The 72089-nt window shown below is 34.6% G+C and overlaps 1 protein-coding gene across 1 annotated transcript; it reads right to left on the bottom strand.

Moving 5' to 3' along the window:
- Window positions 1-35001: 35001 nt before the first annotated feature.
- Window positions 35002-66421, bottom strand: NTMC2T2.1 (Calcium-dependent lipid-binding (CaLB domain) family protein). The gene is made up of 13 exons (XM_089820275.1): window positions 65389-66421; window positions 64238-64342; window positions 64049-64099; window positions 63665-63785; window positions 63027-63148; window positions 58034-58135; window positions 57846-57920; window positions 38342-38421; window positions 38039-38189; window positions 37685-37921; window positions 35598-35891; window positions 35402-35515; window positions 35002-35312 (listed from the first exon to the last, which is right to left on the bottom strand). Exons 1-13 carry the CDS (start codon window positions 65491-65493, stop codon window positions 35166-35168), a joined length of 1704 nt encoding a protein of 567 aa, XP_089676401.1. The 5' UTR covers window positions 65494-66421; the 3' UTR covers window positions 35002-35165.
- Between the last annotated feature and the right edge of the window lie 5668 nt (window positions 66422-72089).

Here is a 72089-nt window from a genome sequence, read left to right as displayed (position 1 = left end):
GACTTGTGTTGTTTAGGGAAGTCTAAAGGTGCTATCTCTCGCTCCTTGTCAAACCAAAGGTGGCATTTATCACTTCTTTTGTACCAATTTTTCTTTTGGTATTTTCTGGTGTTTTTTATTTTTTTGGTATTTTCGGCAATGAGGTGTTCCTCAAAGCTTTAGACATAAAACCTTTTGAGATGGATGCTATTGATGGGATTAGCTAGGTCTATGCCATCACAATATGAAATTCTATAAGTACCAGTCCCAAAAGACTCTGTGATAATGTAAGGACCAATCCAATTGGCATCCCACTTTCATTTCTTTTCCCTAGTAGCTTGGTTCTTAGGGTTTCCTTGGGGCACTAGGTCACCAATCTAAAAAACATGGGGTTTGACCTTTTTGTTGTAATGTCTTGGCAACCTATTCTGATACACCTTGAGGTATTCATGTGCGACACGCTAATGTTCTTCTAATAATTCTAGCTACTCTAGGTGGGGCACTCTGTAGTCCTCATTTGATAGGACGTCATGAATAGTAACTCTCAAGGATGAGATCTCAACCTCTAAAAAAAGAATAGCTTCACAACCATAAAACAAGGAGAAGGGTGTTGCACCTGTAGGTATCCTAACACTCGTGATGTAGGCCTAGAGGACTGGGTTCAATTGTAAATGCCAATCTCTACCAATATCGTTGATGATCCTTTTGAGAATGTTGATAATGGTTTAGTTGGTGGCCTCTACTTGGCCATTTCCTTGGGGATAATAAATCGATGAGGAGTGGTGGATAATGTGAAATTTTTCACATAATTTGTTAATTATTTGATTTTTAAAGTACAAGGCATTGTCTGTGAGAATGGCATGGGGTATGCCAAACTGACAGATGTTATGGTTTAAAATGAAGGATGAGATTTATTTTCCTGTAGAGTCGACAAGTGGCACCGCTTCGACCCACTTGGGGAAGTATTCAGTGGTGGTGATAATCCATTTATGTCCACCAAAAGAAGGTGGATGGATGGCTCCAATCAATTCAAAGAAAAGCCCCACTGATAAAAAGGCCATGGTGTGGCCAAAGGGTTGAGCTCTTGAGCTAGTGCATGAACAAGGTTACCATGGATTTGACATTTTTGGCAAGTCTTAACATAGTCAATAGAATCATTTTCCATGGTTGGCCAAAAATAACCCATCTTAAGAATCTTCTTGCTAGTGTAAACCCACTGGAGTGTGACCCACAAATCCTTGCATGGACTTCTTGTAGTGACTCTCAAATCATCCTTTTGAAGACATCTGAACAAAGTACCATCAAGACCCTTCCTATAAAATGTATTAGCCACTAAATTGTAGTGTGAGGTTTCTCAAATTAAATTACGTCTTTGGTTGCATGAGAGATTAGAGGGGATGGTGTTATCACAGAGGTAAGTGATGATGGGGTTATACTAGAGGGAATTAGAAGCATCCAAATGGAAAATGATAAGTGAATTAGGTTGAGTAAATGTGGGTTGAACCACCTCTTCTACTGAGAACTCATACCACTCGTGTTGCTCCGATAACTGAAGCAAGGAGGCCAAGGTGGCCATGGCATCTGCTGCTATATTCTTATCTCTAGGAATTTTTTCAAAAGTAATATGAACAAAACATGCCTTAAGTGTGTCAATCATATGTTTGTAAGGCAATAAATTTTCATCCTTGGTCTGATATGTGTCGGTGACTTGATTGATGATCAACTGGGAATCTCCATAAACCTCTAGTTCTGTTAGTTTCCATTTTAAAGCTAGTTTGAGGCCCAAGACCAAAGCTTCATACTCTACCATGTTGTTGGTGTAGGGGGAAACTAGTTTGTAAGATTTGGGGATGGTAACACCCAGTGGTGTGATGAACAATATACTGGTGCCTGATCCATGGTGGGTGTAAGAACAATCAAAATAAAACTTCCAAGTTATAGACTCTATCTAAAGAATTTGCATATCTAGAAAATTAGCTAAGATAGGATTTGAGCTCTCTATAGGTGCATCTACCAATTGATCAGCAATGGCTTGTCCTTTTATTGCTTTCCTATTGACATACTTAATATCAAACTCCCTTAGGATCATCACCCACTGGCCAATTTTCCTGTTAATGTTGTTTCATTGAGAAGATATTTGAGGGGATCAATCTTGGAGATGAGCTTGACCTTATGTGTCAGAAGATAATGACGTAGTTTTTGGAAAGCAAAAACTATGGCTAAATATGCCTTTTCAATAAAAGAGTAATTGAGCTTATAGTTGACTAGGGTGTGATTGATGTAATAGATGGCCCTTTCTTTTTCTTGGTCATTTTCTTGAGCTAAGAGGGCCTCGATTGATTTATTCGTTAGGGAAATGTATAGTAGAAATGGTTTGTGTGATACTAGAGGTACCAACATGGGTGAATTCATCAAGTAGGTTTTGAGAAGATCAAAAGCCTTCTAACATTGATCATCCCATTTAAAAATTATGTCCTTGTGTAGTAAGTGGGTGAAAGGCACACACTTTTCTGCCAACTAAGAAATGAAATAACAGACTGATTGAAGTTTTCCTTAAAGAGAGCATAGCTGGCTCAAGTTCTTTGGAGGTTGCATTCTAACTATGGCTTGTACCTTTTTAGGATCAACTTCTATCCCTTTGGTTGAGAAAATGTACCCTAGAAGCTTGCTCGATTTGATGCCAAAAGCACATTTCTTTGGATTGAGCCTAACCTTGAATGCTTCTAGGAAAGTGAATATTTTGTCCAAGATAGGGAGATGTTCTTCTCGAGTATGGAATTTGGAAAGGATATCATCCACATAATCTTACATAAAAATGTGCATCATGTCATGGAAGATAGTAGTCATGGCTCACTGATAGGTGGCCTGACGTTCTTTAGCCCAAATGGCATCACATTCCAACAAAACGTGTCCCATGCACAAGTAAAAAATGTTTTCTCTTGGTCCTCTGGCACTATCCTAATCTAATTATACCCTGATAATCCATCCATGAATGGAAACATGGAATGGCTCGTTGTCAGATCTACAATGGTTTCAATGTTGGGAAGGGGGAAATCATCCTTAAGACATGCTTTGTTTACATCCCAAAAATCAATGCAGATGCATATGCTACCATTTTTCTTCGATATAGGCACAATGTTTGATATCCATGATGCATACGCTAAGGGCTAGATGAAGTTGATGCTGATCAGTTTCTTTAATTCTACTTTGAATAGTAGAGCTATGTGAGGATGCATTTTTCTAAGCTTTTGCTTAACCGGCTTGACCCCTGGAGAAATGTTGAGGTGATGGAGGATTAAAGTTGGGTCTAATCCTAGTATGTATGCATAAGATGATGCAAAGTTTATTTGCCTCTCTTCAAAGAAGTGGGTGAATGCACTTCTTTCTTCTATACTTAAGGATTGTGCCAAATAGATGATCTTTGGTTCATGTTTTGTACCAATGTTGACTTGTTCTATTGGTTCAATCAAGATAGATGATCTTTCCTCAGAGTGCTCGGGTAAGGTATCAATCACCTCATCTATGGGTGCCATTGTTGGGTTTTCACCTTGGGATGTGTCACTTCTATTTATTTCTCAATATCAGCTACAACTTGATAGTGATCATCAAGGCTATGAAATGCTCAGCCTGTTCTAGTATGACTAAGAAGATTGATATCAGACCAAGCTATGTGCATTTCTTTCATTCTTCATGGATGAGATGGTTCAACTGTGTTAAGGTAGATGAAGACATCATGGTCAGTGTCATAATGGGGAATATGGTGAGGTTCAGTTGTATCCCAGCTAATGAGTTCGGGTTGGACTAGGGAGAGTGATTCATAATATGGAAAGGGTTCGGTGGGGTTTAAAGACATGATCTCATTAGATGGCTCATATGTCATATTAGTTAGGTCTATGACATGTGATTCCTCTGGAGTGTTAGAAAAAGTAGAGCTTTTGAGGGGCTCATGGTAGTCATCTTTGACTTCTATGGAAAGAAGTTAGGAAATAGGGTTTGAAACTAAAACCCTTCAATATGTTCATCATCCTCTAAGTTTCTCTGTTGTACTCTAACTCTTGGTAAAGTAAAACTCAGATGAGAGGCTGATCCTTGTGTAGTGAAACCATTGGATGTGGGCATGTGAACAACATCACATTCTTCGTCATGAAGAGACTCTTCGAATAATGATTTGAATTCCCATTTAGTAGAATCATCATCGTCTTTGTAATTAGAAGTGTCTATGGGTGGTTCTCCTATGTGATGTGAACTTGGGAGGGATAAATTCACATGTATAATATCAGCTATTTTATGACCACTACCATCCCTTTTTTTAGGCACCCACACTAAGGTGGAAGAGGAGGAATCACTATGCTTGGGGTGAGGCTTGAAAGAGATTCGTTTCTTGTCTTGTTTTCTATACCCCACCCTATTTTGGATCTGTTGGACCTAAACAATGCTATTAGAGGTTTGATGATGCCTGCCCTTTTCCCTAAGGGACCATCTCCTGTATATCCCATCTTTTTCATTAGACCAAATATTTTCCATGTAGGTGGGGGGAGATGTCAATGTTTTGTTGACTGATTTCTTCTACCAAGCTTAGAGGTACTCCACTTGCTTTGATAAAATGTGTGCGATAAGTTCTAGTGGTGGATGATGGTTCGCCATGAGATCTTAGAGAAAATGGGGGGTCAAATAAGGAGATCGAGTACTCACCTACCCATTTGCATTGCAGTTTACACTTTCTATCAATTTCTTTCATTAATCTATCCATTTCTTCATAGTGTGACTATTTAGGGTCTTTAGATCATGATAGTGGAGGAAAGGAAGAACTCAAACAACCAACTTTCTCTTTACCCTTAGTCGATGTAGATGAGCAGTTGTCATTTTGGCCAATAGAGCATGAAGCATCTGTGGATGTGGACTAGCTGATGTCATCGGTTGGGGTGCCAGTTTCTTCCTTGGTATGAGGAAAAAGAGAGTTACAATATTGGGCAAAGTGTTGATCCCCAAGTATGGTCACCTCTTGACCCATGTACGAAAATTTTAGGCATTGATGGTTAGTGGAGGGAACGACTTGCATGAATCCACGATCTTCCTAACAGGATGTTATAAGTTAATTGCAAGTCTAAGACCTGACAAACAGTTTCTTTCACAACTAGACCTACCCTGATCGATAGAATAACCATGCCTTTGGAGGATCTCTCCTCATCATCATAAGCTTTGATGGTGATTTTCTTCCTTGAGTTAGCAACATCCTCTGCATATCCTAGGGCTTTCACTAAATTTAGTGTACAAATGTTGAGACCTACCCACCATCAACTAATGCTCTCTTAACTCTATTTCTATGGATAAAGACTTCAATATGCAAAGGAGATTTTTGTGGCTAGATGATGGACATGTCATCTTGGGTTAAAAAGGATACATAGTGAGAGGCAACTAGATTGCTGATCATGTTTTGAAATATACTCACATCTAGGTCATTTGGCACTAAGACTTTAGTGAGTATTTCTTTATGCTCTGGGGAAATTTGCAATAGTTCAAAAATGGAGATATGGGCAAGAGTCTTAAGTAATTGGTTGACCAGGTTGTATTTGAGCAAGGAGGAACTTGTAGTTGCATACTCAAAATTTTTCAAGGGTCCTAGTAAAATGACTTTAGAGACCTAGCCTCGGGTGACAACATTTGATGATTGTTTCTTGTTTTTATCCTTAATTATGATGATATTTACATCGTCATCAAATCCAGAGATCATGTTGATGGTGTTGTCAAAATGATGAGCATAATTAACCTTTGTGTGAGGGGGTGCATTCTGATTAGCTCTAGAGGATTCACCCTTTTCATGACTCATGAAAGGGTTCTTGAAGGTTCTATGGTCTTCATTATTGCTAAGGTTGTTCACTTTGATAGTTCCATCATTGATTAATTTTTGTATGGCCCCCTTAAGGGCAAAACAATTTTTTGTTAAGTGCCCCCTATTTCGATGGTGGGCACAAATGTGCTTGTAATTCCACCACTTTAGCTTGACTTGAGGTTCATAGGGTTTGGCCTCAGAAGTACAATGAGTTCATTGGCCAAGAGGGTTCGTAAAGCACTCCTATTAGATACCCCAATAGGTGTATACTCCTTGGGTATATCAAAAGACTGATATCTGCATGGAGGAGGAGCTTGATTATAAGTGACTTTTTTATTAGATGTCAAGGGAGTTGTCATGTTAGGTTGATAAAATGGATGGGCATTATCTTGCCAAGGTGTGTTTGGATTGGTGTTGTTGATGATAGGATACGACTGATTTGGATGGGGTTGGGTTTGTGGTTTAACATGGTTAGCTTTGACCACCCCATCATTGATGGTGTTTTTCTTGTTGTTTATCCACTATGAATTTTGTTTATCAGTGGTCCGATTAGAGGAATTATGAGTCTATGTGGAATTTCTTGAAAAACCTTTACCATCTTTTGATAGTTTAATAATGTCATTATTTATCAGGGTCTCTTCTACCTTAGCAACATTCTCTCTACGGTAGTTTTAAAATCTTTAGGCCCTTGGAATTGGAGCCAGTAATTCATCAACTTGGAGAGACTATTGATGAAGATGTTAGTCTTCTCTTAGTCAGGTATGTCTCTATGATACTTGGTGAACATGTGTCTCCACCATTGTAGGAAGATCTTGAATGACTCACTAGGGAGTTGTTTTGTGTTGCAAAAATTGATCATTGTAACTTCCCTTTTGATATTATAGAAATATTGGGCAATGAACATGGAAGACAATTGGTCAAAGGTTTTGATGTTAAAGGGTAGCTTGGAGAACCACTCCATGGCTTGCCCTCCAAGGCTCTTAGGAAACAGACGCATTAGGTAAGTCGTGTCATTGAAAAATTCCATACATAGGGTATAGAATTGTTTGAGGTGATCTTATGGATCTGATGTGCCAAAATATTTATCATATTTTGGTATTTGCACATTTTGAGGGAAAGGTGTGAAGGTAATGCTTTTATCAAATGGAAGAGGACACCTTTTCGAGGTTGAATTCTACATGTTTTATTTTTCCTCACTTCATCCTTTCCATTTCCATTTGTAGGTCTTGTAATTTTTGTGTGACAACATCTAGGGGTGACTCTTCTTCGTCTCGTTTCAGATTGGTCACATCAAAATTAGACAGAAATTTCACACATTGTTGTGCTAATGCTAGTATATAATGTTATGTGTTTCTCGAGTATCTTGTCCATGATATTAACAAGTTTAGGATTTTGTTAAAAATATTCAATTTTAGTTTCAATGCTCTTATCATCCCAGATGTTAGATGAACCCATTGTAGGAACATATTCTGAATTTTGGTTGAACAAGGGTGACTTGTGAGTAACTACATTTGGTGAACAATCCCTTGGTGTGATAGGTTCAATAAGGTTTCATGTATTTGATGGTTCTGCTGGCTATTCTAGTACTCACTCGTATAGGTGACCATTTTGGCTTCATAGTTATACTGGTTTTACGCAATGGCATGAAATGTGAATATGATTCCTTTAATTTTTATGCATTTTCACAATATGAGGGTTTTTGTTGATTGTGATTCATTTGGAGTAACAAGCTAGGTTGGACAAAGGGTTTGGTAATTTTAATAGGGTGAGTTCACTTTTGCGAAGTCAGGTAGGAAATAGATGTGTGTCTCTGACTATTTCTATCTTGATATGCAAAGTGAAGCAATAATGACTATTGGATTAATAATGACATTTGTAACTTTGCTTATTTTCAAAACAGTTTCGGTCAATTTTAGGATCTCTCAGTCTTGGAAAATATCAATCAGAAAAAGGGTATCCAAATCTGTTGTCATTTTGCAAGTGTCATGTATGCAGATAGCCTCTATTTTAGGTTTTTTCTCAGATGCGTCACATTATTGATCAAATGTGCTATTTTATTTATTAGATATGTTATTTAATTACTCAAATGTGTCATTTCATATGTCATATGTGTTGTTCCAGGATTAAATGTGTCCTTATTAAGAGTGAATGCATTGTTTAAAGTTTTAGATGCATTATTATATAGTCATATGCACTATAACAAAGTTCAAATGCATCATAGGATAAGCCAAATGCATTGTTTTATGTAGTAGATATGCTATATTAAGGTCTTTCAACAACATTCTCGTTTTGGACTTGGTTTCTAAGTAGCTGTTTATAGTTGTGTCTTTTGGAAGGACTGTGATCCGCACTGGTGTTTGTTATCAAGTTTTAAAACATATCCAAGCACAATAATAGTAGAAACCAGAATAAAATATAAAACCGCACACATCTAGAAAATGGAAGAAAAGGGCTTCCTAACAAGGTTAGCTAGAGTCAGTGACCACTGGGTTTTAGTTTTTAACCAACAATGTTCAAATTTACCTCTCTTGTGACAGAGGGCTTCTCATCAACACTAAGGAGGTTTGGCGCAATCCCTCATGGGACTACTAGGAAGGCTATATTCTCACTAGCCCTACTAAGGAAACTTGGGAGATAACCTTTTTATGGCTAGATAATCCTACCTAGTGGAAAGTAGGAAAATGAAAATCACATATAGGTTTGAGAATTTGATCACTTGAGAAGAGTGAGAGCATATCCCTACTATCCTGACTTCCCAAACACAATAGACACAAATGTTTAATCACTAGCCCTTATACTATGGAAGACAAAAGGGTTCCTAGTTAAATTGTGTGTGGGTTCTTTCCTCATTCAATTGTAATCAATCTTTACAAAAGGTCAGGCATTCAAATCAACTCAAAAGAGTTGAGAGCATAGGCCTACTCCCATTTAGATCAACAAGATCAAATGCTTCTATTAAACTAGGTTTGGAAATTAGAAATGCCACACTTTGAATTAAAAAAGGGTTGAGGTTCACTTACCTGATTCGGAGCTAGCAAAGGCTAGGTGCATCTCTGAGGGTCTTCATTCCTTGTCACATGTTGTCTGTAGTTTGGGAGTTCCCATTAGCTTGGAAGAAACCTAAAAGTAACTGATATTTAGATCTGGAAGTTAGATTCAGCAAATTATAACTTTTATCAAATGCACTACAAGAATAAGCATTTGCATTACAGAATGTGTTGTATGCACTATTTAATTTGGAAAATGCACTATAATAAATAGCAAATGCACTGTAAGAAACTTTATATGCACTACAAAAATGCTTAAATGCATTACAGGAATATTTAAAAGCACTACAAAAAGCTTTAAATGTGTTAAAAGATTGCTCTTAAGCATTAAAACAGAGTTCAAAAGCATTAGAAGATTCAGATCCGACCCTTGCGTGTTCGGAGAAGACTTTGATAGTTTACTGTCGCTGTTATGAAGCCTCTAGAATTTTGTAGAACCTGCAACCAATTAGATATGTACAAGAAACTAGCAAGAAACACATATCTATACTAAAAATGAAAGATTAGACAGAAAGATTGAAAAATAGAGAGGCTTTGAGTTCAAGCCCCATGGTGGGCATCAATTTGTACACGGTATATTCGTGTATTCATGAGACTTTAATGCAGAATGCAGATAAAATGATAATGAACTAGACTAAACCCAAGATATCATTGTCAAAATGTAAACTCTATGAGCATCTCATGTTTCCCTAACTACAACTGCTAAGAAATCTCTCAGACCAACATCTCAGTGACAGTTCTAGAATGGGAGTATGCTTAAAATGCAGATCTACAAGAATGCATGCAAGATCTATGACTATAATGTAGATTATATGCAGGTAAAAACTCTTAGAATTCTATCAAAATGGACATGCAATGAGCTAAACATATAATAAATGATACTAAATAACATGAAACCAATGCTAAAATGCTATGAACTTGCTATAATGATAATGGTAAAATGATAACTCAAAGTGTGCCTATAGTGTAGATGCCAAAAACTTGGGTCCTTTGGCTCTTGAATTTCCCTCCTATTTATAGAATTTCAAAAGGGGTTGGGGTAAGAATCAATATTTTCACCTTTGACTGGTGGATGGAGGTGAAATTGAAAATATCTCATAAGAGACCAAGGGGAAGAGTCCAACAGACTTAGTTTTGAGGATAAATGAGGATTTTTCCAATTCTTTTAAATGAAAAAGGGGGATTTTCACTTTTGTGAGAATAAATGACTTTATTGATTTAATAAATGTTCTATTTATTTTCAAAAGTTTACCTTTTTCTTTCTCCCTTTTTGAATTTCTTTTTTTGATTTTGAATTATTATTCTCCTCTTTTTAAAGTTGATTTAGGTCTTGCTGATTTGATAGATGATTAACGACCTGATGTGATTTTTTATTTGAAAGTCTATTGTGTTCTTCTAATTTCCTCCTTAATTTGCATTGATTGATTGAAATATTGTAATTTCGATCTTTGCCAATTTTTGGGAGTCTACAGGTAGTATAGGGATAATTCTGCATTCTGGCCTGCTTATTATAATTATTATTGAATTGCGGCTTTCACCAAAATTTGGTTTATTTGCATAATTTATTGGTGGATTCAGAATTTTTAGCATATTCCAAACTTGATCCATTTTATCATCTTCAAGTTTCTTATTTGTAGCAAACTTATCACCTTCTCTTCTATTACCCCTTGGGTTGAATAACTTTGGATCATCTCTTCTCCCTAACTTACTAGATGCTTTCCTATTATTTTCTATGTTGACAACTATCTTATAGGAATCCCTTAATGTCCTAGGATCTTTATCTCTTAGGGTGTAGGCCATCTTACTATCAAAATCATTGAAATAAGTTGTAAGACACACATCTTCTCCTAACCTCATTACTCGGAATAACTTTTACATTCCCTTTTGAAATCTAACATTGAAGTCAAACGTTGATTCATTTGTGTCCTTTTTAATGTTATTGAATTCATTCAATACAAAACTCACATTAGTGTTGTCACCACATTGCTCCTTAAAAATCTTTTCCAAGTCATTCCACAAGCCAATACTATCATCTGTAACCTTCTAAACCAATCTCTTGCATCTTCATTAAGGGAATGTACAAAAAAATTCATCACAACATGGTCATGCTCAACTTTATAGTCATTCAACATGTCAATAAATTTTCTAAGATGCTCTTCACCAGTTATAGCATTGTTTCCTGAAAACTTAATGACTTTTTCTCTCAAATCATTTGAGATGGGATGAGGAAAACCAATTATGCCCTCAAAATACATTTTCTTATATTTATTCATGTAAATAGGTCTTCTCTAGAAACCTATAGTATTAAAAGTGCTTGGTCCTACCCCTTGAATTTGCATAAGATTTTGGGCTTGTTGAATAGTAGGTAATTGGCCAATTGTTATGGAAGACGAAGGAGGTGTTGATTGAGACAAGTTTGTGCTAGTTCCTATAGGTCCACAAATAGTAACATAAGGCATGGCTTGTGAAGAATGGTTTGGCCAAGATGCTAGGGAAGAAGTGGATTTGATAAGTTGTATTTCTCTTCTTGTTTCTACAACATGAGCCTCATTTTCAACCTTTTCAAGCTCCTTAGCCAAATCTTCCCTTTCCTTCTTTTCTTTTTCTAACTCCAAATCAAGCTTGGACATGATAGGATTTTTAGAGGAAGCTTAGGGTTCATTTATTTTTATACCTACAACTTTTTTCTTTCCTTTATCAAGGTTCTTCATAGTCAAATCTATGATATCTTTCTCAATAGGCTTGTAGGGCTAGATTTGGGAAACAATAGGTCCTTACTTCTCCTTTCTTGGTCTTGGAGTTTAGATCTTAAATCTTCTACATCTCCAAAAACATCTGAATATAAGGCAACGAATCTTTCTTCTAACTTCTTGTTTTGTTCTTTCAAGGCCTCCATCCTTCTAAGAAAATTATCTATTTCAATGAGAGAATTCATAGTGATTTTCTCCTTTTCTTTATCCAAATGGATGTGCTCGACATCTTCTTTAGCAATTCTTTTCCTAGGTGCTTCTACTTCTGTCAATAGATCATTAGGATCAATAATGGTAGTCTCTAATTCTATAGGGTCACTTAGGTTAATGAGGTTTCTCTTAATAAAAGGAACATGTCTAGGGTGGGATTTACTTGATTGAATGCTTCTAAGTCTTAGATGCTGGTTTATTTCTCCTAAACCATCTGGTTTGAAAACCATATCTCCCATGGATGACACCATTTTATCTTGGTAGAGCTACTCTTCTTGAAAAGGTGTTGTAAAAAGATTACCCAGAACCATAGTATTCTCAGACTTAGAGCTATGGGACAAAAAATCCTTCTCAACTATAGGCTAGTATTGTGGATTATCTCCGGGCTTCCATGTATGACTAGACTCCCCTTTCTTTTTAGGCCAAACTTTCTTACCAACTTTTTGTAATTTTGTATACAAAGGAATTTATGGTTTTTCCCTCACATATGCTCTCATTTTTCTTTCTTCTATCAACCATCTCTTATTATAATATTAGCACTAGTTAATAGAACCTTGATTGAGTCACCACCCACAAGGGGAAAAGAACTTTGCTATGGCTAGAGGAAAGGAAATTTAATGGGAAAAGGACTTCTAAAAATAGACCTTCCACAAGGGCCTGACCTAGAAAGACTTTAATATTATTGTATACTTTGGGAAATGTAAATTCTATTTGACAATAAGGCACTATGCAAACACATCCTACATCATACAACTCCTGTGGTATTGGGATTTTGTAAATTCTCAAGGTTTGTCACTTCAAAAGGAACCAATAGCAAGCATAGGCACAAGAAACAAAAAAATATATGAATGCAAATGTATGGATTGCATGAGAGATTCCAACATTTCAGATATGACTTCTCTTCATAGCTTCAGAATAGAATATTGTGAGAGGTTCTTTGGTCTAATGGGCTTGGGAATAGGAAGTGAAGTGGGAATGGTGTTGCAGCCCAAAGAAGATGGGTGGTCTTCGGTTGAGTGACTTAAAAACCCAAGAAATTTCTCTAGGATATAAATGGATCCTCAATGCTCTTAAGGGTAACGAGATTTAAAAAGTTTCAATCAAAAATAGTTTGACTAGATTGTTTTTCTCTAGGAGTATTGTTGGGAAAAATTCCTCATTTTAGTAGTGGGAAGATCTATTTGGCGAGGCATATATCTCAATGAGAAATTTCTTGCACTAACTAAATGTTATTATGCAAAATTTTGGTAGGAAAAGGGCATCTCCTTGATATATTGGTTAACAACACGTTAGGATCTTGGGAGGAAATTAGTAGAATGCCCAATATTCTTGCTCCGCAAAAGAAAACTTATACTCTCATTTCCAAAGATATTGGTAGATTCTTTCCTAGTAAGTCTATAAAATCTCAACCATTTCTAGATGTAGCTTAAGTGGTAAGATGATAAGATATTTGTTGAGTTTTCTACCAAGCAAATTTACAATATGCTAAAAAATGATTATGGTATCATCATTAGAATTAATGAAATTTAAAACTTTAATTGCTCAACTTCTAGATGTAATATTATTTTTTATTTATTTATTTTGGCACTAATTTTTTTGGTTTTAGATGGATTTTACTATTAAAAAATATTGCTATGGATTCCACTCTTTCTTCTGTTGGAGTTATCCCTGTCACTTGCTTCATTTGTAATTGCATTGAATCTTTTGAGCACTTTTTTTTGAGAAATTTGCTTGCAAAATTTGGTCTTTATTTTTTTGGGAACCCATTGCTTTAAATCGTAAACCAAGTCTATCATGACATGAAGCCCTTGTTGGGTTTGTGAATTTTTTGATTGTAATATGAACAAATTTTGGTTTTCTCTTACTTTCTAAAATTATTTGGATTATCTGGAGGTAGAGAAACAAAAAAATTTTGCAAGGGAAGATCTAGAACTTTTTGAGTTTAATATGAAACTCATATATTTGTACATCATGTCACATGTTTAATCCATTATTGAGGTTCCCGGAGATAGATTCTCAACGTTGGTCAGACAAGGAGAGATGACTATGTATAAAGAAAACATCCAAGATTGAACATTCCTTGATGAATATTTAGATATGCTAAGAAAATAGGAGATAGAGAGCCTGAAGAAAGCAATCAATGAAAAACGGTTAATATTGAATAGGAGAATGCTAGAAATAGGGAACACAATGAAATTAATAGTATATTTTGGGAAATGATAACACCTAATGATGCGACATGGAAGATGGCATCCTAAGAGGATCATACAGAGAATCCCCTGATTGATAATATTGTCAAAGCTAATACTTATCACAGGGACAAAAATCATAATGGTGGGAGTAGTTGGTAGTGTTCTCTTTGGTCTGAATTTTGCTCTAATTTTTCTCTATGTAGAAATATGTACATGGTGAGATGAGTTACTGCTATGAAAAAATTGATTGATAACAACTAAATCTTTATATGCATATGTCATATATGTTTTTATGAGTCACTATTATGATAAAATTGATCGATAAAAAAAAAAGATTGATAATTAATGAGAGACAATCTATTAATCCTTCTAAAAATTGTTGAAGGAAGTTGATCTATGAATCTTGATAAATGGATCTAGAAAAACCTTATCATGAAAGTAAATTATTTTTCATGTGTTATATGTAGTAGAAATTTGTTTACAAAAATGAATCAAGTATTTTCAAGGTTTATCCCCTTTCAAAGCTCTTGCACTTGGTTGAAACATATAACCCCTAAATGTAAGAACCAATGATATTCAAACCCCCTTTATATTTTATAACAATGTAATGTGACCATGATATGGTGGGAGTGCCCTTTTCATTCCCCCATTTAACCCCAAGATAGTTATAGATAAGCCATTTTAAGTATTGATGATATATATTCAAGGTCAATGAGAATTATGCAATATCAACATGTCATGTTGATCGAATTTTATTTTTCACATTAATGCAACCAACTCTACAAAATAAATTACGTTTCTAAGATAATTATTTATTTTTCTTCACTAAAAAACCAATTCCACTTATCATTAAAGATACACCAATAAGATAAGTTATGTCAATTATCTATCTAGACATGGTTTTGCATTTCATTTCTTTCCATTCTTCAGGAACCCATGTTGACTAAAGGGTATTGTTGGTGTTTTAAAATTACAGGCCCTAAAACAACACCAGGATGCAAAATGAAGATGGATGCCTAGGGATTAGCTATTTTACATACACAAAAAGAACTCATTCATATTTGGACCAACTTAACAAATCACAAAGGGCTTTCTATGCTTTAGGTTATGCAAGGCCAAGGCAAGTGCACCTAGGGATTATATTTCTTATTTTCTAGTCTTCCTTACACAATATTCATCCCTTATAACAGAGAAATGGTCAGAAATATTCTTGAAATTGTAATCAACTTATTGATTTACAACAACCTACTATAAACTCAAAGAAAACTATTACAATAAGGGAATGACCAACATGAAGTTGTTTGTTACAAAAATTAGACAATTGATTATGATTAAAGTGTGTATTATACAACCAAATGAATGCCCCAATTTGCATCTCAATTAATTGACTAGTGCCTTATCTATTTGGCACAGACTCATACAAGTAAATCTTGATCTATTTAATTGATTTGTAATCAAACTTATCATCTGTTAACCCTAAATCCCATTCTTATGATATCCCTTCCATACACTTAGCAACCCCATCGATTCATACAAGCATTTACTTAATCAATTGAATTAAAAACAACAACGAACTGACAAACAACCTATCCAAGCTGCATTAAATTTAAAGAACTTTTTTCATTCAATCTTAAAGTTACAAACATATGAAAAAGGAGACAGAATTTAGAGATATAGATATTCAAAACTTCCTCTTGTATTAATTTCCTTGAAACAATACATATCTGATATAAAACTCAGAGTAACTTAGAAATCGACAAATTTTGTCATTCAATATCCATTATATTCTGAAAGTACGAAATTGAGACAAAATTAAATTAACATAAAAGACTAGATGGACTGTAATAGCATAAGGACTAAAATAATATAAAACTCGGACCTCTACTCCATATCTTGGAAATCATTTTACAAGAAAGGATTGCAACAAGCTTCAAATGGGAGGATACTTTTCAAAATCTTATTCAAAAAACAAAATACAAAGACATTCTTGATATTTTTAGATTACATAACATTCTTTGTTCTTGGACAAAATGAGGAAGTAGTTCCAAAACTGGCAGGTGGCAATTCCTCTTAGGTGTCTCTAGGATGAGCATGTGAGTGTCTTAACAACCTGTCATTGTTATTGTCAATTCTCAGTTCTTGTCCTTTCTGCCTTTTGATTCTGTTTTCAACTACTTCCTATAGGCAAGGCTTTAATCTCTCCCACTACCTCTCACACGTAGATTTTCCTCTTAGGTGGACATTCAGTTCCTCTAACTCCATCCAAGTCACCTACTTCCTTGTTCCACCTAGAATCTATAATGGCTTTAGATTCAGTTGCAAACCAGTTTAAGTCTATTTCTACCTCAAATAGAGAATCAATTAAGTTATTGAAAGGGATGTCACTTTCATCTTCAAAAATAGTTTTTATCCCTCCTTGAGTTAGTATTTAATCAAAGGAATTAACCACTTCTACTAGTCCTTAAATTTATTGTCAACATCAAAAATTGGTGGGATGTATGGTTCATTAATCCCCGAAAAAATCTTCATCTTTTTTTGTATAATTTGTAATTTTCTAGTAAAGAGGCTAATTAATTCTTTTACTACTTCTAGGACTTCTTTTACTGTGAAATTTTTTCCAAGTAAGTTTGGCTTCTTTACCATTAGCAAAATCAGTCTTTCCAAAAATTGAATATATGGCACCCATTGGTTGAAAATAGGTGATAGCCATGATAGTGCTTCATTGCAAACATGCTAAGCACTCTATAAAGAAATGAAAAGGCTATGTGTCTGCTAAAAGATTTTCTCCTATGTATCTACTCTATGGCCTATCATAGCTTTCAAAATATTAATCCTCACCTCACCACCTTGCTGTGGAACTTGAGCATCTATGCTCATTCTTCTTGGTTCAACATCATCTTGATCCAACTCTGTGGTCTGAGTAGACACTTCTTGCATGACCCTTTTTGGTTGCTCACTATTGATCTGTGCTCTACTCTATTTTTCAGTGCTATGTTTCTCCTTTAAGGATGTAACTGCTGCTTCTAGCTCTTGAGCCTTTGCCTCCAACTCATTCACCTTCTGGTTGTAAACGTAGCTCTTTCTGAGCTCTTCCTCATAGAGCTTCCTGATATTAATATAATCATGGGAGGTTCTGGCTAGCTTTGTTTCGATTTTTTCCACTTTGGCCTCATTCATAAAAGAAAAGTGTTTCATGGCCTTGGAAATTTCTGAACCAGAAGTACTCTGCAAGGTCCAAACTATCATATTACTCTTACCAATATTTTGTATGTCCATCAGCTTTAGTTTGTTTGTTTCAAGAGCCATGCTTGATACTACTAAGGATTTGGAATCAATGTTAAAACCTTATCCCTTCTAAAGACCATCATCACCAAATGCCTCATAAGAGATTGATTCTCTTTTCTTCTAATCTGATCAAGAATAAAAGTATTCTCCAAATCTCATTCAAGCACTAGAAGCATACCACTTCTTTGAAAAAAGTCTCTTGCCTCTACAGGAGTCATCTCCTCACTCTTTGGGTCATAGGCATGTAATTTTTCAACCAATTCTTGTAACTTTTCTTCTCACTCTCCTGGTTTAAGTTTCAACACCAATTCACTATGCTTTACTTTGTATAGAAAGCTCTTGAATTTTGCAGATTTGAGGAATTCATCATCTGCCATGAACTGTTGTACTTGGATGATTCTATCATCCAACCTAGCTGCTGCTAGTTCCAAATTAATCAAAGAATTCTTTGCTGCATTAACTCTATGTTGTAAGTAGCTTTGCCTCAAATAAAAAAAAAATTGATTCTTCCCAAGCATTAATTGAAGTATCCTTGCTTCATTTTTTAGGTATCTGGATCTCTTTTTGTCTCCTGTTTCCCTTGGCAACGCATGACACCTCTATAGGCTCATCCTAAACAACTTCCAACACAACATCTGGCTTAGGGGAGTTAGGGTTTAAACTATCCTCTTCACCTATTGGTTCTATTGGCATTTGTGCCATGATTTCATTGAAATCCTCTACCATTTTCCTTAATTTGCATGGATATGGCACATCTAGGTAGAAGCCCTTAAAATATGGGTTATTCTTCTTCATTTCACCTTCTACCCTCAAGACATCATCCAACTTATTCAAATTTTTAGTAGCTTCCCCCTTATCTAAAAGTTTTGTAATTAGATCTTCATGGGGCAACTCCTTTATAGTAGGCAATACATAACCCTTAATCTTCTTTAGAGTGTTTCTCATAAAGCCCTCCAGGTCATACATTTTGTATGGGGCAGTGGATAAATTGTAGTGGTGAAGGAAAGCATGAATCTAGTCTAAGGATTCTTTACCAATTGAAAAATATCCTATCCTGAAACATCTACACAATAATGTTCCCTTATACATTTTTGGCCCTAAGTATTCTCTATTTAGCATGAAAAATTGCCACATGAATTCAATGATGGCAAGTCTGGGAGGGATATACTTTGGTAGTATATGTGGTGGTTGGGAGCATCCATAAACTCTTATAAGGGAAAAGGTTTGAAACAAAAATACGTCACCCCAATTATGATCTAGCCTCTTCTGTTCAGGAAATAAGATTGTTCTTAATTTTTTTTTAAAGATTTAAGAGACCCTAAAGAAACTAGGGTCTAGAATTTTCATTATTACAGAGCTAAAATTATTAAAGAATGAAATAGGATCAGAATAAAGATAAAACCTATCCTATACCTGTGTCTATAGTTGTACTGGTAGCTCTCCATTTATATCAAATTTTTGGTCAATGAAGTCTGGGCTAATGTATCCCATATTCTTATATAGTATAAGATGCATCAATGGTGAATAATGGTGGAACCTAAAATTCCCCAATTCCCCTCTCTGTACTTATTCATATCATCCTTGCATCTTCTCTAGGATATAAGCTACATAATCATATTCCCCACTATGATATGCATCTTGCACATCCCAAGCTATGATATATTGACCCATATGCCACATCTAACCCATCAATCCCCACCACCTTGTGGACACCATATATAGTCTTTTGAAAATAATATTTGAATTTTCTAATAGCTACAAAAGCTTCTCGATGATTGAAATTTGTGCAACCCCTTACATAGAGGAAACCTATAATTCTTCACACCCCATGTTCTTCCTTCTCATGCATTGCAATATACCTGCAAGAATATAAATTCTTTTCTAGAGAGAAGAAAATACCTATACCCTAGCCACCGCCCACTGCCCACTGCCATGCCATGCCCTAGCTACTATAGAGGAGCCTGGTGAACCCTAGCAAGGGATCATTTACCCATGGTTTTGTACTTGTAGGTTTCATGAGAGGATCCGTTGCTGCAAAGGTGTTACTCTGATGACCCTTGGTCCCTTGCTTCCATGCTTCTAGTGAACTCTTCTCTGTAGAGCCATGATGTAGAGCCGTGATGCATAGCTATTGTAGCCCAACACTAGCTTGATTTTCTATAGTCAGTGCTAAATATCCTCATCCCTATGCGTCTCTCCTTCTAAATTAGATCCGTGAGCTAGAGTGAGCCAGTGCAGAGCTGTGATGCATAGTTAGCTTTTTTTGAGATAGTTCTTTTCTATCTTTTTTGTTGCTATGTTATAGAGTTGTTGCCTTAGATGTCTTGATGCATAGTCATTGCAACCCTTGTGTGAATTGTGAGTGATTCATTGGTTATACAGATTCTTTAGGCTTTTTCTTATTGCCCCAGCCACCATTACAGAATCGTTCCTTCTTTTCATAGTGCTCTACTATGTTGGGTTCTTTGTTGGTATCTCCTATTGTAAAGGTGAGTTTGCCCATCTACTTCCTTACCCTAGTTTTTCCTCGTTGGTCCCTAACTCAGAGGGGCTAAGAACCATTGGTGCACTGGTGTCTACAGGTTGTTTACAAATTGCTTGATAGATTACCAGTTAAAAGTTGTGTAACAACAACATGCAATAGAGGACACATTTCTTGGATAAGTGCAAGTTTATCCATCTGCTATGGATCCCCAATCCAATTCGGTCACATTCAAAAAAATAGTTTCTCGCTTGAAAAAATTTGGAGACTGATCACAAGGCCCTGCAAGATGCATCTCTTTCATCATCCTCACTCTCTCTCAGTTTCAATAATAGGTTGATTAAGGTTGAAGCTAAGAATCAATCTCTCCGAGGTATTGTGCAATCCCTATGTGAGACACTTTCAGAAACACTGACTGATTTGAAGAGTCAACTTGACTATCATATGCAAAAGAACCTGGATGTACCTACAAAGCTAAGTACAATTAATATGGATATTGTTTAACTCAAACTTCAAATGATCAATTTGCAAATGTCTGATATCAACCAACTAAGGAAGAAACAGTATGAACTCGACAACAACCAATCCTCCTTGAAAATTAAAACAAAACAGCAGTTGAAATCATGGGCATCTATTTGTAACAACCCCATTGCTAGTTCCACTTCTCTTCCTAGAGTGGAGAAGCTAGTCCAAACTAAGATAGCAGATGAAAGGGTCAGGCACGCTCATGAGCTCAACTTGTGAGTTCGTGGTCTCCCTCTTCCTTCTTCTTTCTTCTTCTTCTTCTTCTTCTTCTTCTTCTTCTTCTTTAGAGCCTCTTGCAGCGGGTTACTCTTTCCTCAAGGAACAATTGGATATCACCGACATCACACTAGACTGTGCCTAGATTGGGCATGATAGCACCCTCTTTATATGACTCCTCTCACTTACTAACTACCTTCAGGTTCTTAGGGCAAAGAGGAAGCTTTTCCCTCTCTCTACCAAGATTTATCTTGATGAGGATCTTACTAGATCACAAGTGATAGAATTTAAGCTGGCTTAGGTTCCTTTTATGGCTACCCGACAGGAGGGTAAGTGGACAATGATCAAAAACCTCAAGGCAGTGATTCGAAACACTTTTCTTGTAGGTTGGGAGTCGAGGTCAGCCTCTAAGGCTAATTGATGTGCACAATTTGTACAACCCATGCCAATACTTATTCCGTAGCTTATGGATATATAGACTATGCTACCTACTCCCACTGATGAAGATTTTAAAATAATAGAATAATAGGCTCCGTCCAAGGGAGAGAGCCTATTCTATGGTAGTTCGATGTGGATCTGCAAATCATTTTCCACACACATATTCTCTCTCTCTCTCTCTCTCTCTCTCTCTCTCTCTCTCTCTCTCCCTCCCTCCTTCGTTTGTTGCTCAACTTTGTTCTTGTTCTTTCATGAATACCGTTTGGTGTTCTTTTATTGACACCATTTGGTGTTTCATCTAGTGCTATCTTATTGGTTGTAAGCTTCCAGTCCCATAGACTCGTGTTGTGGTCTCTCATTGGACATTAATACTGATCTTATCTACACCCAAAAGTCAGTGTCTTTGTCTTTGTTGCACGCAGTTGAAATGATTTAGGCCCAAATGAATATGTCTATGTCATGAGTTTTAAATGAATTTAGGTTTTTTTCCTTTTTTTTTCCTTATGTTTTCTATGTCATCCAAATACTAGTGGCACCATCCAAATTTGGACGACTTTGGAGACATTTACAAAAAATATGCCAAAGTTACATGAAAATGCATTTGCCCTCAAATTGGTGTCGTAAATCGACTCCAAATATTCTAGTAATAAATGATTGAAACAAGATAAATGTTAGGATTCACCTTTCTTAAAACCCTTATCAATAAGGATTTTTTTTCATAGTGTATTATTGATCTTGAATTCAGTATATGAATGTAGGGTATCACCACAATTTGTAATGGATCTACCATAATTCTATCATGGTGCCATGGATGTAAGTGTGTATCAATGTAGAAGATAATGAATGCTTCAATATAGATCTCCTCTCTTGATTCAATAATAAGCTATATCTTGAAGAGGAAATTCTCATAAAGGTTCCTTCAATGCTTGACCAAAATCTCCCTTTCTTGAATACTTGAACTTCTTGAAAGAAAAGGTGGAACTTTGATTCTTGTGGAACTATGAGATATGAAATGAAAGTGAAGCCTTTGAGTCTCCTTATATATGAGTTTTTGGGTTAGAAAATAATACAAGGTGACTGGAGAGAGGGATTAAATTAAACAAACCCATGAGGATCTTCGGGCTCTAGGCCCTACAAGCCATAGTTTCAAGGCCAATCTAGGTTGACCTTGAATAGCCCATGTTGACTTGGGTCAACTCGATTCCAAAGGAGAGAGTAGGAGAGCCACAAAAATATGAATTAGATTCCATAAGGAATAGGGAAGAAATGGGAAGGAAAGAGGGAAAAAATAGCATTGATCATAGGTCCATCTATGGTCCAGGAAGTCATTATGGTGAGGGTGCTAAAAGGTAATAAAAGGTAAGTGTGTCTATTTTAAGACAATAAATTTAGTCCCCACTTTAGTGGGAGTGTGAGTTTCTTCAAACTCACAGAAAATTAGATCAAAAGTAAAGAGTTGTTCCTATCATGATCTAGGAGACAAAGAAAGCATCAAGACCCCAAGAGGCTTGAGTCTTTATTACATTCGAGATCACAATAAGAGAGATAAACACTACTAAGGGGTGTAATTACTTGCCAAATAGGGTTTTTGTGCCCTATTTTGAACTACTCAGGAATGGGAAATAAAAAAGAGGGGGAAAGGTCTTTGTAAAAGGGGATGACATTGAACAGTCTAGTAAGTTTGTGTTGCATGATAGTCAACCCATCGAAAGATGAACTAATTGGTCTACCAATTGTGTGTGGTATGCTAATCAATCCATGAAAGGATCCAAATTCAAGGGAACTCCATGTCCCAAAAAGAAGAATAAAAAAGTAACCTAGGCATAAGGAGGTGTGTGTCCTTAAGGGATAAAAACAAGATCGGGTTTTCCCAATTGCCAATAGTCAAAAGAAGGGTTAAAAACAAGGATTGGGCCTCCCAAAATGTCCATAGTTTAGATAGAGATTAAAAGAGACCAAGCCCCTAGGAACTATCAATAGTTATAGGAAACTAATAATGCACATAAGGAAAGAAACAAAAAGAAACAAGCATGAAATGACAATGCATAGATTTGGGAATAACTCAAAAATTATACTAAGCACTTAAGGACTTACTACTCCAAGCTATACAAAGAATATATATTTGCAACTTTATGGTCAAAAAGGATGAGCAGAGTGTACGCCCCCATGTTAAAGCGATTCCAAACACCTTAACGAAAGAAATGGATTTAATGGAAGTATACATATAGCCACTAAAAATATTTTCACCATGAAATTCCCCCAAGAAGAAAAACATATCAAGGGAAATGAGCACATGATAAAAAGAGAGACCATGAAGGGATCTACTAACTTTAGGGTTAGTGTGATCATATGATAATATGTAATATTATATCAAGTATACAATATCATCATTTCATTTGTTCAACTATCATAAGTCTTCGTACCTAGATGTATTTATTGTCTAGGTAGTATGATGTAGAATCTCCAGTACTATATAAGTGCAATATCATCAAGTGCTGCCATGATAAGAAGTTCTCCTTGTTCATCTTGGGTATCTCTCTCTTTTACATCTTGAACTTTATCTATAAGTCCCTTAAATATTTCCTTGCAAGCACTAATACTTTGATCAAAAAAATGTTAGAATGATTAGAATAACTGAGGGGGGGGGGGGGGAAGGGGGGGGTGAATCAGTTATCCTCGGGTTTAGATGTACCAATTCAACTTTTAATATCTTCAAAAAAAATCATTAAATAGCTTGGTCCGTATAGAAACATATCAACAACTTAAAATTATGTTAATTACTTAACTCTTTATTTCAGTGTATATGTGTTGACTAACAATAAAATTAACAACTGTAAAATAACATGCACAAAATAACACTCACACAAGTAAATGACACCAGGATTTAATGTTAAAACCCAATTTGGAAAACACCACCAAGTAACATTCTACCACTTTTTCACTCTTTTGAAGTGATCTTAGTTAAGAGACAACCCTGTTAAAAGTTACAAAATATACTATTAGATGTGGCCCTGTTAAAGGATTTAATCACCCTATTAGGAGTGGCCTTGTTAGAGGACTTTAGATCATTCCATTAGAATGTCACCTTGATTGAAGGATTTACAAAATGACTGTTAGGTCAACCTTGATTAAAGGATTTTAACTACCACAATGGCTAGAAAGTAACAACTAGGTTTGATCTGTAAAACACAACTCACTTTGTAAATTCAAATCTCCATTCGCTCATCTACTAGTTCATTGATTGGCATCCATTATCATCTCCATCATTGATCTGCTCGGCATCCCTTCATGAAATGACACTTCACTAATCTCTTCAATTATCCTCTATTACTCTTCTCTTCACAGGTTCTCCTTAAGATTGCCAATCAACAATGAACCAACCTTAGAAAACATCTCTTATGCCTCTTTAAATAGGTATTTTTAATCTTTTATCGCTTAAACATCACCGTAGATCTTAGGGTTAGGTGAGATTCATCGAATCCTTATATCATTTTGTTCTCCTTCTCCTTTCTAGAATTTTCTCATCAAATATTTTCCATAGATCCGTTAACAAACTCTCGTCATGTATTAAATATGCCAGCTCATCAATCTATATCATCCATCTGTTTTGACTAATCCAAAAATTCAACTGTGTTGGCCACAGCTCTCTAATATTTCATAAATTGAATCTTTTGTTGATACTCGATAATCACTAAGTTCTTTTGCTTGACCATAATTATGTAGCTCGACATTCATTGTTATATCTTTCTTGTTATTCACTATCATACTCGATCAATACTGACACTCGATCAATAGTAGCATTTCCTTCACTGACTGGCTCATCCATAACTATCACTCAGCTTATATTGTTTGTTCATCTTCTTCTTAAGTTCCTTAATCTTATGATTCATCTCCTTCATTGACCAGCCAACACTAGTACTTAGTCAAGCTTAGAGTTTTACTCAACTTCTTTTTTTTGCACTCATACATCACTTTCCTTGTCTTCTTTACTCCATGTAAGGATTAAACAACACATTACCTTGTCAATGACCAAATTATCAAGTTCCCATTATGATTTCATGATACTTAACTTCTCTTCTCAACAACTTGACTAGCTCACCTTTTTATCTCCTCTTTTCAAATCCACTTCATCAATCATATGATATATCACTCTACACTGTTAGTAAATGTCTCACTAGTAGGTTTGACATCAATGACAACATAATAATTGTTCTATTTATAATTTTCAATATGGTTTTCCCATGTGAAGAAATGATCACATAGAATGGTTCTCCTATCGTCACCATTATCAAATCTAGCAATAAAAAAATCCCCTAACCAGAGGAAAAATCCGTACAGAGTTTGTAAGATATGGATCCCAAAACTTGGAAATCCAAGTGTGGAGCTCCTTTAGCGAAGGACAAAAGCCCCTAAAATGACAAATAATCACATCCACCTCAAGGGTCGTAGTGCATTATTGAATATCTAAAATTGTATATGTCTCCAAATTAATTGAAATAGATTTACAGGTGGGAAAAGGTGTGGGAAAGGGTTTGGAAATGGAGGGTTTAGAACTAGCCCCCAAACCTCCACCAACACAACTATCAGACCCTTTCATGCCTCCCAAACCCCCCAAAATAATCTCCTTCTACATTGCAACCTCATTCAAGATGAATGAGAGACCAAAGAACGATTTTGAGCCCCTCCTCATAGAGAAGAGACGTGCCCAGGATGAGGGGGAAGGTAGGATTTGGATAGGGAGGAAAGCACCCACTATCTTATGAAGTCAACACCTAAGGACTTGCCGCAATGAAAAAACCTGCTTCCACCAACAGGCCTATAACAATAAGAGCCTAGGAGAATCTCGACCGACAGAGGGGAGTTTGTACGTGGGAGATTTTCCACGGGCCATTTTAAAATCTTGTAGTTGTTAAGAGAAATATAGATTCACTTATTTTGTTTTAGTATAATGTATCTATATTTTTAATTTGTTACAATCGAGTTATATGAGTGATGTATATGTGTATATAGGAGTAATTAATTTATGGTATTTTTTTATCTATGAAGGTTCAATTGTTGTGCAAGGAACATATCTGAAGGAAATCAAAGTAGTTGAACATGGGTTTTAATTTTTTGATTATCAAACTAACAACAAGGTTTATCAGTATAGCCACCTTGTAATTGCCATACCCTATCTCTTCATCTAGTCATAGGGCATGTTATTCGTAAGTATTACTGATGATCATGAGAGAATATTATATGTTATCAAAGAGAGAGTTGAACAAACATATAGATCTATAAAAAAATGTCTTAAGCGATGCATAATTGGCTTAAGGGGATGATTTATATTCTTATAAATTATTTTACATGATAATTTATTTGATGTTTAGCTAGGACATATCTTGTTACATTATTTTTAAAAACAATGTATTAAGGAAATTCAATTTTAAAATTGTTGTTTACTTAGAATTAGGATGTATATCTTAAGGGGATGATGTAATACTTAGATCTCATTGAAAACACACACTTCAATTCTATCTAGTTGATAACATTAGGACATGTTTTAAATTTGGACATGATATTGCAATACTTTAACTCTCTATGTAGCTAGTTGATCAAATTGGGGTTTGTGTGATATTGCAAACTAGTTTTTTTTTACAATAGATTAAATCAAGATGTGTCTTAAGGGGGTGTTATATTTTCTAATTGATTAAATTAGGATATTGAATTGCAATACTTAAATTCTAAGTTAGTTCATCAAATTAAGACATGTTTTAAATTATGGCATGTCTTAAGGGGATATTTTACTCTAATTGATTAAATTGGTACATGATAGCTCAATACTTTAATTTTAAGTTAGTTCATTAAATTAAGGCATAATTTAAATCTAGTACATGTGTGATATTGGAATCTAATTTTATTTTATAGTTGACTAAATTAGGACATGTCTTAAGGGGATGTTATATTCTAGTTGATTAAGTTGGGACATGATATTGCAATAGTTATAATTAGTTTCATACAAGTGTCTTAAGCGGATGCTATATTCTAGTTGATTAAATTAGGGCATGTCTTAAGAGGATGATATATTCTAGAATGAATCAAATATATTTAAATTACATGTCAAGTTAAAACATGTATATGTATATAAATTCGATATTAAACTTACAACATCAAACATATAAGTTACATCATCAAACAAGTTTAACTTCTAGGATGAATCAAACATATTTAAATTACATGTTGAATTCAAACATGTACATGTATATAAATTTGATCGTCATTTATTAGTCCATTGCATAATTTACACCATCAATCTTATAAAGTACACCATACATTACACATAAATTACATCATCAAACATGTATTTAACTTAGATGATCATGAAATATATAACTTAGAATGATTCAAACATATTTAAGTTAAAGATCATCAAACATGTTTAACTTCTATATTTAATCAAGCATATTTAAATTACATGTACATGTATATAAATTCGATCATTATTTATCAGTCTATTGCATAACTTACACCATCAAACATAAAAATTACATCATCAAACATGTCTAACTTAGAGGATCATCAAACATATAGTTCTTATAATGAATAAACATATTTAACTTAATTATCATCAAAACATTCTTAACTTCTATGTTGAATCAAATCATATCTATCAAGTTTATTTTATTTTATTTAAAAAGTCACAGAACAAAAGTAATAGAATGTATACATCAATCATCAAATGTATGTACTAAAATATAATCACACGTGTCAAACATAGATCTCAAGTAGAATATATCAATCACCGTACATACTATCAAAAGCATAGGGATCTAAAAGATAATATCAAATGTAGCATACATCAACCATCTAGAGTTAGAGATGAAATGCCATCATTTACATAACATGTACATATAGATCAAAATAAATAAAGAGTCCATCTAATCTACCAATGTTTGTATGCAAGGAGATCAAGTAAGATCAAACACATGTAAAACTAGCTATCTATGGATTGACGACCTGAGGAAGGTTGTCAATCCATAGATAAATTAGATGGAGACATAGTTGTGAATTCAACTAGGGTTTTTGAACAACATTAAATTACGAAAACTTTAGTAGAATCCCTGATAAAAATGATTATTGCAAATGAATTTCTTGATTGGCTGGATGAATTTTCCCTACTAGGGTATTGTTATAAAAAAAATTATTAAATTTTTTTTATTAAAACATATTTTATTTTTTTAATTTTTTTTTAAAATTATTGAAAGGGGTTATTTCTTATGATCATGAACATTGTACTTGAGATTTAAACTAATTAAATAAAATTCTTTAACGTGACTTAACGTGAAGGAACCCTTGAGGAATGAAATTTGTAATTGTATTGCATATGTGTATGTTGCTTTTGCATTGTTACTCGATAATTACTTCACTAAAAAAATAGTTCAATAAACTTTATAACTTATTAGGTTAATTTTCTCTTGGAATTTCGAGCTGGGTGTTACAGTGTAGATGTTGGCATATGATAATACTCACTCCCTAGCCTCAATCGTGTCAACCAAGATATCAAGATGTTCTTGGGTCTCATCCAGGGCCAACTCTGCATCTGTAGCATGAGTGGTTGACACACATCCTAATAATAATGAATGAAGCGGACTAGCCGGATGAGATGACATGAAAGTAGAACCATCACACGTGAAAAAATCCATGTATCCTATAGTCGGCATGCATAAATCAACATTATCAAGGCCAACATTGCAACTCTAGTGCCCTGCACTCACTGAAGGGTCTATATATTGTTTCTCCCTCTTCAACAATAGAGTGGTCAATAGGTGGATCCTAATGTGCACTGCCATTGTGGCCATGGTCTATGTGATGATAAATGTGTGGTTGAGCATATCTAGTACTACCCGCACAAGCTTCGTCATCTGATATAGGTATATCCTAATCTTCTTCTATGAATGCATACATGTCCAATAGATCCTCAACCAAACTAGTCAATGTAACCTGTGCCACCTCTCTAATAAGACCTTCCATACTAGCAAGTGAAGGGGATGCCTATTACAGTGTGGATGTTAGTTGAGGATCTAAGACGTCCATAAGACATCAAATAATGACCAACTTGGTCACTAGATATGGATCTAGCAACTAGTGCAACATCCCAATTCCCTAAATTACTCCTCACAGCTAGGTGCTTCGTACAATGACATCTATTGTGTGACCAAATATAGGGGCAATAGTAGGTGCCATCTAGCCGATAATAGCCTTGTGTGTTGGTAACTGGTGATTAGGTTGGTGATAAGCATCTATGTTAGCCAACCTACCATGCCCCTACCCTAGATATGGCAGAAAAGATGTGTAATTCACCACCCTAAAGAACCTCATCAAAAAGTTCTACAAAATAGAGTGGAATATGGCCATTATTAGATAATGACCATGCGCAACAAGAAAGCACAACTATATCAATGTTGGTATAACTGGATCTTGACATCTTGTAATTTGATACCCCTTGACATACTTGTGATTCACATAATAAGGGAAACACTCCCTTTGCAGGGTGTCTTTGGGCACTAAACCCTGTCTTTTTAGGGTGTCATCCTAATGCTAATAAGGCTATCTAGAATAGATTGACATGTACTACAAGAGACATTAGAACAAGAACCACTATTAAGGGAACCTCTCAATCTCTGAATTTCCTGATTAGTGCATGAAACTAGTTCCTAAGGTGGAATTGGTTGATATGCCATGATGTCTAGGATAGTATAAAAAATCATGTACCTAAAATATAAAATTTAAGTTGTCAAATGAAGCATATATATTTTTCCTAAATTTGAAAAATAATTAAACATGTAATTACATTCTTCAATTAAAATAAATTACTATATTTATTATAAATATACATATTTAAATTGAAAATAAATTACAACACTTAATTAAATCAATAATTTTGCATATGTATACATTACACATGGATATATACACATGTGCGTGTATGTGCATGTGTATATACATAGGCATATATGTGGTGCATGTTATATATAAATGTATATATAACATATATGTAGATGTTAAATAGATACACATATACATGCATATATATACATACATGTACATATATACACATATATACATACATGTACATATATACACATATATACATACATATATGCATGTACATATACATCTATATATGCATGTATTATACACACACACACACACATATATATACACACACATTTATGTGTATATACATGTATATATGCATAAACAGGTATATATGCAACAACACATGTATATATACATAAAATATAAGAACATTTAATAAAAATGATAAAGTTTGTGTATATATAAACATACATGTATATACACATATACGTGTGTGTGTGTGTGTGTGTGTGTGTGTGTGTGTGTGTGTGTGTGTGTGTGTGTGTACACTAAAAATATAAAAAATGATAAAATACTAAAGCAATAAAAAATATGCACATGTTTCAACAATCAAAGATCATTCCCAACTTTGATTGAAACTCCCATAGTCATAATGAAATTGGTATTAAGGTACCTTAGTACTTTTGGTTGGAACTAGGCTTTTGATCGAAACCTTCCAATCACAATCCCCTAAAAGGATACTTTTGATCGAAAGTTGGTACTCCCAATTGAAAATTTCAAGAGCTTTCAACATAACCTCATGATGAAAATTTTTCGGTTGCACTTTTTTGAAGGAATTTCTTCCTCCTAAAGAGTAACCCACTATTGTGGGTTCACCTAGGACAAAAATGTAAGTTGGGCTTTAATTTTACCATATAAAGAATAAATAAATATATTTAACTAAAAGAACAAAAACTGCCTTAAGCTATACAAAAATATAAATGTTTTGAACTCAAATATTCAAATGAGTTGAAAAAAAAGAATTCTATAATCTAACGTATTGAACATTATATAAAAAACTACACCGTTAAGTCTTGATAGTGATATCACAATATATAAAAAGATAATTCAAAAGTGAACGAAAATTCTATGAACCTCTCTTCTTCCTTAGATATTTGTCTTAAGCACCTTACAAAACACTTCAAGCAACATATAAGATAGTGTCTTTGGCAGTCATACAAACATCTGAATATATAGCATATTTATAGACAAACAAAACTACAATTATTTTTAAAAAAATGTGATCAATATTACCTATAATTAGTGTTTGCACATAGTCAAAAAGAGTAGATTGCATAAAATGTGTCAAATCAAATACTCTATATTTTATCACAATGATTTTGCAAATCCACGTCTCACAAAATTATGCATCATGATCTATCTTCCACAATTTGTAAGTGTTATTTTTTGTTGTGATGCAATGGCCTGTGTGAATTTATTTATTTGTTGTTGAGAATTATTCGAAAATTTTGGATAATAGCAAGACAAACAATTAAAGATGGAAGCATTGTGATAATCAATAAAAAATTATAAAAATTACAATTTTCACATACTAAGTGTTCATTTTTAGTTTATTTTTGCAAAGAATTGCAAATGAAAATACATTTAACAACTAAAAATAAAAAAAGTAGTCACACTATAATACATCATGATCTAGCTTACACAATTTGAAAGTGTTGTTTTCGTTATTATCTAATGACCTTTTTGTGAATTTGGTTGTTGCAAATAATTATTATAAGAAAAATCTAGAGTGCAAGGACAACAAATACAATAGAAAGCATTATGAAATCAATATCAATAAAAATATAAATATAAAGAATAATTTGTATTGTAATTTTGCAAAAAATTGCAATTGAAATTACATTCAAACAATTTTTAAAAGTGTACAATGTTGTCTAATATAGATTTTATTTTCAAAATATTCTTCTAGCATACAAAATGGCAAGACACATGTCACTATGTGATTTGATTAAATAATAGTGGAAAATAAATGAATATTGTAAACAAATAGCTGCAAAATTATGCGCACAATACTATAAATACGAAAAAAAAAAATCAAACTATCATAAGGTAACATCAAAACAAAAAAAAATGTTCTAAATCACACATATAATGAACATTTAACCCAAAAAAGGTATAAAAGTTACATGTAGCTTGTTTATTAACCCATAAATGGACTCTTGAAATTTGGATGACATGAATTAAAAATGTCTATTCTTTCATTCAAAGATGAGAGGAGGCTTCATACACATCAGAAACAAAAACAAAGATGCTTACACTATTTTCATACAAACATGGAGACTTAAGTCTATAAATGTGTATTCTTTCATTCAAAGATGATAGGGGGATTCATACACATTAGAAACAAAGATGCTTACACTATTTTTCATAAAAACATGGAATCTTAAGTCTATATTAGTTATATAGACTAAGGGGAACCAACCCACTAAAGAATAAGGGGTTTCAAATGGAAGGTAATTAACCAAAGAGACTCCTTGCCTCCTTTATCAAATTGAGCCTTTCGAAACACTCTTACGTTTGATGTTAGTATATAGTTGTGTGCCCTTGTACATGTACATGTGCATGCATATAAGATTTGGCTTGAGTTCAAAATGGAGAATACATTGTTGCAACATACTCCCAAAAAAATAGCAATGTGCATGTGTAGGCGAATATAAGATTTGGCGTGGGTTGCGAAGAATGGGATTAGCATTGCTACAACATATTTTTTTTAAATAGAAATCTTACATTTACATTTCTAACCAAGATTTATTATACTGTATTAATATTTTGACAATAATCATAAAGGGAAAAACCAATCGAGATGGCCAAACGAAACAAGGAGGGGAGTGTTGTATTTTTTAAATGATATTACCTCTACAAGATTTCTTTGGATTCAACTTCCATGTATATGCACATCTAAAGGCTTTTCAATTGCAAATATTTATCTAAAAATTAGAAAATGGGTATATTAGTACATATGTTTAGATCTTTCTTTTGATACTATATCATACGTGTTAACTACTAAACAACACTAGGGAAAAATAATTACCCCGGTAATAAGGAATGCTTCTAGAAAGTCCATAAAGATGCACGGAAACTTTTCCTACCATCTGGAAATGTTCCCATATTATCTCCTAAATGTGGGGCGTGTTTACGATATTAGAGATCAGTGCCAGAAACAAGTTACGAATCCCCTAGCTACTATAGACTTTTTACAATTCCTTGAAAATTATGTCGTGTCAGTCTCAATAGTTTAAATTATTTCAGGGTTCATCGATCGAGTAAACCCAACCTCCCAAACGATATAAATTTATCTTAATCTAGTTATTTAGTGATGATATGTTAAGAGAACAAAGAGGGGGCAATTCTCGACACCATAAAAGATTCACTTGAATCTCTTCTTGTGTTCTTTTCTTATGAGACAAGGCAATCCCACTAGCTTCAAAAAAATGTTACAACTTCTCATAAATAGAACTAAAGATGCCAGAGTCAGATGTGATATCTAGACAGTCATAAATTTCTCATTATCAGAGTAAGAATTTACGCATGAAACTTGAGCAATCTTAAAACTTCTCATAATTAGAATTTAGAACTAGAGATGCCATAATCAATTATAGAATCTAAATCACCACTAAATTTCATTAGCAGAGCAGGAACTATCTCACCCACCCTACTACCAAAAGCAAGGACGACCCAAGGTTAACCAAAACTTTTGGTTGGTAATGAGCTCTATAAAAGAAATGATCTGAGGAATGGTCATATACGATCCAAATCTCTACCTTACAACTCTCCACAAGATCCCTGCTTTTCTTTAACAAGTTATGAAGGTGAACCGTCCATTAAGAGTTCGCTCATCTTATTTTGTTTGAAGTTCTGAACTTTGGTCTACAATTGTGGTGGACTAAGATGACAAGGGTATGAGAATTGATACCATAGCTCCGAGACTCCGACTCAGCAAGGCTGACCCTACTCCAGACTCGGCAAAAGGTCGGCGAGACTCAACAAAAACTAGATTTCTAGGATCTTGCCTTGGCTGAGTTTCTGGAGAGTCCTAGGCCCCTGGGACTTGGCCAGCGTGACTCGACTCAAAACACACAAGGACTTGGATAGACCTCGAGAGTACTGGAACTATGATTGATGGTAGTATTGTTGGGAGAACAATTTCCACATGGCACATACCATAAATATATCAATTTTGCTCCATTTACAAGTAGGCTCCCATTTGAGGGGCTCTGTAATTGTAAACAGGATAATAGAGATCCCAAAATTGCAGAAACTGTCTCCGCATAACCTAAATGCATCAGAGGTGACTCTCTCTCTTTGTAATAGGGTCAGTTCTCTTCTAATAAGCTTTCTAATTGTAAACAAGCAAATAGGTAAATATTTTTTGGGCAATAATTTTGTTGTTAGAAATGAGCTTTACAAGTAGATATTTCTTTAGATGAGATCTATAGTATCATTGATGGTCTACCTCTTGAGAAGACAGTAAGGGTTTGGTAGCTAGGCATCTTTCGTAATTGTAATGAGGGGTTTTAAGCTTGTCTTCGAGGTGCATTCATAGAAAACACATTTCCTCTTGATATTTAGCATGACTTACTCCACCTACATCCTCAATTACTCCTTGCCATAGTGATCTCAATCTAACCCTAGTGATTAGAAGTAGAACACCCATTGTTTCGAAGACAATTCCTCTAGTCCATACTCCTATTATCCTCCCCTGAGCTCTTTAGCTGCAACAACTAATGTATGTCTCCCTTACATCTAAATGCCAGGTCAAGAGCCCCCCTCATTTGGAGCTTTGTTCATTTTGGCATTTATGTAACATGTTACTCTGAATTTTCTTTCACTAGCACCTTTGTCGACCAACTTACATTCACACAGAACAACCAAACTTAAGTAAAGCGCATTAAATAAAACCCCCAACAAAATATAATATAAGGATAACAGAATAAAACCACTGAGCACTCTTTAAACCAGAATAACAATGCTTAGCAACTAACCAGTCAATACATTTAATTTCCCAACGCTAGTCTATATGGCAAGGAGAAGTATGGACAACAAAGAAAAATGAAAAAAAATATATACCCCAACCCAGTGTCAACTAACCGTGCTTGGCTACCATGTCAACAAAAAACACATCCAGACATATTAAATTTGCAGACACTCTTTATTCTTACAGCATTCAAGAACAAATCAATAATTTAAATGCAAATAAGATCTGGAACTCAATATATTTGAAGCTACTACTCTCTATCCCTATATCTAGAATAATATTTTACATATTCATTAACTGTTACAAAGACCAAATTTTCATACACCAACAGAAATTGGTTGTGGTGTCCACTTAAGATGTAAAAAGATCCTCCCAGACTTGACTCCATCCAGAAGAAAATCACTATCATATTCGCCTTCATGGAGAACTTTTGTTAGCGTCAGTGCAACTTTTCCCATGAAATCCTGAATAAGTAAATAAAAGAATTTTGCTAAATTATAAATCTATGTTAAAAAGAATAATATAACAACAAAAGCATGATATATGAAATCACCTTGCTGAACGTGTCATGATCCCAAACTTCCACAATCAACATATCATGTAAGGCATCCTCCACAACAAAGTCAAACGTTTGATTCCATTCAGGATTCAAATTTTTGGAAACAACCTGCAAAAATTATTTCTTGTAATAACAGAAAATGTGTAAAGTACTTTTAATGCAACAAGAGCTAACATCAAATGAAACTTACTCGTGTCTTCTTTTTTGCATCTGTTTTCTTCATGTGAAGGACCACATATGGATCAGCTTTGCCCATTAGGTCTGTTGCAGTTAAGTCTTCAGCTCGTTTCACTGTCACAGAGAGTACACCACGATTTATGTCTTTCCTCTTGCTGAAAGTATTTGAAAAAGGCCTTTGCCCATTCATGCCATTAGTAAAAACTTTCTCTAGCGAGGTCATTCCAAACTGCTCACTTCCCATTGCAAATGATCCAGTAGAACCATTCTCCATACCAAATGGATTGTAAATCAGTTCTAGGTGCACCTGTCAAAACTCAAAACATTTGTTGGTTTCTTATGTTCAATAAAAAGGTTAATTCCAACAAAATATTTCATGGAGATTAGGAAAACTTAGGCCCCGTTTGGTTGCAGGAATTGGACTAGAATAAGAAAATTTAAATACCCGCATTCGTCAATTTGACATTTGTTTGCAACATACAAAATTGGAATTAGAATTCGCCTATCGTAATTTGACTCCAAAATGAGCACAGCGGAATTCCTTAAAAAAAATAGAATAAAAATAGCTTATTCTTATTCCAGTTTTTAATAAACTCAATTGGTTGAGTTGTCAAGTCAGAAGTCGTTTGATTGTATTTTGCCACTCAAATGCATTTTTGGACTATTTTCGCCATTCATCATAAGATATAAACTAAGTCAACATTGTTTAACATTTAATATGTATTTATTTTTTAAAGACAAAAAACACTAATATCAGAATTGATATCTTTTCTAAACTTTTATAAAATTATCTTTACAAATAGATCTTGTGTTTAGTCTTATAATTAAAACTATGTTGAAAGATCATTTAAATATCATATTAATGATCTTGACTTATTTGTATTTTTTATTTTCTTTAATATATTTAAAAATAAAATGAATTTAGTTTTGATCTTACACTGATTAAAATAATTTGTTTAATTTAGAATTAAATTTATAATATACAATACAATATGTCCTTTGAATTTTGATGAATTTCAAAGGTTGCGGTATATCTTTCACTTATAAAATCAATTTAAAAAACAAAATAAAGGCTAATTAAAATAATTTGACTTTTTTTAAAAATTAATAAAAAATAAGTTTTTATAAATAAGAAATCTTGTTTATTTAAAATATTACCAAACTAAAAATATTAATTTAATTATTAAAATTTTAAAATAAAACTTATTCCAATTCCCATTTCAATTCTTGCAACCAAAAATAGAGTATGCATATTTCAACTCCTTTTCCAAGTCAACCAAACAGGTCCAAACGATATTCCAGAATTTATTTTAAGAATGCATGAATACCAGAAGAGAGGATATCTTTTCTAAACTTTTATAAAATTATCTTTACAAATAAATTTTGTGTTTAGTCTTATAATTAAAACTATGTTGAAAGATCATTTAAATATCATATTAATGATCTCGACTTATTTGTATTTTTTATTTTCTTTAATATATTTAAAAATAAAATGAATTTAGTTTTCATCTTACACTGATTACAATAATTTGTTTAATTTATAATTAAATTTATAATATACAATACAATATGTCCTTTGAATTTTGATGAATTTCAAAGGCTGTGGTATATCTTTCACTTATAAAATCAATTTAATAAACAAAATAAAGGCTAATTAAAATAATTTGACTTTTTTTAAAAATTAATAAAGAATAAATTTTTATAAATAAGAAATCTTGTTTATTTAAAATATTACCAAACTAAAAATATTAATTTAATTATTAAAATTTTAAATAAAACTTATTCCAATTCCTATTTCAATTCTTGCAACCAAACATAGAATATGCATATTTCAAGTCCTTTTCCAAGTCAACCAAACAGGTCCAAATGATATTCCAGAACTTATTTTAAGAATGCATGAATACCAAAAGAGAGCTTATTCTAACATAGAGGAATGTTGCATTCAACAATTCTTGAAGCCAAACAGGGCCTTATTTATCATGGGTAGCCCTTACCATACCAAAGGTTGGATCACAATTAAACACCTCATTTTCAAAACAGAAACTAACATGGCTTCACAATACTGATTCATAAAAAATAAATCAGGTACAATAATGTTACCTCGCCACGTTTCTTAGTGTCCCTTCTTTTATTTTCTAGATCTTTGACAAGAGGCAACCATACATCATTCAATTTTCCTGGTTCTAGCTCCTTCAACCGCACTTCAGCACACCCTATTATTTCTGCTTCCTGGAGGACCCCTTCCTCATCATAAATCTTTACAGTTAAATGCTGTGTGGCAACATCTTCAACCTCGAACTCAAAATGTTCATTCCAGATAGGATTTAAATCGTTGTTCTTCAATATAAAGAGATCAATTAGTTGATTGATCAAATCCAGATGGACACAACATCCTATATTTACTGTTAAAAATGTCTATTAAAAAAAAGTGTTATAAGCATACTTGAGTCTTACTATGGTCTTGCTTTTCTTCATTCGTGCTCTTAATGGCCTGATGTATAGTACTGCAAAAGGATCAGATTTTCCTATTAAGTCTTTGTTAAGCAATTCCTTTGCTTGCACCAGTTTTACTTGTAGAATTCCAACAGTGCGCAACTCTAGATCACTGTAGATAACGAATCAATTTTAGAATAATGCAGTCAACATAAATAAACATGTGGTCATGGGGAAGGTACCCTCACTACATAGGCCAAATATGTTTAATTTTTTCTTTTGCTTTTAACACTTGAATAACAAACATAATGGAACACTAATCACCTGTAGTCCCCAGCCAAAATGGGTATCACCTTACGCACTGGCCACAGCAATGAATCTTCAACCGCATCTTTTATTGTTTCCTACAACATTTAGTTGACCATGAGTTCTAAGCAGTTCCGGGTTACATTTTGAGAGCAACAGTAATGCCTCTTTCAATAAACCAAAAGAAACACCCTAATTTTGCTTTGCTGTTGTCCAAACATGAAATAGAAGCATCTAACATTCAATTTCCTTCAAAGAAAAAGGCTTATTTTTTGAAAGCAGTTACCAATATCACTTATTTAAAAAGTCTAAGGTGTCAGTTTGGGTTCGGATTCAGATTTGGGTTCAAGGATCTGGTTTGCTGATTCAACTAATTTTTTAGGAGAGTCTGGGTTCATAGTATAAAAACATATAAAACTCATATACATACATACATATATACTAAGACACAAGATACATCAAAATTTCATCCATGAAATTCGAATTTCAGCAAATTTTTACCCTTTCCAAACATCATCTGAATTTTATGATATTTAATATAATATTATTTTATTTTGAAATTAAATTGAGTTCTCTAGTTAAATTATTTTGCAACATTAAACTATTTTGCCAATTTTGAAGATATATTACTATTATTTTAAAATACATAAATATATATAACTTGAATTTAATGTCGATTTGTTTTCGGAATTTTTACCCTTGCCAAATTTCATTTGAATTTTATGATTGACAAACTCGAATTCGAATTCAAACCTTCTGACTTGGCATATATATGTATGTATATATTTATATGTATCATAGTTACACTCAGACTGAGAAAGCTGATTTTTGACTCAGACTCAAACTCAGCATCCAGACTCTGCAACAACTTGACAAATTGAACAATACAAGAACGATTTTAAAGGATTTGAAACATTTTTCATGCATCATTTAGTAAATTAACATCCAAGACACAATAACTGAGATAAATAGAAGCTACTTTGCACACATACACAAGTTTACATTGATCACATTTAGTGTCAATGGCAGATTCCTCTTTCCTAATGGCATTGCAGTCCATGTGGCTTAGTCTCCTCATTATTTGGACCTGGCAAGGATAATAAGTGCAGAACGATTATGGACAACAGAGAAGACTGAATTGAGGAAAACAATTTTGGATAAGAACCATTACAAGATTAACATATGAATGGAGAAAACATTCAATTCCTTGGTCACAAGTGGATACAACATAGGCATGGACGGGCATTATGCATCATCCACTCATCAATGTCATGGTTACATGTATGGAAGGCCTTTTGTTGATTGTTTACAGCAGCATATGGATGTTGATTTTCATTTTCAAATCCTTAAAGATGCTATGGAAGAGGCAGGGCCACAAAATGTGGTGCAAGTAGTGACAGATGCAGCTCATGTGTGCAAAGCTACAAGGGAATTAACTGGGGCAGTCTAAAATATTTCACAGGCTCGTTCTTCTGTGGGACCATGAATAAGGTACTAAAAGGGCTTGAGGAAAATTGGATGGTCCTTGTTGTGTGGGACAATGAATAAGGTACTAAAGGGCTTGAGGAAAATTGGACGGATCAAATCAACAATTCTTACTCATGGTAGAGATGTGTGGATGTTTAACTACAACCACCACACTTCACATGCACTCTATAAGCCCACCTTGAAGATAAAATTCTTAAAAACTGTAGAGACTAGATAATTTTATTCTTTGATGTATGCTTGAGTTGCAATAGGCGCTGCAACCGAAGGCAATGATAGCAAATTGGAATCAATGGCGTAAGTCTAAAACAAAGCAAAGAAGAGGCCGAAGGATGTGGTTAAGAAAAATGTTTTTGGGGGTAATGCAGAAAATATGTTGTTTCTATCATTACTCCCATCTGAGGATGCCAATACTGCTAACCTAGAAGAAGTTTATGGGTGTGTTGGTAATACGCTTGACCAAATGAAGGTTATTGCACGACAAAAGGATCCCACATTGCAATTCTACAACAAACATATCCAACCAATCATTTGTACTCCCTCACACATGGTTGCCTATGCATTGCACCCAAAGTGGTATGTGCCAAGGCCTAAAATAACACCTATACAAAACACCAAGATTAAGATAGGGTTCACAAAGCCCAACCCAAAGATGTATGATTCTACTAAGTAGGCAAAATTTGCCACTTTAAGGGGATATTTTAAAGAGTAATAAATGGATAGCAAGACTGCAGAGACACACTTCATTGACTACCTCTGTAGCGATTTGTTTCTATCCCAAGTTCCTAGTTCTTCTATTACTAAGAGGAATAGTCTACTTCTAGACTTATGCATTCCATTAAGAGGAACAAAATTACCTCTTTGAAGGTAGAGAATCTGGTAGTATATAATGCCTTTCATCTCATTTACCATAATATGCTTCTGTACAAGGAGACTCTACCATCTGTATGTGAAGCAAAGTAAGAGCAGCTAGCATAAGTTGGTGATGATGCTACATAGACAAAGCTGGTCGGTTTTGGTTTGGACGAGCTTCGGTAGATGTAGTCTAGCAATTCTAGCGATGAGGACTTTGGGGATGATTAGAGGGATCAATTTTCCTGCCATTTTGAACATTGCATTTGTAATCATCATACAAATTAAATATACTATAAATTCCAAACTTGGCATTTCATTTTTAATGTTCACTTCAAAAGTTTTAATATTCAATGCACCATTGCAATGTATTTAGCTTTATTATTTTAATATTTAGTATTCAGTAATTTGCTTAGTGCAAATGTGGATTCTAGCAATTCTAGTGAAAGGGAGTGTAAAGATGAGTTGAGGCATCAATTCAGGCCACCTGGTCATTTTCAACATTGAAGTTGCAATCATCATACAAAATTTTGAATATAATAGTAATTCCACATTTGACAAATGCATTGTTAATGTTCAATTCAAAAGTTCAATGTTCAATGCAATCATTGCAATGTGTTTAACTTTAATATCTAGTATCTAGCAATTTACTCGGTGTGCAAAAGTCACGTATGTAACTGTTATACCTATTAGTTATACATCGTTTTATGATGAAATGTATTATGTCAATATGTCTATGCCTACCATCCCTGCCACCATCCCCAAACTGAAGCCCTTGGTCCCCAAAGTTCAAACCATCAACCACCCCCTCATACCACCCTAAACAAACTTCATGGAATGTTGATATATTAACGTTTAGCAATTTCATGTCTATGACTTGGGATTTTGAAACTAACGTTTTAACAGATTAGATTGGCAAGTCAATTCCTTAATTGTTTAAGGTTCCATAATTCTTCCTTTACTATAAATGATTTTTCTAAATTACTAGAACATTGACTAAGCCATTCCCATTAATGACCATCCAGAGGGATACATCTTACTCATACTTTTATAATTGATTCTATTATCCTAATAATAGAATTCAAAAGGGAAATTTGATGATAAGGTGCCAATGGGATTTCTTAAAGTTCTAGAACCAGTACAATTTATTTTGGTTCTTTACAGGCTGTAATGGACTTACTTTCATTTTTAATTATTTTCTAGATGATTTAAGCGTTTATTCCTATTATGTTATTAATAATGTAAGACTACTTATAAGCCTTACCTTTAGATTGCAGAAATCTGAATATTAGTCATACCCTTAGGCTGATTCTATTCAAAGCAGTCAAAATTTGTCGAGTTAGCAGTCATATCCCAGACAATTTCTAGACCATTGATTTGCTGAAAAGTACCCTAGTTGCTGTTACATCCCAAGTTTTTGTCTCTTATAATAATCATGTAGCCGTATACATTTCATGTGACTGGCAGTTAGTTAAAATCAGTTGACTGATATGATCATGGGAAATGGACAATTTTGTTGTTTGTTTGATTCATGTGAAAAAGACTTGTTAGTTGTTAGTTAGATATTAATTGAAAACGTTTGTTATTATTTCTGTTCTCAAGAAGTTATAAAAATAGTGTCATTGGTATTGGTGGTTAGTTATTACGATAACTATGAATTACTTTTGATTGTAATTGAGAAATATGTTATTATCCTAGAAATACTCTTTTTGTGTGCAGGAGCAACCAAATGGGGGAAGTATTGCTAAATGGGAATTAAGGAAAGGAGCACCAATAAGGTCCATTGTCAGACCATCAGGTATGGGATCTAAATATATTGGCGAAGGATTTAATGGCTAGGCAACACAGAGTATGCCTTGGACAATCATGAGCTATCCAGTCAGTTCTTAATGCAAGAGAAACATTAAACATTTAATAACTTAAAAGAATTTGTTACCTTCCTTTTATCTCAAGACTGTTGAGTGGTCGTCAGAATGTGACTCCATGTATTGACACCATGTTATTTTTTTGCTAACGTCTATAATTGCACCTACATGTATATATATGTACATGCGTGCGTGCACAATCAATATATTGATAAAAAGAATTGTCTATGCTTTCAAAATTGCACATGCATATGTTTGTGTGTACTTACAACTATAGGTACTACCAAATAGCATGATGCCAAAATATATTGGTTATATAACTCTTGAGGAGTAATCTCTAAGCTTTTAATTGGCTCCATGTCATTGAGCAAATGCCACCGTTATATCGGCATTATTCCTTTAAAATTTTATAAGATTTGAAGAGTTTCTTGTGACCAATTATGGCCATGCACAGCACTCCTTTCTTGTAACTGATGGAGCATGCAAGAGGTCTATTTTACACTCCCCGCAGGCTCTCTTGATTTTCATTTTCTTTCACACTCGATTGCTCTAAGTTAGCGAGCAAGAAATCTTTCCCATTACTACAACTTTTTTCAGAGACTCATTACCATACCTGTTACATATCACAATACCACAACCTCAAGATCAATCACGCCATTGTTAGCGGTACAAGAAGCTCCTTTTAGTGTTGAACCTTGTGTTGTCAGACCACGACAACTGATCATAACCATCATTCTCATGTCATGCAATCATTTACTCAAGCTTCTTTTTATATATATTTATGTCTTTTCCCATTGTTTCAAGATGATTTTCCGTGATTAAAATGAATGACTGTGGTGATAATGTACATCACGATCATGGATAAGCATGCTGATCGTAACCAAAGGCTTAAAGTGTATTGATTCTGAAAACATTTGAACTACTTCATCTTATTATAATTTTTTATTCATGCATATGGGGTGCTATCATTTATACAAACCCGCATAACCATATAAGATTGACTCCATTGTAATTGTTTAACAATCACTTGTAAAATGCATATGTACATTATACATAGAGTTGGTTCCATTATATTTCATGAGGCCTACTTCTGATTTATACAATGGTATCACCCATATGCCATTGAGATAAGAATCAAATGGGAGGAAGTAAATTTTGAATGAAAAGTTGTATGCATTTTTACCCAGAAATCTCCCAAGATGCACCCAAAACTAGAAGGGAAAAGCATAAATGGGTGAAGAGGAGAAGTATCCCTACAATAACAAATTGAATGTCAATAACGAAAGTAAATAAACAATTAAAACTGCTTAGACCAAGTCAGCTCATGGTTGTCCAAAGTATATTCAGCTATTGAGTCGAGTAGTAGTGATCGGGCTTATACAATGCCCGTCTAAATCCTTGGCCAAGGTAGGTTAGAAGCATGCTTGCCCCGATTGATCACTAGAGGTTAGGGTGCTAGCTAACAGAGGGGAGATTGTTGGAGGAATTCCACTACCTTGTCTATTACTTATAGCAGTCACTCCAACACCAGAATGCTTAGGTGGCAAACCCCGGGGTAAGGAGGGCCTTTCTCGTATGAGATTGTGTGAGGATATGTTAGGATCTGGGGTTGGGAGGTTAAGCCTAAGCCAATGCTCCTCTTCACCAGATGTCGAGGCTTGCACAACACATTGAATGTTATTTTGACTCATGTATGATTCTTTATCTTTTGCTCGTTCTTAGTTTCATTTCATGTTACCCTTGAGATGCATGTGTGTGTGTGTGTATGGTTTCTATCAAGTGTAATTGTAGAAGTAAGTTATTGAAGTTATATTAGTTCCCTTCATATGAATCTGAAATAGTTGTTACTTCAATTCTGTTTACTTACTCTTGTGAAATGAAATCAGTTAATAGTTTTCTTTGAAGGAAGTAACACATATAACCACTGTTATGTCTTTCTGTTATGAAAATCAGTTATTTTTCTAAATATGTTCTCTAAATTCCAGCCTATCATAAATTGTATGTTACTGTTGCCATATGTCCATGGAAAGGATTTCAAAGACTAAGCCATTCCCATTAATGACCACTAGAGGGATATATCTTACTCATACTTTTATGATTGATTCTATAATCCTATTAACAGAATTCAAAAGGGAAATTTGATGATAAGGTGCCAATGGGATTTCTTGAAGTTCTAAAACATTACAATTTATTTTGATTCTTTACAGGATTTAATGGCCTTATTTTTATTTTTAATGCTTTTCTAGATAATTTAAGTGTTTATTCCTATTATGTTATTAACTAAGTAAGACTATAACTTATAAGACTTACCTTTAGAGTGCAGAAATCTGAATTTAAGTCATAACCTTAGGCTGATTCTATCCAAAGCAGTCAATTTGTCGAGTTAGCAATCATATCCTAGACGATTTCTGGACCATTGATTTACTAAAAAGTACCCAAGTTTCCATGTGTCCATGGAAAGGATTTCAAAAAATTTCAACAAATTTCTGATTTCAGAATAAATTTGACCTAAATGAGCAAAGAGGAATTGAACAACAAGAGCAAAGAGCCTGTTTGATAGCCATATTAGAGCTGTGACAGAAAAACTGCATTAAGTTTTGTACAAAATTTGTAAGAATGGATGTACAATGCCTATCTCCTCAAATATCATGTGAACAACATACCTAAAAAGCACGGTTATGTGTATATCCATACAAAGAAAGAATACGAGACATGAATTGGGACATTGATGAAGGGTTCTCCCCTTAATACCATAAGCACATAACAGAAACAAAGAAATAACAACAATTTGTGAGAATAAAAAATGGGCTTCTTATTATAGCCACAAATGCAAAATTACATAATTCAGAATTACACCATGCTAACCCACATGGGTGTCTGGGACGTTGATGAAGGTTGCTCCCCTTAATACCATAAGCACATAACAGAAACAAAGAAATAACAACAATTTGTGAAAACAAAAAATGGGCTTCTTATTATAGCCGCAAATGCAAAATTACATAATTCATAATTACACTATGCTAACCCACATGGGTGTCTTCACTACAGTAATTTGCAAGACAAAGCTGCGAACTATCACCCAAAGCTGTCCCAAACAATGTTCGGGTATTTCTTAATTAAGCAATTTAATGCCATCTGAGAAGGTTCTAGACACTTCAATTAATACCTAGGGCCGGCAAACCCTAACAATACATATAAAGTCCGCCAAATACATTTTTGGCATTTATTTTGAAAGTTTTTGCCGGCCCAACTTCAGAAGGCCATAACTCTCGAAACATTGTTCCGATTGGCTATTATAACCACTTTTCGAAAACCTTAGTTTCTGATCTATAGGCTCTATTTAGCACAAGTGCCCATCCATCAAGTTCTCGGGCCTCATCTGGGCACATTTAGGTCTTCAATGGTGAATTTGGAGTTTATATACCAAAATTACAAACCAAAAATCCGCAATAAATCCATAAATATACATGATATGGCACTGAGCCTCAACTGGTAGGCTGATATATCCAAGATGAGTATCCACCTCTCCAATTAGGACATTCTAAGCTTGTATGACTAACTTACTAAGTAGCAAGCCTCCATAGACAACAACTCTACATTGAGACAACCCTTATTTGCTCTTACACCCAGGATGCTCCTGTATTAGACACCTAGGGTAATTTGAGAAGTGACCTCGTCACGTCTCGTCACGTCTCAAGTGTTTAGAGGAAAACCAAGATAGTTCACCTCCTCCCTTGCTAGCCATGATGAATCTTCTACTTGCCTCCCTTTCCATTTGACCAGGCATTCTTCATAAGTTTTGTTCCTTGTACTTTTAACAACATGATTATCCAATATCTCCTCAACCTCCTTTGTAGCTAGTGTAGGAGCACCCACATAAAGTATTTAGGTCAAAGTTTTATATAAAGTATTTAGATCAAGTTTTATGCATGAGCCGACTTGAGAAATTTATCTTGATTTCATCATTAGGATAAGATAATTTTCTTGGGATTTGTACAGATCATTGTGGGGTCATTCTTCCCTATTCTATATTAATCTAGAATTTTCTATATTGTAATAATCTAGAATGTTCCGTAGACTGTCATAAAAAGTACAAATAGAGTTTTTAGGTTTAGGTTTAGGTCAAGTTGGAGAGAAGTTTCTGGATACAAAGTTACGAAGAGAAGAAAACTGTAGGAAGAGCTAATGTATGTATTGTTCATTTGATAAATTAAATAGAAGAATTTTATAATCTATCTCTTGCTGGTGCTGGTTCCTATTGTGTTTGCTTCCGTTGCATTTATCTCTGCATCATTTTTGGTATCAGAGCTTGGGGAAAGCTCTTGAGGCAATTAGATTTTATGTCTGGATCGAAGTCAGAAGCTGAAACATCAAACATGGTCACCAATGCTGAATTGGCAAAGAAGATGCAAGAACAAGAGAAAATCAATTAGTGGTTATTAGATGAATTTGAGAAGATGAAGGGCCGGATGGAAAAGAAAGCAAAGGTTTCCCCAGAGCAAGAGGAAGAAGGGGAAGAAGAGGATACCCCAAAGCAGGAGGTGGTTAACTTACCTGTAGACCAAAGATACTTTATAGAAGCCTTTGAGAGAGTTGGTAAGAAGGATGCCAAAGGTGACCTACCCATCTTCTCAGGAAAGATGGATGCTGATGTTGTTGTGGATTGTATAGAAGCCCTGAACAACCATTTTGAATGTGAAAATATAGCAAAGAAGGATACGGTAAAAATTGCCAAGTCAAAGTTGAAGGGACCAGCCCTCACTTGGTGGAATTTCATTCAAGGAGAAAGGGTCAAAGAAGGTAAGAACATGATAACTTCATGGGAAAGGATGTGTGCCAAGGTGAGAGAAACATACTTACCTGAGGATTATGAAATCCAACTTCATTGAAAGAGACAAAGTTTAAGACAAAAGGAGGTAGATGTCATTGCCTATATTGAAGAATTTCAAAAGTTAAGCCTGAAGTCAAAGCAGAGTGAATGTGAAAGTATAAAAGTTGCTAGATATCTCAATGGATTGAGGTTGAACATTGAAGAAGAACTTAGTTTATTATGTCTAGATACAGTATAGAAATGTTATCAACTAGCATTGAAGGTGGAAGCCAAATTGAAAAGAAGGCAAGAACAAAATAGCAGAGGAGGAGGAAGAAATCAAAGGGGAAGAGGAAATTTCCAAGGAAGAGGACAAAACCATGAAGATCATAAGGAGATAAAGCAAGAAACCAGTCAAAGTGAAGGAAATTTTAGAGGTAGAAGAGGAAATTCAAGAGGTGGATTTGGTGGTAGAAGGGCAAGTTCAATTGTTTGTTTCAATTGTAATAAGGAGGGACATTATGCATCTAGGTGTCCAGATAGAGCAAGTCCAAGTTCACAAGGCGAAAGAAGAACACATTTGGTACAAGATGATGACTACCAAGAGAAGGAGATGGCTGACTCAGATAGTGTACTTGAAAGAGGAGAAAGTTTAATGATGAGAAGAACACTTTTGAAAGTGCCTACTACCATGGAACCACCACAAAGGAAAACTATCTTTAGGACTGCTTGCAAATCTGGAGGTAAGGTATGTAAAGTCGTTATTGATTCAGGATCTACTAAGAATTTAGTTTCCCTTGAGATGGTTGAGAAGTAAAAACTTAGGAGAATACCTCATCCTTTTCCTTATAAGGTTTCATGGCTAACGAAGGGTCAACAAACTCCCGTAAATGAGCAAGCATGGGTTGATTTTTAGATTGGAAAGTATAAGGACAAAATTTTGTGTGATATAGTTGATATGGATGCATGCCACCTATTATTTGGTAGGCCCTGGCAATATGATTTACAAACACAACATGATGGAAAACTCAATATATACAGCATCAAGAAGGATGGAAAGGTGATTAGATTGATTCCATTTGCTGATCATGAGGAAGTGGAAGAAAATAAGGAGAGGGAAGCCAAAATTATGATGGTTAAAATAAAGGAATTCTTACGAGACATGAAGGATGAACCTAAGCCTTGTTTTCTTTTGATGCCTAACCCACAACCACAAGAACTCATTGGAAAAGACAGAAAGGAGGTTGAAACAAAGAAGGCAATTCCTAATGAAGTGAAAGAACTTTTGGGTAAATATGAAGGTTTGATTTCAAAAAGTATGCCAAAATCTTTACCACCTGTACAAGACATTAGTCATTGTATTGATTTCATTCCTGGAGCTACTTTACCCAATAAGGCTGCATACAAGATGACACCACAACAAAATGAAGAGATTGCCAGACAAGTAAAGGAGTTACTCGATTCTGGCTTGATTACAAAAAGCTTAAGCCCATGTGTTGTACCTGCTGTTTTGGCACCCAAGAAGGAACCTGGAGGTTATGCATTGATTCTAGAGCCATTAATAAGATTACAATCAGATATAGGTTTCCAATGCCAAGAATTGAAGATTTGCTTGATTGTTTGGGAGGTGCAAAGTATTTCTCCAAGATTGACTTAAAAAGTGGAAATCATCAAATAAGGATAAGAGCTGAAGATGAGTGGAAGACAGCATTCAAAACTAATGATGGATTATGTGAATGGAAGGTAATGCCATTTGGACTCTCTAATGCTCCTAGTACTTTTATGAGACTTATGAATGAAATACTCAAGGACTTCAATGGCAAGTTTGTCATAGTATATTTAGATGACATATTAATTTTCAGCAAGACAAAGGAAGAACACCTAAAGCACATTGACATGGTTTTGAGAAGACTTCACGAGGAGAAATTGGTAATAAATTTGGAAAAAAGTTTGTTTATGCAAGAGGAGCTGACATATCTAGGTTTTGTGATCTCCCAAAGTTGCTTGAAGATGGATAAAGAAAAAATAAGTGCTATGCTATCCTGGCCCCCTCCAAAAATAATTGGAGATGTTAGAAGCTTTCATGGTCTTGCTACATTTTATAGGAAATTCATAAGAAATTTCAGTCATATATGTGCTCCTATGTTAGAAAATTTTAAATGAGGAAGGAAGTGTAAGTTTGCATGGAGTCAATCAACAAATGAAGCTTTTGAGTTACTTAAGAAAAAGGTTAGTGAGCAGCCAATTCTTTCTTTACCTGATTTTAACAAAGTTTTCCAAGTAGAATGTGATGCTAGCAAGGTTGCTATAGGGGCAGTTCTTAGTCAAGAAGGAAAACCAGTGGCTTTCTCAAGTGAAAAACTCAATGAAGCCAAGCAGAAATAATCTTTATATGACTTAGAAATGTATGCATTGGTTCAAGCTCTCAAAAGGTGAAGACATTACTTATTGCCAAAGGAGGTTGTTGTGTATGCTGATAACCAAGCACTTAGTTTTCTAAATAGCCAAGACAAATTAAGTCATAGGCACATGAAATGGATGGAGTATTTACAGGCCTATACTTTCACCATCAAGCATAAGAAGGGCATATCAAATAAGGTTGTTGATGCTCTTAGTAGAAGGAATTTGACTGTCTCCCAGATACAGCTAGAAAGTGTGGGAATTGAAGCACTCAAGGACATGTATGTAGCAGATCCAGATTTTGGTGACATCTACAAGGTATGTATGGAGTTTGGTAAGAGATACCATGCTGATTTTCTTGATTTCTTGATACAAGACAGACTTCTTTTCAAAGGAGGACAACTATGTGTACCCAGGTGCTCTATGAGGACAAACATTATCAAAGAGAAGCACAGTGGAACAATGGGTGGACATTTTGGTTTGGATAAAACCTTAGAATTGGTTAGAAGGTACTACTATTGGCCTAAACTTCAGACTGATGTGAGAAACTTTGTGGCAACATGTATGATTTGTCAAAGGGCCAGAGGAAGGACTACAAATGCTGGGCTTTATCAACCTTTACCAATACCATCTAGACCTTGGGAAAGCATAACGATGGATTTTGTAATGGGGCTGCCACGAACACAAAAGGGGTATGATAGTGTATTTGTTGTAGTAGATAGGTTTAGCAAAACGGCTCACTTCTTACCCTGTAAGTCAACCAATGATGCTTCTCATGTAGCAAATCTCTTTTTCAAGGAAGTCATAAGAATTCATGGGCTACCCCTCAATATAGTTTCAGACAGGGATGTGAAGTTCGTAGGACACTTTTGGAGAACTTTATGGAGGAAACTTGGAACCAATTTATTATTTTCATCAGCCTACGACCCTCAAACTAATGGCCAAACAGAGGCAGTTAATAGAACATTGGGCAATTTGTTAAGAACACTCACAAGACAACATGCAGCAAAATGGGATGTAATCCTACCCCAAGCTGAATTTGCATATAATGACTCCATCAATAGAAGTACAGGAAAGTCACCATTTCAAGTGGTATATGGAATTCATCCTAGAGGGATTTTTGAGTTAAAAGATATGAGTTCACAACAAGAAGTTAGTGCCCAAGGAGAAGAATTTGCTACTGCCATAAAAGAAATCCATGATGGAGTCAAAGCACAACTCCGAAAAACCTCTAACAAGTATAAGAAGCATGCAGATCAGAAACGGAGACACTTAGAATTTGAAGTGGGAGATTTAGTATGGGCAAATCTCAAGAAGGAGAGGCTACCAAAAGGTAAATCTACCAAACTTATGTTGAGAAAACTAGGTCCTTGTCAAATATTAAAGAGGTTTGGACCAAATGCTTATGAGATTCAATTGCCACCTGAGATTGGCATTTCTCCCATCTTCAACATAGCAGACCTCACATCATTCAAAGCATCCATTGAAGAAATTGATACAGGATAGATTGCTGATACAGAAGACATTCAACGTCTACCATTTAAGCAGACACCACAACTAGACAGGATACTTGACAGCAAAGTCATTAAGCAGCGAAGAGGAAAGGAGTCCAATCAATATTTGGTAAAACTCAAAGGTTATTCGGATGCAGATGCTGTGTGGATGACTGAACAAGATATCAAGAAGCAAGGTACCACTCTACAAGAGCTCATCTCAAGTGGGCTTGAGATAAAATTTCCTGAGGAGTATGGTGCAGAAGCACCCACATAAAGTATTTAGGTCAAAGTTTAATATACAGTATTTAGGTCAAGTTTTATGTATTTAGGTCAAGTTTTATGCATGAGCCGACTTGAGAAATTTATCTTGATTTCGTCATTAGGATAAGATAATTTTCTTGGGATTTGTACAGATCATTGTGGGGTCATTCTTCCCTATTCTATATTAATCTAGAATTTTCTATATTGTAATCATCTAGAATGTTCTGTAGACTGTCGTAGAAAGTATAAATAGAGTTTTTAGGTTTAGGTTTAGGTTAAGTTAGAGAGAAAAGTTTCTGGATACAAAGTTACGAAGAGAAGAAAACTGCAAGAAGAGCTAATGTATGTACTGTTCATTTGATAAATTAAACAGAAGAATTTTACAATCTATCTCTTGCTGGTGCTGGTTTCTATTGTGTTTGTTTCCGTTGCATTTATCTCTGCATCAGTAGCCAAACTAGCTGTTGGAATACTCCACTGCAGTTCTGCAAATTCAGCTCCATCACCTCCTTCATAATACTCTGTCAAATCTAACATATTAAATATTGGTGAAATATTCAATTCTGAAACTATACTCTTTGGCAGACCATGTAGTCTCACCACTTCTCTGAAAAACAACTCTGCCACATGAACATCACTAGTCTTATTGCAGGGAATAAAATGTGCCATCTTTGAAAATCTGTCAACCGCCACAAAAATAGAATCATGCCCTCACTAAGTCCTTGGTAATCCAAGAATGAAGTCTAGTCTAACATCCTCCCACGGCTTCTCTGGTACAAGTAATGACTGATACAACCCCATATTCTGCTTCAATCCTTTTGCCATCTGACATGCTCTGTAACTTTTTACAAACTTCTTCACATCTTGCTGCAACTGTGGCTAATAATAGTTCTCAACAACCATAGCAATGGTCTTATCTCTCCCAAAGTGTCCAACCAATCCTCCACTATGCTTCTCCTTGACAATTCTCTCTCATTGAACTTCTTGGAATGCACAACTGGCTTCCTTTGAACAACATACCATCTTGGATTATGAAATCCAACCATTTCGTCCTATCAAGTGTAACAAGGTCTATACAAGCCTTCCATGCTTCACCAAAATCAAGATCCTCTGGATACAAATTACTGAGTTCCTTGAACCCAACCACCTCAATTTGCATTTCTGTCAACAAAAGTTCTCTTCTACTAAGAGCATCTGCAACTCTGTTAGACTTCCCATTCCTGTATTTCATAACAAATATATAACTTTGCAAAAACTCAACCCACTTCAAATGTCTTTGATTCAATTTTCCTTGACTATTCAAATATTGCAAAGCTTGATGATCAGTATACAAAACAAACTCCTTTAGAAGAAGATAGTGTCTCCACTTCTTCAATGTCTGAACTATAGCATAAAATTCCTAATCATAAACAAAATATTTTCTTTTGGCATCATTCAATTTTTCACTAAAATGAGCAATAGGTCTACCTTCTTGGCTCAACAACTCCTATTGCAGTACCACTAGCGTTACAATCTACTTGAAACACTTTGTTAAAATCTGGAAGTGTTAAAACAGGTTGCTCTATAACTTTCTGTTTCAACAAATTAGAACTCTTATCTGCTCCTACATTCACTTAAATACTTTCCTATCTCCTCTCATTGTTTCAGTCAAGGGGGCCCACAAATACTGCTAAAACCTTTTATGAGCTTTCTGTAAAAACTAGCCAATCCATGAAAAGATCTTACCTCTATAGAACTCTTTGGAGTAGGCCATTCAAGGATAGCCTTAACTTTCTCTAGGTCCATTTTCAGTCCTTCTGCTAAAACTACAAATCCTAGGTGCACCAACTCCTTCACAAAACTACACTTCTTCAAACTTATCAGCAACTTTTCTTCCCTGAACTTATCAAACACCTTTCAAATATGCATTAAATGCTCCTATAATGTCTTACTAAAGATCAAAACATCATCTAGGTAAACAATGACCAACTTACCCAGAAACTCCTTCAGTACCTCATTCATGAATTGCATGAAAGTGCTTAGTGCATTGGTTAGCCCAAAAGGCATGACTAAACATTCGTACAATCCTTCCCTTGTCTTGAAGGCAGTCTTCTACTCATCACCTTCTCTGATGCGAATCTAATGGTATCCACTCTTCAAATCTATCTTTGTGAAATACTCAACTCCACTCAAATAGTCTTTAATATCATCCATCCTTGGCAATGGAAATCTATACTTGATTGCAATCTTGTTGATAGAGCGAGAATTTGTGCATATCCTCCATTCTCCATTCTTCTTTGGTGCTAATATTGTTGTTACAGCACTCAGACTCTCTTGAATCAACCCCTTCTGGAACAACTCATGAACTTGTTTGTTCAACTCTTCACTTTCTGCTGGTGTCATTCTGTGCACTGCCTTGTTTGGCAAACTGGATCTTGGAATCAAAACCATTTGGTGACTAATCTTCCTCACTAGGGGTAATCCATCAAGTACATTATCTGACACAAAAACTCTCCCAACATATCTGCAACTTCTGTAGGTACCTCCTCTACTTCTTTACCATCTTTTGGAATTATAGCAAAAACACATATGCTCACGTTGCATACCTTGGAGAAACTCCTTTCCATCAACGAAACATATTCTGGCAATACTACATACCTTTTCTTCATTCTCCTTCAATGGCTTCAACTTATGTTTCACTTCATCCTTTAACAAAGTGTAGGTATTTGGTCGCTCATCATGTACAACATACCTGTCAAACTGCCATGGCCTACCCAACAACATATGACAAATGTCCATAGGTATGATATTACAAAGCACCTCATCCTGGTAGCTTCTGATCTTGAACTTCACCGAGCATTGTGCACTGACCATGACCTTGTGGTCATCTTGCACCCAAGCAATACAATATGGGCGTGGGTGTTTCTGCCTCTTCAACTTTAATTCTCTGACCATCGTTTCTAACACAAAATTGTCAGTACTTCCACCATCAATGATCACTTCACAACACTTATCTTCACATTTGCACCTTGTGCGAAACAAGCTCCTTCTTTGATCAAGTTCATTCTTGCCACTTAGCAGAACTCTTATGTTAACTAGGACCTCTCCTCTTTCAGCATCTTCAAAATGTGATGATCTAACATCTTCATCAACATGCACAACTCTGGCCTAGCCTTTTGTTCTTCGATCGATCCTTGGCGTTGGGAACATTTGAATGCTCTATGCCCTTCTTCTCCATAACGAAAGCATTTTCCATGAAAACCTCCTCTTCCTCTTTCTCTTCCTCTTTGCTCTCTATTATTCTGGTCATGGAAACTATTGGAATTATTTCCCCTTTGGTTCTGACTGCTACTTTCAGCCTCATCCTTGTTCTTCTTATTCATCATTTCGTCTTCCATAAGATCATCTGCAAGATCTTTCACCACGACCTCTACCACTATTTTTGTTATCAAACTTTTTGCTTAGCTTCTCCTCAACTCTTAGGGCAAACTGGTACACCTCCTCAATACTGGTCACTCGAACAAGACTCAGCTCCTCTTGAATGTTTGGCCTTAACCCATTAAGATAACGAGCCACTTTCTCCTTATCATCTTTTGCATGGCCAATTTTATAATGAGAACTCAGTAGAACTCTTCGGTATAATCTTGAACAAATTTTCCCACTTGCTTCAACCCTTGCATTTTTTTAACAGAGCAAGCTCATATTCCACGGGAATGAACTGTAGCTTCATTTTAGCTACCATCTAATCCCATATAGTGATTTTGTCCTTTCCTCTTTTATTTCGCTCCAACTAGATCTCCTACCACCAAATCTTTGCATGACCCTTCAGTTTGGCCTTCACAAAATTGACCCTATCCAAATCTTCAACATCTTCATATTCAAAGTACTCTTCTAGTTCATTTGATCCACTCAATCAATTCCTCTGGGTTGAGATTTCGCAAAAATGTGAGAACATCAAACTTAGGTCTCTTTCCAATACTGGAAATGGCCTTAAAAAGCTTTGCCTCCTCTAGGTTAAGAACTTCCTTTACTATGGCTTGGTTCACATTTCCTTCTTCTGTTTCATCCTCCACGCATCCTTTCTTGCAATGCTTGCATTTGCCTCTGGAGGGTTCTAAAATCCTCAGGTATAACACCTTTGACTCTTCCACCACGCTTTCTTCGTGGAGGCATTTTCGCACCTTTGCTGAACCCTAGTGCAAACTGCCTCATAGTTGGCGATTTGTCTACACGCACAGCCCAAAACACGATCCTAGTGTGAACTGCCTCACAATCGGCAATCTATCCACACATTTAGGAACTCCATCTTTGACACCACTTGATGAAGGGTGCTCCCCTTAATACCATAAAGGCGTAATAGAAACAAAGAAATAACAACAATTTGTGAGAACAAAATATGGGCTTCTTATTATCATCGCAAATGCAAAATTACAGAATTTAGAATTACAATATGCTAACCCACATGGGCACCTTCATTAAAGTTATCTGCAAGACAAAGCTACAAACTATCATCTAGAGTTGTCCTAATAAATGTTCAGGCATTTCTTAAATAGGCAATTTTATGCCGCCCAAAAAGGTTCTAGACACCCAAACTTAATACCTAAGGTTGACAGACCCTAACAATACATATAAAGTCAGTCAACTACATTTTTTACATTTATTTTGAAAGTTTTGGTTGGCCCAACTTCGGAAGGCCATAACTCTCGAACTGTTGCTCCTATTGACTATTATAACCACTTTTCGGAAATCTCAGCTTTTGATCTACAGACCTAAGTCAAACCAAGTGCCCATCCGTCAAGTTTTTGGGCCTCATCCAGCCACTTTAGGCCTTCAATGGTGAGCCTACAGTTTATATACCAAAATAACAAACCAAAAATCCACAATAAATTCATAAATACACATGATATGGCACTGAGCCTCAACTGGTAGGCTGATATATCCAAGATGAATATCCACCTTTGAAATTAGGACATTCAGAGCTTGTATAGCTGACTTACTAAGTAGCAAGCCTCCACAGGCAGCAACTCTGCAAAACAACCCTTATTTAAACAATTGAAATAAAATACTTTTGGGTTGATGTAAGATTGCTCTTACACCCAGGATGCTTCTGCATCAGACATGGTAACTCATACTTTAGTGGCAACTGTCACAACTGCCAAAAATAAGTGAAAAAGTAGCATTGACGAGGAGTTATGACGTGCTTTGAAATATAGCAACTGACTAGGCCGAAGTTTTTGATAATGAAAAAACAGAAGTTTCCAATGCATCATCCGAGATTCACAATATGATATAGTGACCCATATCCTTTTGGATCAGTCACCACTCCTTATAGAACAAAGGTTCCCATTGCCAGAAAGTTTAACATAAGATGAGGGAGCTGATTTACGACCTGCACTTCCATAAATCATATTCCCTTGGAACATGACCTCTGTTGACAATCTAGAAGAGATAGTTGTCTTGTCTGTTTGACACTGGCATCAATGAATGATCCAACTCCATTGGAATGTTACATCCAGATTTAATTTTTGCTTATTGAAGTGTCTCTGAAACACCTAAAGCATTCGACAAAGGTATTATGGAGGCAATAATTCTACATTTAAGACTGGAAGTATCCCAAGCTATATCAAGCTCTAATGAATTCTCTCTCACTTGCTTGGTGATGGCATGGGATGTGTACCTAAGAGACTAAAGCTTGAGGTAATGTCCTGTCAATCTCTCCTGCTGCAGGTGTAGCCAAACTCTACCACTGACCTAAAGGGTGGGCAGTGACAGATGCTTATCATAGCACTATTTGTCATTTGCAGTAGCATGCTGCAGACTGGTCTCAATTTGTTCATAATTATGCCCAATGAATTGAACAACCTTCTTGACACATCTATTTGTGTAATAGTTCTTCCTTCCTGGTCTAGTTTAAAAATATTTGCATTTACTATTGATGCAAATCTGGTAAGTTGTGGATATTTCTATTTGACACACAAATCAACAAGAATGTCTTTTCTATCTGTTACCTTTTTGATATACTGTTTATGTTGCATCACAATAGGCTACATTTTGACTTATTCAATTGCAATGCTGCCATATCCAATTGGTTGTTAAGGTTTTAGTAAAATATCGTTTAGAGCAGAATCTGCAAGCTCTTGTTCAGAATTGATTTTACAAATTATATAGTGCCCTAGACTAATAGAAAGGATGATTCACACATGGGTTCCTGACATAAATGTTGAGTGTCAAATAGTAGGAGAAATGACTCTGCATTACTTGTCAAATGAGAAAATGAAGCTAGTCTATAAGAAGTACAAATGACAAAGGATTGTCAGTGAGCTCAAAAAAAAGATTGACTAAAGAATTAAGCAGAAACCAAAGTGAAAACTCACCTCTATGGCACCAGACACTCCCGGAATGGATGACATATCCCCTCCAACAACTTTCAATGTAAAATCTAGCTTTTTCTGCAACCATAATAGCATTTACAATTAATAAATGCATCCATAATGTCTTCAACCACAAATAGCTTTCAAGCATAATTAAAAAGCCATCTCATTTATCTTGTGCACCACCTCACCTTCTCCCGTAAAGAATATGTAAGAGCTCCAAAGCATGGGATCTCAGCTGCTAAAGGTTTAAAAATCAGCCGAAAAATACCAGTGAAACCCACATTCTTGACCTGAAGAGAAATAAATTATTAACTCTATTTCTTCAAATCCCCTCCAAATGGAAAATTCATAAATTTGTAAGGACAAAATCACAGGAGAAATTTAGATATAGTAAATACCGATTGAATACACAAACAATTAGGAGCAAAGGAAAATGGATAAGTAATTTTAAAAACCAATATTTTCGAAATGAGGAAAAGTGTCATAAGAAGGCATTCTTCTTAGAAAATATAGGTCATATGATACAATGAGAAAATCAGAAAAGAAGTTGAGAAATATTTTAGAACTTCTGAACTGAAGAAAGATGACAACAACAGCAAGAAGGAAGTGCTGAAATATACTCCAAGAAATCTATCATAAAAGGATAACAAACTGTTCATGTTAAGTGGCTCCAGAACCCCAAAAGTTGTGGTAGGTCTAGGTGCAGAAGCAGCCCCAAGTTCAAGAGAATTTCAAGTAGAATATTTCCACAAGTTTCACTATCTTGCAGGGTTGGAGATAGTATAAGAAATTACAGAGTCAAGAAAAAATCAGCTCTAAGAAACGAAAAGGCTTTATAAAAACTTGATCCCCCACAGAAAAGGACATGAAATTTCTTGACGTTGTTAGACCAGTCTCTTTAGATCAGTGTTACCCCAGTACTGAAGTACGTCGGCACAAGGAAGGTGCCAAAATGAGTTTCCGGGACACGGGGAAGATGGGCTTCATTTTTGGGACAGCAGAGGGACGGCAGCAAGGGGAGGACAAGGCAGGGAGGGATGTTGTATAGTATACACATAGAACTTGAAATGCTAGTTATGAAATGATGTTTCAGTAGAACATAGCAAATTAAAATAATTGAACATAGCAAAATTGCAACATGAGCTAGAACTATAGAACATTGAACATAGTACATACCCAATAGTAATATTCAAAAATCAAAATCAAATAGAAATTCAAGTACCCATCCCAGCAGCAGCATGGTTGCGGAATGGCGGAGGTGGGGATACTTGGGTACTCAAGCACCTGGTGCGGGGATGTCTCAGGGACAGGTACTTCGAGGTTTGGGAGGAGGGTGCGAGTCCTCGTGTTACACTGCTTTAAATACATTTATAAAATTCTGACATAAGTAACAGCAACTAGATTGAATTGAAAACTATTCATTGGATCCTACATAATCCAAGGAATTCCTTGCCTTCAAAGTATTACAAGTAAAAGATCAACTCAGTCAATGTAGAGTACCTATTCTGCATTGTAAGATGTGAAAGGAAATTCAGGAAAGACCGTTAAAATAGAAGGATAATGGGTTGGCCTGGAATATGTAGACTACAGGAATTTGGCCAAGCTTTAAGATCGGAATTTGATTCCACCTACACAATTAAGTCTATATATAATACTTTGGAATCCATGCCAAGAATGCCATTTCAGCAACTTTTAAGGAAAAGGAAAAAAATTTCAGCCTAAAGTTTGACATAAATAGATGGAATTTGATTAAGATTGCCATAAATAGAAAAGTGAAATTAAGAAGATGATCTTAAGTATTGTTCAATATCTAGGCCATTCGATCAAATGTTAGACCTTGTGTCCTGGATACTCCAAGTTTTGAAGAAAGATGGCTCATAGTTATCATGTTTGGACTTTTGCAACCTATATAAACTCACTATGAGGACAAGTTCCCTATTCCTATTATTGCTGAATTGTCAAATGAGTTATATGAAGTCCTGCTGTGCATTTCACCACCCCCTCAAAATGTGCATTCCTGCTGTGTGATTGGAGGAAAATTTGAAATCCTCGTCACAGCCAATTCCACCTTATATGGAGTTAGAATTTTAAAAACTCATTGGTCACCATTGGATTCCGCTAGCTGTGGAGGATTTTGTCCTCTTCATAATGCAAATTCCATTGTATCCAAACCTTATAATCCTCTTTGAGGTCAGATTCCGCTAGGTTGAGAGGATTTTCTTCCCCAGCAATCAACCAATATTCCACTCCTCATTTTGCACAAGAAGAGAATGGAGATTGCAATCATCGGAGGATTTAATTGCTGGAAGATTATAGGGACAGAGGATTTGATTTTTTCCTCCCAATCTCATCCTTTCCGCTCAACCAAAGATCTAATTATTTTTAACCAACTTTAGAAGGCCTTTTTTTCAATTTCATAGTTTTTGAGGGTTCTTTTTTAGTTAATTTAATTTTTTGGGGGGTAAGTTGGGTTGGCCCCTTATGAGGAGTCATGCCTCACCCTTAGCATCTCCTATATAAGAGAGGTGGATTATTTTATTTTACAGCTCCAAATTATTGACTTAGGGTTTCAAGTGAGGGAGAGGAGGACCTGGGGGATTGGAGGTATTTAAAATTTGAGAAATTTAAAATAGTTCTTTGATTTTCTTTTACTAAGGTGAAAATTTATTAAAGGAGAAATATTAGTGCTTTTTTAAATTATCATTTTTCTGACTTTGTTTGTTTTTTAGTTTTGATTTTCTTATATTAAATAATTGATACATCGAAGGGAAAATTAAAACAAATGTCTTTCTCTTAAGTGCCATGAGGATTTAATTAGATTATTTCTTTTAATTTAAGTTTTTATTTAAAGAGGCTAGTAAATTTAATTTGAGAGTGAATTTGTATATAATTAACAAAAACAATTTAACCTTTTTTGACATTCTTTACTTAGAGAAGATTTTAAAAGACTATTTTCAAATCTATAGTAATAAAATACACTGACATACCAATTAATAAACTCTAGCCTATTAATTTTAATTCAAATTGATGAAAACAATTTTAATTCTAGTGGGCTCATAAAAGGATTTTGTTTTGGTAGACACAAACATGTTAGGAGCTAAAGCCAGAGGTTTGGTAGGATGAGGATGATGGCAATAGGATGCTTGAGACTCCAAGTTGAAGCTTCAGGATGACTTCATGCTCAAAAAATTCAAATGTGGAGGACTCAACATCAAGGTTATCAAAGACAAATTTGAAGATGAAGATAAAGTTCACAAGGGGGGTGCAAGTGCAAATTCAAGTCAAGGCCATGAAGAAAATTCCAATTCCAAGCATAGTCAATTATAACATGCCAAGTGTCCAATTTTCTCATTGGTTAGTGGAATCAATGTAATTTTCTTATTGGGCCACTATGTGATGCCCTCAAGTAATTGGTTGTAAATTTGGCAACCCTAATTAAGATTTGTAAGAAGAAAGCTCGACCCTTTATCTTGAAACGGTCTTGGCCCTTCATTGTACGTGGACATCTATAAAAGGCCAAGACCTTCTCATTTGTGATTCATTAGTTTAGAAGGTGGAATTAGAAAGCTAAAGTAGAGCAGGCTAGATAAGGGAGAGACTTGATCAAATTGTTGCTATGATGCTTTCAAGTAATGGATAGTTCATTGTTGGTTCTTCATGGTGAATTACTCCTATTGCTTTGAAGTGTTGCATGGTATCTTCAATCTTTCACTTGGAGTAGATCTATTTTCATGTTGAAGTAGTTTAGTTGGATGAAAGTATTTGTGAATGTTTGTTTGATCGACTCAAACAAATCAAGGCTAGTAGCCTCTTGCTAATGGTAGAAGCACCTTGTGTGGTGAGTTGATGATTGATGCAATTAACTCCAATTGATGTTCAATCCTTAGTTCATATTCATTTAATGGGATTGGAGAAAAGATATTAATTTGAAAACCATTTAAGTGTTCATTAGAACTTAGAAGCTTGCACTAGGTGGGTGGAGTCGCTGATCAAGCTACATCCAATAGAGTCCAAGTTCATTCGCGATTCCTTTAATTCATAGTTAGAAGTAGAAATAGAAGTTATGAGTTGGAGTTGGAGTTGAAGTGGAAAAGTTGAAAAATCCAACTACATTTTCATTGCACATTGTGAAGCAAAATCTCTAGGAGTGCAAGAGTTGATATCCCTTGAATGAATAGCGTAAGTTCCTTTGCGATAACCAGCATATCACATCATAAAACTGAGTGAAGTCCACGATTACAAAGGGAACCTTGAAGTTATTCCATAATATTACTTTGCAAGCTTAGCATGGCAGATGCCCTTATATCAAAGGAGGATTGAGTGTTTGGTGTTTCTCCTTGAAACATTAAGTATTTGATTCTGCATGTTGGCGTTCATATATTGTATGGTTGAATGCTTGTTTGGTTGTATTATAATTGTATGGCAGACATGAGAGATCACATTGGCATTTATCAATCAAAAGAAGACAACTAGGAGTCGAAAAGTTATGGTCAAGCAAGGAGGGAAAGCCACTTGCAACATGAGCTCAACCAGAAGTTGTGTTCAACTATTCAATCACGAAAAGTGTAATACATATGCCCTTCTCACTTATCCCTACCAATGCTAAGCAACCATTGAAGAAGCGGCTATAAAATCAATAATCAATAATACCTTCAAAAATCTATTCTAAGTCATCTCCAACAAACAAGTCAAAAGATAGTGAAATTGACACCCAGCATTGCATCCTCAGTTAGGTTTGTATTTCTATCAAAATAAAGAGCAAATGCCCTTTATTTTTAGCTATACAAGTATCTTCAATGTTTAATATCTGACTCATAATGCATACTACAACAAATGATCATTTTTCACCAGGAATACTGATGCTGCAAGAAGTATTTAAAGCATTGTTGTTGATGAAATGCATTTCAAGTTGTGAAAGGCCATCTCCAACAAACAAGTCAAAAGATAGTCAAATTGACACCCAGCATTGCATCAGTTAGGTTTCTATTTCTATCAAAATAAAGAGCAAATGCCCTTTATTTTTAGCTATACAAGTATCTTCAATGTTTAATATCTGACCATCATAATGCAGACTACAACAAATGATCATTTTTCACCAGGAATACTGATGCTGCAAGAAGTATTTAAAGCATTGTTGTTGATGAAATGCATTTCAAGTTGTGAAAGGCCTCTAGTGATTACCTGGATAGGAAGTGCCACGCCAATTAAGGTCATAACATCCAGGATAATGCTAGGATTACCATCCCATTGCAATTCTATCTCCATAATGACTTCCTTGTCATTACTTTCAACAATTCTAACTCCTGTAAAGCAACATATGAATCAAAGAAATTTCTTGTGGATTTAACTAAAAGTTGATTAGCATAAAAATGTCACTATTAACTCAGTCTGGAACAGAAATTTCCCTCTTCATTGAATGATTCTAAGTTCTAGTATTATTTATTTTATCATTAGGAAAAATAGGAGACACAAGTATCTAATTCAAAATCTTAAGAAAGATAAAATCTCCTCAGCTTTAATGAAGGCTTCATATCCTCAAAAAACTATTTCACATCCTACCACTAAAGTCTGTTCATATGGATATGAGTAGCCAACTGGTATCTTGACCTTGACAGTGCTCCTGAACATTGTGCTTTAAATAAATATACATATCTGAACTAGCCAAAATATGCTAGCTACTGGGAAGTTTCATGTCTAAGTAAAGTGACACACTAAAATCTCCTTCAAAAGAATATTTCAAACAAAGAAATAATTGGTTGAGGTTCAACAAAATGTCTTAAAGAATATCGATAGCTAAATAGTATGGGTTGAATGCAAACCTGTGAACTGTGGCGCAACAGTACCAAGGGTAAGCTTTGAAAATGTGAGAGAAGCCAAAATGGCTGGTCTATATTGCTCTAGCACTGGTTCTACTAACGTTTTGATCATTTGAGATGCTGCCTGTTGCATAACACTAAGTATTCAAAAACTGCAGTAAAACTAACATCTATAAACTCTCAGATAAGAATCTGAAATGCAAGCACAACCACTGAGAAAGATGAGAATGCAAATCGTTGAATTAATTACCAAAGTTAAATATATCATGAATCAATTATCAAATTTAGAATTCATATTTAAGTGCAATGAACATAGAGTAACCCAAGAATTAAAAAAAGGAGAGCTAATACAAGAGCAAATTACCATAGCAGCATATTGTAGTGTACCTTATCAACATACGGCCACACCACTGTTAGCTGATGGTTTAACCAGTTTAACTGTATTAACAGAAAAGTACAGATTTATGTCATCATCTGATCAATCCCATCAATATACATAATACATTTTGTTGTCACATTCATGTTCTTGATAGAGACCCACAAAAGAGATCACTCAAGCCACAAAGAGTTGTTTACCTTTTGCATGTTGGAAAAAACAACCCACGGTGGGAAGAACTCTTTTGGAATTATCCTTCTTGCATCTTCAACCGTTAACTTTGATAGAGCTGCAATGTTCATGGCCTGTAACAAACCTTTGTTAGCTAAACTTCCTCGATGTATGCTTACATATGTAAGAAGAAAAAGCAGAGAGAAAACAACACACAGAATAAACTTTTTAAAAGATATCATTATGCATAAAAAGTCAAGTATGAATAGATTGCATTAGCATCCGTGGATGACCAGATGCGATCAATGAGTCTGCAATATAAATCCTTCTGCATTGCATTGTATATTAGACAGAAAATACAAGTACATTGACATTGCACTGGGATTAGCCAAATTCTGTTCAAGTATTGGTAAAGAAAAAAATAATATAGGTTGTCAACGTGGCTCATATAGCAAACCATTCATCTTCAAATTGGCGATATAAAATAAGGTTTGAAGATATGTACAAGCTACCCAAGAAGATTACTTATAAATATGGATCCTTAAATATGGAATGTTGCATCACTGTGTAATAATTTGCCGAAAACTCATTATTTAGTTTATTCTCATGTTTCAGAACAAAATATTTGGAGGAAAAGCATGTGAAGTGCCCCGCATATGATATTAAGCGGTGAAAGAGTTCCTGAAGGTACATATCCCTTTGGTTGGTTAGATAAGCCATGTAAACAAGAACGGGAAGGTAACGAAAGAATGAACACCCCGCATAGGCTGAATGAAAAGATGACTATTTAGATCAAAAAATGGACTGCAATTGTTGTCAGCTAGTCTAACGATTCGAACAAAGGAAGTTTCCAAGACTTATATTGAGTAGAGCAATATTCAAGATGCGAGTGTTGTGGGACCTTGAGGTGAACTGCAATAAGTTTGATGAGAAACATCGTACGCAACAGAGCAATGGCATTATAATATATTTCAAATAGATCACTCATCCCGATTTTTCCTGATAAAGGAACTTGAAGTAAGATCCAGAACGCCATTTCTTCAAAATTTCTATACTATTTTTATGCAGTGACCCTCTGGCAGCAACTTGAGGCCTAGAGAAGCCTAAAATCTTTAATAAGAATAGCATGACAATTTAGCATTGCTTTATATACAAAACGCAACGAAAAGAATTAACTAACCAACTGGCTTCGTCGTTTGGCTCGCGTGTTCTCCGCATGGACGAAGGCAACCACAAGTGCAATTCCGACGATAAATCCCACAACAACGCCTGTGATGAAGGCCATCGCATCCTTCCTTTCCCTCCCCTTCAAAAGAACTCTTCTGCTACAGCAACGCAAAACCCCTCTTACAAGGCAAAACTGGAACCAATGAGCGCTTCGGCGACTCAAAGAGGCTCAGGTGTTCCCCCAACAAAGCTAATATTCTTGAGCTCTGGGCATAACCGTCTCAAACGCCCTGCCCTGACTCATTACGAAAACCGCCAAAACTAACATTTTTAATCGCTCTGAAACACCACAAACTAAACCTAAACCGCTGTACTCGAGAGCTTACCTCAGCTTACCTACCTTTCTTAAATGCCACTCAAACAAACCTCTCAATTTGTCTCCTAAAAACGGACCATCCCACTTTAATACAAAAGCAAAGCCTCAGCTGATTCTTTTTCACTGCAATGCCTCCGAATTCGCGAACTGGAACTCCGTAATTCACTGAGCTTTAATGGCCGCCCAGGGGTTTCAGACCGACCTTAGCGCATTTAAAAAATAATAATTTTCAATCTACAACGGACAAAACAATTCCACGGGCCAATCGGACCACCAAAAGACAAAAGTCGGTTAGGTAATACTTGGAAAAACCATAGCTTTGTAAGCTCCGCCCAACGGGTAAAAACATCTACAAGAAAGCAGAAAGTCGACGGAACTTAGCGATAATCTAATAGTCAAAACCTCAGGATTAAGCCGCCTGGCTTTGTAATGGTCGAAATCCACCGAAGGAGAAGTTAGCTAAGATGAAAAGAACACTAACCAACCTTTTCTCAAAGGTCAAATTCTCATCAGCCGAAAATGACGGCTTCGTCTGTAGATCTGTAATGTCGACCCAGTTTTAAGTTTAGGTGTTTATATATTGAATTTAAACATTGCGTTTTCTATGGATCTGTAAACATCGACACTTGTCACATTGAAGTATGCATCTTAAATTCTTAAACTCTACTATAAGTTATTAGGTGTCTCCAAAGTGCATGTTTTACAGTATTAAATTGTTATGGGTTTTTTTTATGGAAATAAGTTGAATCTAGATTTTATATGATCGATTCCAAATTTAGAATTTTAATTATCTTTACGAAGGGTCTTAAGTCTTTCAATGTCCTTTTTCTATAATTTATTTTCATATATAGGATATTGTGAATGAATGAATGAAAGATTTTAATAATTATTTATAAGGTGAAAGTAATCTATAAGACTTGTTAGCATATTTTTAGAAAGGAGGAAGGAAACTTAAGCAAGTAATAATCTTTTGACTAACTTGTCTCTTTGTCGATGGATTTTGATTATTAGATTTCTAGTGTTTCCTAATTGTTTTTCCTCAAATATGTAGTTCAAGCCGAATTCCTCCAAAATATTTGTATGTCTGGATATGATGTCATTGTATGTCAAGCACTCCATGACAAAATGGTGTTCTGTCGCAAAGCACCCCTATCACAGAATAGACATGTCTTGTTTTCCCATTCCTCTTTTGACTCTTGCCACCTACCCATTTCACATCTCAATGGATGAGAACCAATTCTGATCTAGGTAATGAGCATTTTTGCTCTCCATTTAATAGTAGCTCCTATATATGTTCTTCCCTCATGATTTGTTGTGGGATTAAACTCCTTGATGTAATAAGATTTTTTCCTCTCATTGTTTCTTGACCATATGATACTTTGAAATTTCTCATGAATATACTTTTTTATTTCTCCATTACTAATCGAGCACCAATGAATGTTAACATCCTATTTTTTCATCCAATTTTCCCTACAAGACCAAAGGTCTAGGGATCAAGTGATACAAAGTTAATTAATTGTTATGTTTCTTTCAACGTCACTCTTCTATGGTGCATCTTGATTCTTACAATATTGTGGCACCTTGTCTCCTCAAAGATCTCATTTACATGTTTATATTAAATTTATGATTTTTTTTTGTTTGAAAATATATAAGTTAGGATATACATGTAAGCATCTCTATTTTATAAAATCAATTATATATTATATTTAAATGAATGAATTTTAATTATACCGATGAGACCAAGGGTCTAAGGGATCAATTGATATGGAGTTAATCCATTTTCAAGTTTCTTTCAATGTCACTCTTCTATGATGTATCTTGATACTCGTGATATTGTGGCACCTTGTCTCCTTAAAGACCGCATATATATATATATATATATATATATATATATATATATATATATATATATATATATATATATATATATATATATATATATATATATATATATATATATATATATATATATATATGTCACATTGAGACATTCTTCTTAAATTCTACTAAAAGTTATTAGGTGTCATGAAATCACTATCTTTGATTGTCTTATAAATTGATATTGATATTTTAAAGATATATGATCATCAAGATCTTATCTTTTAGTTTCTATATTTTGATCGATTAACTTAGAAGATGTCAATTATATACATGTAGGCATCTCTATTTTATACAATCGATTATAAATTATATTTAAATGAATAAATTTTAATTATACCCATGAGACCAAGGGTCTAAGGGATCAATTGATATAGAATTAATCCATTTTCAAGTTTCTTTCAATGTCACTCTTCTATGATGTATCTTGATACTCATGATATTGTGGCACCTTATCTCCTTAAAGACCGTATTTACAAGTTAAAATTAAAATTATATATATATATTTTTAAAAAAAAGTATTATTATTATTTTTTGAAAATATCTGCACATGTCACATTGAGACATTCCTCTTAAATTCTACTAAAAGTTATTAGGTGTCATGAAATCACTATCTTTGATTGTCTTATAAATTGATATTGATATTTTTAAGATATGTGATCATCGAGATCTTATCTTTTAGTTTCTATATTTTGATCAATTAACTTAGAAGATGTCAATTTTATATATATATATATATATCATTTTTAAAAAGAATGGTGATAAACACTATTGACTTTCTTAGGGTCAACTTAAATTAAATTAAACAAAGTATTCATGTTATTATGAATTTAGGTTAGACATTAGGTGTCTTTGAATCTATATTTTTAAGATATGTGATTATTAAGATCTTATCTTTTAGTTTCTATATTTTGATTGATTAACTTAGAAGATGTCAATAATATATTATTTCTATAGTATATATATATATATATATATATATATATATATATATATATATATATATATATATATATATGAATCATTTTTAAAAAGTATGGTGATAAACACTATTGACTTTCTTAGCTTCAACCTAAATTAAGTTAAACAAAATATTCATGTTATTATGAATTTAGGTTGGAAATTAGGTGTCTTTGAATCTTATCTTAAATGATTAAAGGTACTTACATATTATTTCTATAATGTTAATTATGTTGTGATAGTAAAAAAGTATAAATTAAATTAATATATAAATATTATCTTTCAGTTGTATTTTTTCTTAATAAAATTTGATTTTAAATGTTAATGTTGAAATGAAGTACATGATATTTAAAAATTAATTACAATAAAAATATGACTTTTTTTGTTCAATTTAGGTTAATTTAAATGAATTTAACTATTTTTTATGAATTCTTATTAATAAATATAGTATGAAATGATAAATTGGATATTGGGTATATTTTTTATTTTTTATTTCAAGATAGTGAATAAGAAGGTAGGGGTACTTATACAATGATTGAAGGATGAGTGTCAAATAAAGAAACTAAATGGGAAGACAAGGGTACTTGATTTAATGATTGAAAAATGATTCTTAAATTATTATTTTTTAAAAGGTCCATAAGAAGGTAGGGCTACCTAATCAACAATTGAAGGATGACACCCAAATAAATGATATTCTAGAATTTCTAATCTTTGATTTTCAAATATATTTTTATTATTTAAGTGTTGTGGTGTTTTGTGTTGGATTTGTGTTCTATTGGAGGAAAAGTTTGTGGATTTAGGACAAATTCACTATGACATGTACTTTAAAATTGAATTCATCCTTGTGATTTTAGTACAACCTTTTCTCATTGTTAGTGTTGTGGTTTACTCTTCTCGAATAAATGGAGGATTTGTGGTATTTAAAAATACCTTGAGCATTGTTGATTTGTAGTGAGGAGACAAACTATCCTAGATGAAACCTCCATAATATTGTAAAAAGGGCCCTAGTAGATGTATTACTCATTTATTGCATTGTATCAAAATTTCTCTAATAATCGTCATAATGTTCAAGAATGAATAATTGTATAAATAATTTCATACAGATGGATACAATAAATGTTTTTTTAATATTGTAACATATATAAATTTGTACTATATATGGGTTTAGTTAATTCAAGGTGGGATTTTGAATGAGGTCAATCAACATAATTTAACCATTGAATTTAAAATTAAAAAGAGGCAAGTTCATGACTATAAGATCATCCTTGTAAGTACACAAATACCCCAATAAGTGCAAATGAGGGGATAAGACAAGTATACAACTGTATACCTAAAATAATAGGATAAAGATAAGTGTCTAGGGACATGTGTAGATGCACATGGATTTAAAATTGTAAAGTAATGAATAGGTGAACGTATATTTTAAGGTTAATCTCTCTCCCTCACTACTTGATGTTATCCCATGGGAAATACCTCAAGGAGATTGGTGGAAGTGTAACTTCAATGGCACTTCTAAAGGGAACCTTGGCCCTTTTGGGAAAGGATTCATAATTGGAGATTCAAATGGGGGTCTCATTGCTTGTGGAGGAAAACTTATTTTAAATGGAACAAGCAATGTTGTGGAAGCTAAAGTGGCTCTCTTCGCAATTAGAGCATCAAAAAAGTTAGCAGCCGGAAAGCTACATGTCAAAGGTGACTCCCAACTTATAATCAAGGTCATTTTCAAAGGTTACATGGAGGATTGGTACTTCTAGAACTACATTTCCAACATCAGTGATGAATTGGAATCCTTTGAGGATTTTAAGTTATGACACTATATCGAACTAAGAATTAAATCTTAACTTCTTTGAAATTGATATTGAGAATTTTGTTGATGTCAAGTGGGAGGATTGAAATTATTTCAATATTTATTCTCTTACACTTCGATCTTGCCACCAATCTCCCTCCCATTGATGTGACATGCAACCGATGGTTTTGACATGATGTCCTTCTGTAAAGTACAACAATGGATGTGACAAGTTTTTAATTACATCTTCATTGATAATCACCATAAGTAATTGAGGCGTGTTCCCTTAAAACCAAAACTTATTTTCAATTTGCAGAGAATTAATGGTTTAGGGGTTGTTTTGGGTTTGTGCAAGATGGAAACTACATTCACACTCCAATGCATGAAGAAACAAAACTCATTTCATGGGCATAGTAGCAAGGTTCTTTGGGAAAAAATGTTTAGTTAAGTTCATCGTAGACTTTCCATGGTGGTTGACTGGTTATTGGGTGAAATGTTTTACCAAGTGGAAAGCTACCATCAAACTAACATAAACATCTATTCAACGATCATGGCATGGGCATTACAATTGGGAGAAGGAGAGGAAATAGTTGAATTCATGATGGTGAAGCTAGTTCCTCCCAGGGCTTTGTTGGGAATAGATGAAATTATAGAGGCATCCATTCCAAACATTGATATTAATTTGGGTGACAAGAATAGTGGACTATCTAGAAGAGATCCTAGGAACTAACTATACCCCATTTGTCTGGAGGTTTGAGGAAGGGTTGAGGCACAAAAGATTCAACAAAGTATGGAAGGCCTAATTTGTCCTAAAATGACTAGCAATGCAACAAATTATTGATGAAGACATAGCAATTATGAAGGTTCGTGTGGGTTGGAGTGTGGTTGATAACAAAGGTTGCAAGAGCTAAGGTGTGCAAGGGAGGAAACAAACATATTGGAGGAAAACAAAATTATTACTGAGAAAAAAAAACTTAAAGGAATGAACCCAACATTGATCAATATCATGGCATTTGATACACATGTGCACAAACTAAGTGAGAAGTTCCATAGATATGCAAATTTTAACACTATATGTTGCCCCTACTTTGAGATACATATGAATCCTAAAATGATCATGTATCTCAAAATATGTAGTACTCATAAACATGCATATATAGTAAAAATTTAGACATACAATAGGTTTGCATAAAGTAATGGTTCATACAAGGTATGATTGTGTGAGAATGTACTTCATTGTATGCTCTTTGTGAACCCTCCCGAATAGATAAAACTGTGCAATGAATAGATGATTATCTCACAATAATAATTTGATAAAGATAGGAATCTTCCAATTATCTACAAAATTACAATAACAAAGAAAGATTTCTCCCCATCTAATAAATAATGTAAAAATAATCCCCTTGATTGCAACCAATGAGTTCATTTAATTACAATAAAATGCCATATGCTTTATTTTAGTGGTGTGGTAGAATTTACTTCATTGGAGTGATGAGATTTTTTAATGTGTGTTTGTACTTGAAATATCAATCCTAAGAATGATAGTAATAGTGTATATCTCACTTCAATTGATTGGTTTCACGAGATGAAAATATTCATGGAGAAGGAAAAATCTACATGGAATTAAACATGATTTGTAGATGAGCATGTAAGAATATGAATCGTGTAAAGTAATATGAATAATGTGAGCATCACATGAGCAGAAGAGTAATAT

This window comes from Cupressus sempervirens, chromosome 3, assembly GCF_028749045.1.
Source record: "Cupressus sempervirens isolate cs-2001-9-10 chromosome 3, ASM2874904v1, whole genome shotgun sequence".
NCBI lineage: Eukaryota > Viridiplantae > Streptophyta > Pinopsida > Cupressales > Cupressaceae > Cupressus > Cupressus sempervirens.
This window is presented reverse-complemented; position numbering and strand designations above follow the sequence as displayed.

What these genes read in the sequence shown, in the direction of transcription:
- NTMC2T2.1 (XM_089820275.1), bottom strand. Translation starts at nt 65,493, where the DNA reads ATGGCCTTCATCACAGGCGTTGTTGTGGGATTTATCGTCGGAATTGCA. An exon ending in TTTTTTCCAACATGCAAAAG is followed by an intron (nt 64,100 to 64,237) that starts GTAAACAACTCT and finishes CTGTTAATACAG; the next exon opens with TTAAACTGGTTAAACCATCA. An exon ending in ACACTAAGAAACGTGGCGAG is followed by an intron (nt 35,892 to 37,684) that starts GTAACATTATTG and finishes GAGTTTTGACAG; the next exon opens with GTGCACCTAGAACTGATTTA.